General features: G+C 47.2%; 2 protein-coding genes and 1 long non-coding RNA gene across 4 annotated transcripts; all 3 read right to left on the minus strand.

Moving 5' to 3' along the window:
* Positions 1-6,060: 6,060 nt before the first annotated feature.
* On the minus strand, positions 6,061-16,819 carry LOC135561764 (uncharacterized). Of its 2 annotated transcripts, XR_010459640.1 has the most exons (4): positions 16,791-16,819; positions 12,357-12,481; positions 12,027-12,151; positions 6,061-6,954 (listed from the first exon to the last, which is right to left on the minus strand). It is a non-coding gene; the product is annotated as an uncharacterized LOC135561764 (long non-coding RNA). The 2 variants fall into 2 exon arrangements; XR_010459639.1 differs by lacking the exon at positions 16,791-16,819 and having other exon boundaries at positions 12,357-14,557.
* Positions 16,820-16,826: 7 nt separating this feature from the next.
* Positions 16,827-20,049, minus strand: LOC115127825 (centromere-associated protein E-like; the record flags this gene model as incomplete). Its single annotated transcript, XM_065003303.1, has 4 exons — positions 19,919-20,049; positions 19,545-19,745; positions 19,309-19,410; positions 16,827-17,707 (listed from the first exon to the last, which is right to left on the minus strand). Coding segments are annotated over exons 2-4 (1,062 nt in total), but the record flags the coding sequence as incomplete, so codon positions are not given.
* Positions 20,050-31,020: 10,971 nt separating this feature from the next.
* LOC115118905 (N-acetylaspartate synthetase-like) lies at positions 31,021-34,075 on the minus strand. The gene is made up of 3 exons (XM_065003572.1): positions 33,755-34,075; positions 33,098-33,262; positions 31,021-32,210 (listed from the first exon to the last, which is right to left on the minus strand). Exons 1-3 carry the CDS (start codon positions 33,969-33,971, stop codon positions 31,816-31,818), a joined length of 777 nt encoding a protein of 258 aa, XP_064859644.1. The 5' UTR covers positions 33,972-34,075; the 3' UTR covers positions 31,021-31,815.
* Between the last annotated feature and the right edge of the window lie 38,014 nt (positions 34,076-72,089).

A 72,089-nucleotide genomic window follows, 5' to 3' on the forward strand; every position in this document is an offset into this window, starting at 1 on the left:
GCTGATAGTCATAGGCCTAGCTCTGGTCCAGGGCGTTAGTGCGCGTTTCACTTCAAAGATAACGCTTTGAACACTCCGACTGTACTTGCGCAAAATAGTAGGCTGCGTCATCTAGATATGTGTGCAACAAAAGTTCAACATTCACCTTATGTTACCATTTCTGTCAACCCGTTTACGTATACAGTTTGACGTATACGTTCGATAAATCCAACGTATAAACCACACAAAACGTACTGAAACAGCCTCTGCAACGCAATTGTGAAAGGCAACGCAGCGTTCCATTGGAAATGAATGTACCTCTGGTGTTCCAAAACGCAAATCTCAGTCAGTGTGTTCAACGCTTAAGATATAAGAGATGCGCACTAACGCTCTGGACCAGAGCTATGGAAGGAGGAACTGAAGTGCAAGCTCCAATCTATTTCGCCAGGTGGCGACAATAGTCCAGACAAAGTATCAATGATTTTCTACACACCCGTACACCAAGGCTTTTGCACTATTATTACCAGTACAGCATATATCTATTATTACCAGTACAGCATATATGGTCTACTGAGCTAAAATATTACCAGTACAGCATACATGGTCTATACTGAGCCATTATATTACCAGTACAGCATACATGGTCTATACTGAGCCATTATATTACCAGTACAGCATACATGGTCTATACTGAGCCATTATATTACCAGTACAGCATACATGGTCTATACTGAGCCATTATATTACCAGTACAGCATACATGGTCTATACTGAGCCATTATATTACCAGTACAGCATACATGGTCTATACTGAGCCATTATATTACCAGTACAGCATACATGGTCTATACTGAGCCATTATATTACCAATACAGCATACATGGTCTATACTGAGCCATTATATTACCAGTACAGCATACATGGTCTATACTGAGCCATTATATTACCAGTACAGCATACATGGTCTATACTGAGCCATTATATTACCAGTACAGCATACATGGTCTATACTGAGCCATTATATTACCAGTACAGCATACATGGTCTATACTGAGCCATTATATTACCAGTACAGCATACATGGTCTATACTGAGCCATTATATTACCAGTACAGCATACATGGTCTATACTGAGCCATTATATTACCAGTACAGCATACATGGTCTATACTGAGCCATTATATTACCAGTACAGCATACATGGTCTATACTGAGCCATTATATTACCAGTACAGCATACATGGTCTATACTGAGCCATTATATTACCAGTACAGCATACATGGTCTATACTGAGCCATTATATTACCCAATACAGCATACATGGTCTATACTGAGCCAATACAGCTACATGGTCTATACTGAGCCATTATATTACCAGTACCAGTACATGGTCTATACTGAGCCATTATATTACCAGTACAAACATGGTCTGAGCCATTATATTACCAATACAGCATACATGGTCTATACTGGCCATTATATTACAGCATATGGTCTACTACCATACTACCAATACAGCATAATGGTCTAACAAGCCATTATATTACCAATACAGCATACATGGAGCCATTATATTACCATACAGTCAATACATGGTCCATACTGAGCTAAAATATTACCAGTACAGCATACATGGTCTCATACTGAGCCATTATATTACCAATACAGCATACATGGTCTATACTGAGCCATTATATTACCAGTACAGCATACATGGTCTATACTGAGTATTATATTACCAGTACAGCATACTGGATGTCTTACAATACATGGTGAGCCATTATATTACCAATACAGCATACATGGTCTATACTGAGCCATTATATTACCAGTACAGCATAAATGGTCTATAATGAGCCATTATATTACCAATACAGCATACATGGTCTATACTGAGCCATTATATTACCAGTACAGCATACATGGTCTATACTGAGCCATTATATTACCAATACAGCATACATGGTCTATACTGAGCCATTATATTACCAATACAGCATACATGGTCTATACTGAGCCATTATATTACCAATACAGCATACATGGTCTATACTGAGCCATTATATTACCAATACAGCATACATGGTCTATACTGAGCCATTATATTACCAGTACAGCATACATGGTCTATACTGAGCCATTATATTACCAGTACAGCATACATGGTCTATACTGAGCCATTATATTACCAGTACAGCATACATGGTCTATACTGAGCCATTATATTACCAGTACAGCATACATGGTCTATACTGAGCCATTATATTACCAGTACAGCATACATGGTCTATACTGAGCCATTATATTACCAATACAGCATACATGGTCTATACTGAGCCATTATATTACCAATACAGCATACATGGTCTATACTGAGCCATTATATTACCAATACAGCATACATGGTCTATACTGAGCCATTATATTACCAATACAGCATACATGGTCTATACTGAGCCATTATATTACCAGTACAGCATACATGGTCTATACTGAGCCATTATATTACCAGTACAGCATACATGGTCTATACTGAGCCATTATATTACCAGTACAGCATACATGGTCTATACTGAGCCATTATATTACCAGTACAGCATACATGGTCTATACTGAGCCATTATATTACCAGTACAGCATACATGGTCTATACTGAGCCATTATATTACCAGTACAGCATACATGGTCTATACTGAGCCATTATATTACCAGTACAGCATACATGGTCTATACTGAGCCATTATATTACCAATACAGCATACATGGTCTATACTGAGCCATTATATTACCAGTACAGCATACATGGTCTATACTGAGCCATTATATTACCAGTACAGCATACATGGTCTATACTGAGCCATTATATTACCAATACAGCATACATGGTCTATACTGAGCCATTATATTACCAGTACAGCATACATGGTCTATACTGAGCCATTATATTACCAGTACAGCATACATGGTCTATACTGAGCCATTATATTACCAGTACAGCATACATGGTCTATACTGAGCCATTATATTACCAGTACAGCATACATGGTCTATACTGAGCCATTATATTACCAATACAGCATACATGGTCTATACTGAGCCATTATATTACCAATACAGCATACATGGTCTATACTGAGCCATTATATTACCAGTACAGCATACATGGTCTATACTGAGCCATTATATTACCAGTACAGCATACATGGTCTATACTGAGCCATTATATTACCAGTACAGCATACATGGTCTATACTGAGCCATTATATTACCAGTACAGCATACATGGTCTATACTGAGCCATTATATTACCAGTACAGCATACATGGTCTATACTGAGCCATTATATTACCAGTACAGCATACATGGTCTATACTGAGCCATTATATTACCAATACAGCATACATGGTCTATACTGAGCCATTATATTACCAGTACAGCATACATGGTCTATACTGAGCCATTATATTACCAGTACAGCATACATGGTCTACTGAGCTAAAATATTACCAGTACAGCATACATGGTCTATACTGAGCCATTATATTACCAGTACAGCATACATGGTCTATACTGAGCCATTATATTACCAGTACAGCATACATGGTCTATACTGGCCATACTGAGCCATTATATTACCAGTACAGCATACATGGTCTATACTGAGCCATTATATTACCAATACAGCATACATGGTCTATACTGAGCCATTATATTACCAATACAGCATACATGGTCTATACTGAGCCATTATATTACCAGTACAGCATACATGGTCTATACTGAGCCATTATATTACCAGTACAGCATACATGGCCATTATATTCTACAGCATACATGGTCTATACTGAGCCATTATATTACCAGTACAGCATACATGGTCTATACTGAGCCATTATATTACCAGTACAGCATACATGGTCTATACTGAGCCATTATATTACCAGTACAGCATACATGGTCTATACTGAGCCATTATATTACCAGTACAGCATACATGGTCTATACTGAGCCATTATATTACCAATACAGCATACATGGTCTATACTGAGCCATTATATTACCAGTACAGCATACATGGTCTATACTGAGCCATTATATTACCAGTACAGCATACATGGTCTATACTGAGCCATTATATTACCAGTACAGCATACATGGTCTATACTGAGCCATTATATTACCAGTACAGCATACATGGTCTATACTGAGCCATTATATTACCAGTACAGCATACATGGTCTATACTGAGCCATTATATTACCAGTACAGCATACATGGTCTATACTGAGCCATTATATTACCAGTACAGCATACATGGTCTATACTGAGCCATTATATTACCAGTACAGCATACATGGTCTATACTGAGCCATTATATTACCAATACAGCATACATGGTCTATACTGAGCCATTATATTACCAGTCTACAGCATACATGGTCTATACTGAGCCATTATATTACCAGTACAGCATACATGGTCTATACTGAGCCATTATATTACCAATACAGCATACATGGTCTATACTGAGCCATTATATTACCAGTACAGCATACATGGTCTATACTGAGCCATTATATTACCAATACAGCATACATGGTCTATACTGAGCCATTATATTACCAGTACAGCATACATGGTCTATACTGAGCCATTATATTACCAGTACAGCATACATGGTCTATACTGAGCCATTATATTACCAATACAGCATACATGGTCTATACTGAGCCATTATATTACCAGTACAGCATACATGGTCTATACTGAGCCATTATATTACCAGTACAGCATACATGGTCTATACTGAGCCATTATATTACCAGTACAGCATACATGGTCTATACTGAGCCATTATATTACCAGTACAGCATACATGGTCTATACTGAGCCATTATATTACCAGTACAGCATACATGGTCTATACTGAGCCATTATATTACCAATACAGCATACATGGTCTATACTGAGCCATTATATTACCAGTACAGCATACATGGTCTATACTGAGCCATTATATTACCAATACAGCATACATGGTCTATACTGACCCCTCTACCTATTACCATGACCATCATGGTCATTTATGAGCCAGTGTTAATCTGCATACAAAATTGTAATTATATTACCTACAGTCCTCATGCCTTTTGCACACAATGTATATAGACTCTCCAGTTTTTTCTGAGCCTGTATTATTGACTTGTTAATTGTTTACTCCATTGTAACATGGTCTATACTGAGCCATTATATTACCAGTACAGCATACATTCTATCTGAGCCATTATATTACAAATGAGAACTTGTTCTACAACATTATATAGCCTACAGCATACATGGTCTTAAATATAGGTGACAATACATGGTCTATACTGAGCCATTATATTACCAATACAGCATACATGGTCTATACAAAATTGTATTGAGCCATTTTGCACACATTATATTACCAATACAGCATACATATTGACTTGTCTATAATTTACATGACCATATTATATTACCACACAGCATGCTTTATCTTGGTCAGGTCGCAGTTGCAAATGAGAACTTATATTACCATTATATTAATACAGCATACCTGGTTAAATCTATACTGAGCCATTATATTACCAATACAGCATACATGGTCTATACTGAGCCATTATATTACCAGTACAGCATACATGGTCTATACTGAGCCATTATATTACCATACAGCATACATGGTCTATACTGAGCCATTATATTACCAGTACAGCATACATGGTCTATACTGAGCCATTATATTACCAGTACAGCATACATGGTCTATACTGAGCCATTATATTACCAGTACAGCATACATGGTCTATACTGAGCCATTATATTACCAGTACAGCATACATGGTCTATACTGAGCCATTATATTACCAGTACAGCATACATGGTCTATACTGAGCCATTATATTACCAGTACAGCATACATGGTCTATAATAACATATTATATTACCAGGACAGCATACATGGTCTATAGTGCCCCATTATATTACCAGGACAGCATACATGGTTATATTACCAGGACAGCCATGGTCCTGAGCCATTATATTACCAATACAGCATACATGGTCTATAGTGCCCCATTATATTACCAATACAGCATACATGGTCTATACTGAGCCATTATATTACCAGTACAGCATACATGGTCTATAGTGCCCCATTATATTACCAGTTACAGCATACATGGTCTATACTGAGCCATTATATTACCAGTACAGCATACATGGTCTATAGTGCCCCATTATATTACCAATACAGCATACATGGTCTATACTGAGCCATTATATTACCAGGACAGCATACATGGTCTATACTGAGCCATTATATTACCAATACAGCATACATGGTTTATACTAACTTTGTACTGTTAAATAATAAGCTGTTACGTTTCTTTGCTAATACATCAGGATTTCTATTACTTAAGCTGCTTCGCCAGTCCACTTAAATCCATAACAGTTTCTGATAATATAATGTTGGGATTTCATTACAAAATAAAACATAATCTAGTCACATTGGATATCCAAATGAGAATTTTAGGCTGTTTATGTAGCCGGCTGGGTTTTGAACCAGGGTCATATGTGCAAGAACAGACTGTGTTAGCCCACCACAGAGTGTGTTAGCCCACCACAGAGTGTGTTAGCCCACCACAGAGTGTGTTAGCCCACCATGCTCAGATAAGGGTCAATTTACCTATGTTTTTTCCCCCAATCACTTTGCCAAATTTTCACAAGAATGAGTTTAACACAAACATCTAAAACAGATCATCAAAATGTCTCATGTTTCAAAACTCTAAACACATAATTACAATGTGGACGTTGTCTTCTCACACATCCAGTGCTTATTCATTGTGCATGGTACGTCGTTCCAACTCTTTAGTGGGTCTGATGCCATCTTTGAGAGATGAGCGCAGTCTTCACCCTGATTTGCATCGTTTGGTTCCCCATCCCTCCAATACCTATAGCAAAACAGATGGTGAAAAGTAGTCAAAAAAGCAATCAAACAGGCTACAGCACAGATAGTCAGACGGTAAAAAGTCACATGGAACACCACAGATAGTCAGACGGTAAAGTCACATGGAACACCACAGATAGTCAGACGGTACAAAGTCACCTGGAACACCACAGATAGTCAGACGGTAAAGTCACATGGAACACCACAGATAGTCAGACGGTACAAAGTCACATGGAACACCACAGATAGTCAGACGGTACAAAGTCACATGGAACACCACAGATAGTCAGACGGTAAAAAGTCACCTGGAACAACACAGGGAAACAGAAGGTAAAAAGACATCCAACACATATGACATTTACATTTGAGTCATTTAGCAGACGCTCTTACCCAGAGAGACTTACAGTTAGTGAATTCATCTTCAGATAGCTAGCTGGGACAACCACATCACAGTCATAGTAAGTACATTTGTCCTCGGTAAAGTAGCTATCAATCAGCAAAGTCAGAGCTAGTAAGGTAAGGTAAGAGCTAGTAAGGTAAGAGCTGGTAAGGTAAGGTAAGAGCTAGTAAGGTAAGAGCTAGTAAGGTTAGGTAAGAGCTAGTAAGGTTAGGTAAGAGCTAGTAAGGGTGGAAAAAGTCTAGTGTGAGTGTTAGTTCATGAAAGGCTTCTGGGTGGGTGTGGTGTGGTGGTGGGGGGTTATGTGGGATGATTTAAGCTACTTTCTGAAGATGTCGGCTTTCAGATGTTTTATGGAAGATTGTTGTCCTAGCGTCAGGGGGAAGAGATTGGACTGGGCTTCCGTAAAGGTGGGAGGGCCAAGAGACCAGAGGTGGGAGAACTGAGTGCCCGGGTTGGGAGAGAGTTGGTCAGAGACCGCACGCTCAAGTGTTTTGGACAGAAAATTTAAAAAAGGAAACCGGTCTGTAGTTTTTGATGTCAGAGGAGTCGAGTGTTGGTTTCTTGAGGAGAGGAGCGGATCGGGACATTTTGAAGTCAAGAGGGGACGCAGCCAGTGGTCAGGGATGAGTTGATGAGGAAAGAGAGAAGGTCTCCAGAGATGGTCTGGAGGAGGGGATGGGGTCAGGTTGTCGGGTGGAAAGTTACATTTTCCTCCCTTTTCACTCAGCTGCCCACAGCCCTGTTCTGTAAGCTCGAAATGAGTCACAGCCACGGGGCAGGAGGGGAGTGGAGGGCCGAGCCGGCCAGGGAGGAAAGGGGACAGTGTGAGTCATATGATGTGGAAAGGGAGGAGAGTAGGGTCAAAAAGGCAGAATCGGGAGACAGGAGGGAGAAGGATTTAGCAGAAGGGAGAGATGATAGGATAGAAGAGGAGAGAGTAGTGGGAGAGAGAGAGAGAGAGAAGATTGTGACGGCGCATGGCCATCTAGATAGGTGCTGAGTGGTTAGGGTTGGAGGAAAGGGAGACAGAAAAGGAAACAAAGTTGTGAACAGAGACCTGGAGGGGGTTGCAGTGAGATTAGGAGGCGAACAGAGACCTGGAGGGGGTTGCACTGAGATTAGTAGGAGAACAGAGACCTGGAGGGTTGCAGTGAGATTAGGAGGCGAACAGAGACCTGGAGGGGGTTGCACTGAGATTAGTAGGAGAACAGAGACCTGGAGGGGGTTGCACTGAGATTAGTAGGAGAACAGAGACCTGGAGGGATGCAGTGAGATTAGGAGGTGAACAGAGACCTGGAGGGTTGCAGTGAGATTAGGAGGAGAACAGAGACCTGGAGGGTTGCAGTGAGATTAGGAGGAGAACAGAGACCTGGAGGGTTGCAGTGAGATTAGGAGGCGAACAGAGACCTGCAGGGTTGCAGTGAGATTAGGAGAAGCGAACAGAGACCTGAGGGTTGCAGTGAGATTATGAGGAGAACAGAGACCTGGAGGGTTGCAGTGAGATTATGAGGAGAACAGAGACCTGGAGGGTTGCAGTGAGATTAGGAGGAGAACAGAGACCTGGAGGGTTGCAGTGAGATTAGGAGGAGAACAGAGACCTGGAGGTTGCAGTGAGATTTGAACAGAGACCTGGAGGTTATGAGATTAGTAGGAGAACAGAGACCTGGAGGGTTGCAGTGAGATTAGGAGGAGAACAGAGACCTGGAGGGTTGCAGTGAGATTAGGAGGAGAACAGAGACCTGGAGGGTTGCAGTGAGATTAGTAGGAGAACAGAGACCTGGAGGGTTGCAGTGAGATTAGGAGGAGAACAGAGACCTGGAGGGTTGCACTGAGATTAGTAGGAGAACAGAGACCTGGAGGGTTGCAGTGAGATTAGGAGGTGAACAGAGACCTGGAGGGTTGCAGTGAGATTATGAGGAGAACAGAGACCTGGAGGGTTGCAGTGAGATTAGGAGGTGAACAGAGACCTGGAGGGTTGCAGTGAGATTATGAGGAGAACAGAGACCTGGAGGGTTGCAGTGAGATTAGGAGGTGAACAGAGACCTGGAGGGTTGCAGTGAGATTAGGAGGTGAACAGAGACCTGGAGGGTTGCAGTGAGATTAGAGGTGAACAGAGACCTGGAGGGTTGCAGTGAGATTAGGAGGTGAACAGAGACCTGGAGGGTTGCAGTGAGATTAGGAAGCGAACAGAGACCTGGAGGGTTGCAGTGAGATTAGTAGGAGAACAGAGACCTGGAGGGTTGCAGTGAGATTAGGAGGCGAACAGAGACCTGGAGGGGGTTTCACTGAGATTAGTAGGAGAACAGAGACCTGGAGGGTTGCAGTGAGATTAGGAGGTGAACAGAGACCTGGAGGGTTACAGTGAGATTAGTAGGAGAACAGAGACCTGGAGGGTTGCAGTGAGATTAGGAGGTGAACAGAGACCTGGAGGGTTGCAGTGAGATTAGGAGGAGAACAGAGACCTGGAGGGTTGCAGTGAGATTAGGAAGCGAACAGAGACCTGGAGGGTTGCAGTGAGATTAGGAGGAGAACAGAGACCTGGAGGGTTGCAGTGAGATTAGGAGGTGAACAGAGACCTGGAGGGTTGCAGTGAGATTAGGAAGTGAACAGAGACCTGGAGGGTTGCAGTGAGATTAGGAGGCGAACAGAGACCTGGAGGGTTGCAGTGAGATTAGGAGGTGAACAGAGACCTGGAGGGTTGCAGTGAGATTAGTAGGAGAACAGAGACCTGGAGGGTTGCAGTGAGATTAGGAGGAGAACAGAGACCTGGAGGGTTGCAGTGAGATTAGGAGGTGAACAGAGACCTGGAGGGTTGCAGTGAGATTAGGAGGAGAACAGAGACCTGGAGGGTTGCAGTGAGATTAGGAGGTGAACAGAGACCTGGAGGGTTGCAGTGAGATTAGGAAGCGAACAGAGACCTGGAGGGTTGCAGTGAGATTAGGAGGAGAACAGAGACCTGGAGGGTTGCAGTGAGATTAGGAGGTGAACAGAGACCTGGAGGGTTGCAGTGAGAATTGGAAGCGAACAGAGACCTGGAGGGTTGCAGTGAGATTAGGAGGCGAACAGAGACCTGGAGGGTTGCAGTGAGATTAGGAGGTGAACAGAGACCTGGAGGGTTGCAGTGAGATTAGTAGGAGAACAGAGACCTGGAGGGTTGCAGTGAGATTAGGAGGATAACAGAGACCTGGAGGGTTGCAGTGAGATTAGGAGGTGAACAGAGACCTGGAGGGTTGCAGTGAGATTATGAGGAGAACAGAGACCTGGAGGGGGTTGCAGTGAGATTATTAGGAGAACAGAGACCTGGAGGGTTGCAGTGAGATTAGGAGGAGAACAGAGACCTGGAGGGTTGCAGTGAGATTAGGAGGCGAACAGAGACCTGGAGGGTTGCAGTGAGATTAGGAGGCGAACAGCCTCTAGTAAAGATGAGGTCAAGCGTATTGCCTGCCTTGTGAGTGGGAGGGGACTGGGGAAAGGTGAGGTCAAAAGAGGCAAGGAGGGAAAATTAATCGGAAATGAAGGAAAGAAATTAATCAAAGGCCAACATCAGGAGGTGTAAATCACCAAATACGAAGAGCGGTGACCCATTGTCAGTGAATTAGCTTTAAAGTGTCAAGCTCATTGAGTAACTCTCTAAGGGCACCTGGTGGGCGATAGATAACAACAATGTTAAACTCAAGTGGACAATTGACAGTGACAACATGAAATTGAAATGAGGAGATGGACAGGTGAGAGAGGGAGACAAGAGAACATCTCCACTTAGGAGAACTAAGTAGTCCTGTGCCATCACCACGATGACCAGATGCTCTCGAACTATGAGAGAAAACGTAGTCAGATGAAGAGAGAGCAGCTGGAGTATTAGTGTTCTCTGGGGTGATCCTTGTCTCTGTCAGGGCCAAAAGGTCAAGGGACTGAAAAGCAGCATAGGCTGAGATGAACTCTGCGTACTTGACCGCAGATCGGAAAACCAGGAATTCCACATGGGTTGTGCGTGTAGGGTACACTACATTAGAAGGGCTGTAGTGGAAGGGTGGGGAGTGTCTGTAAAGCCTACAGGGAGAGGAGCGAACAGGTATAGAACACACTAATCGTGGCCAAATCTACAAAAGAGCAAAATGAGATCATCAGAAAGGAGCTGGGTAAGACACTCAAGTGAGAGAGTGGTGTGGAACCTTCCTTGAACAACTCTGCAGAACAACTCGGCAGAACCGCCTTTGTTTCGACGACCATCTTAGTTTTGGCAACAAGACCACCACTGACATGACAGCTGCCGCTGAGGAAACAGGGGAGACTGAAGTACTAACACTAAATGTTAATTGCCTTTCAAAGGTGAAGAACACACCTCCCGGTGCTCATTTCTGATTGCCTAGGAGAGGAGAAACCACTTCCCCTCCAATACAGCCACTGATTACCAAAACAACAACAGTCCCAAATTGCCCTGCCCCTTAATCCTGGTTGATGTGTCAACAATCATCTGGAAGTTATGAGCAGTCAGCAGTTCACGCACCAAGTAGGCTACTGGGAAGACAGGCAGCACTTAAAGTAGATGGCCCTAACTATAGAAGCACATAGAAACAGACAGTAAAAAGTCATCCAATACCAACACAGATAATCAGACGGTAAAAAGGAATTTGTTAGGAATTAGACTGTAAAATATCATCCAGAACAGATCCACTCACGTAGTGACAGGAGCTGATGATTGGTCTAATGCGCCATCGTTAATCCACTCCCAAACCCCCTCTGTATTGGTGTCATGGAAACCAAGATAGATTTCCAGGCATCCACTCCATTCATGGATAAATTCCTATTGTTTTGTCACAAAGAAAAGGTCTTGAATCACATACAAACATGCTTTTCTGTCAGGATTATTCACGTTTTATTGTGGAGGGGGGGGGCTTGCAAACATTGGTTAAAGACAGCGACATGATAAAGTGGAAAACAAACAGGAGTTGAAATAGAAACAAAATGTTGAAACTATCAAAAAATATAATTGACTAACTCCCTCTCACCTGTTCCTCTTTGCTGTTAATGATCACCAGGTGTGCTCCTCGTCCCAGACAGTCCTGCCTGCTCTCTGTCCAGGATTTCTTCTCAGTAGAGAGGTAATACAAACTGGACTTAAACTTCTTCCATCCTTGGGGACAGGAGCGTAGAGGTTATTTCATGACAAACCCATGATAGCGATCACATTTGTCTACATCAGGGACAAAATAGCACCTTATTCCCTACGTAGTGCACTACTTTCCACCAGGACCCAAATGGCATGGTGGTTTAGAAACAACAGCGTCCTTGGTGACTTTCAGTGGGAATGGAAGATTGTCCTTTCAGTTCCCCAAAATGTTTTGACCTAGATTCAATCAGATCAAGTGTTAAGGCGACAGCAGACAGCTGCATAGCGGATGGTGGTGTTGGAACTGTGTTAGATCCGTGAGTGGCTGCTCTTGCCATCAATGTCACGAAGCCACACACTTGTGTTATAAGTTCAGAACGAGAAAGTCTAGACTATATAGAAATGACGCTCAAATGGAAAAATCATTCAAATAAATCATGTGGATCCTATCATCCTAATCATTCTTGGGTTCGAAAGTGTAAACAAGGCTGCATGGTATCTCTTAATGCAAATCTGTGTAGCCAATGGCAATGTCTGCATTAGGCACACTGAGTGTACAAAACATTAGGAGCACTTGCTCTTTCCATGACATAGACTGACCAAGTGAATCCAGGTGAAAGCTATGATCTCTTATTGATGTCACCTGTTAAATCTACATCAATCCGTGTGGATGAAGGGGAGGAGACAGGTTAAAGATGTTTAAGGCTTGAGACATGGATTGTGTATGTGTGCCATTCAGAGGGTGAATGGGCAAGACAAAAGATTTAAGTGCCTTTGCACAGGGTATGGTAGTAGGTGCCAGGCGCACCGTTTTGAGTGTGTCAAGAACCGCAAAGCTGCTGGGTTTTTCGCACTCAACAGTTTCCTGTGTGTATCAAGAATGGTCCACCACCCAAAGGACATCCAGCCAACTTGACACAACTGTGCATTGTAGTCAGCATGGGCCAGCATCCATGTGGAATGCTTTTGACACCTTGTAGAGTCCATGCCCCGAGGAATTGAGGCTGTTCTCTGGGTTAAAGGGGATGCAAGTCAATAAGGAGGTGTTCCTAATATTTAGTACACTCAGTGTACAATGCCAGGAGCTGCTTGTGGATTTGACAGCTCTAACGCAGTTCCACCTCTGACACCATCAAAACAACTGCTATGTGGATGTCGGCTAAACCGGATCTGATTAAATATACCCCTTACTGAACATGAACTGATCTGCTCTAGTCTATTTGAAATATCCCAAACTCCAAAAATATGCTTTCATTGGTTGCTTTCATTGGTTGCTTTCATTGGTTGCTTTCCTTGGTTGCTTTCCTTGGTTGCTTTCCTTGGTTGCTTTCCTTGGTTGCTTTCCTTGGTTGCTTTCCTTGGTTGCTTTCCACAAAACTTTTATTTTTAACAAAAAAAGTCTGACCCCTACTTACTGAGAAATGAACCATCACATCAAAAGGTCATTTTTAATTAATCAACACAGCTCCATCCTGTTTACTTTCCAAACACTGGGAAGACACACATGCCAAACCAAATGCCTACTCAGCTGCCTGGTATCAACTGATAAGCGTCCACAGACAGCTTCCTTCTCAGAAGCCTGGTATCAACTGATAAGTGACCAGAGCCTTGTAAGTACGCAAAAATCTGTCTTTGCTGACAGATCTACTTGTTTTTGCCAACTCTTTGAATAATCTACATCAAGGGTTCTTTAACTTTTTCAGCTCAAGATCCAAATTAGAAATTGGCCTTACTCCCGTGACCTAAATTGTACTCCAATGACCCAAATTATGAAGAAACAGTGTGTAGCTGTACTCATAACTTGCAACCCACCTCCCACATGCTCAGGGCCCACTTTCGGTCCCGACCCATAGTTTAAGAAACTCTTGTCAACAAGCAGAGTATCGCACAATTGATCATCTAATCATAACTAATGAGATGATCAGATTTATCTTGTATCCGTTACATGTCCGTTTAGGTTAAAAATCCATCGTGTTGGATGGGAACAGCATATGTTAAAAATAAAATAACACTTATTTCGAGGTAATCCAATGGATTACATTAAATTACTTGTATTGTAATCCGTCCAACCCCGATCTGTAAAAATACAGTAAATCAAGCGCACCTAAAATATATATATATTTTTAGAAAACAATTAGGCTACTATTTGGATCAAGCCAGGCCCGCAGTGTTCCGGTTTGGAGCATGAAGTCAAGTGCTCTGTTGGTCACCCACTGCATAGCAAACTAGCGGTGCCCAAAAAAGCCTAAATCCATTACGATCGCTAGAACGGACCCATTTTTAAAGATACTGTTTTGGGATCAACAATTTGTTTACTAAGATCAAGTTTGATAAAATTCTCTACAAATCGGGATATTTAATTAAATAGTGATAAATTCTGATCACTATATTGTCGTCACACAGGACCACGCCTGACACAGACCAATCACGGGCCGGCAGGCTTAGAGGAGGCTCACGCCCTCATGCACATGCTCTCAGGCAGGATGAAAAGGACTACATCGACCATGATGCTTTGCTAGTGACGGCTGCTTTCAACATGATCCTTAGCGATTTTCTGGGTAACATTCAGTCCCATTCAGCAATATGGCACGCTTCAAATTAAAATACTTCCGGATTCATTCGCCATCGGAACTTATCCATAAGAAATAAGTGGACGACGTCAGCGTTATCACTATGTACTGGTCTTAATGTCTATGGATCTAGCAGATCTGGCGTACAGTCAATTGATCTAGCACAGTGGTTCCCAAACCTTGTATAGTCCCCGTACCCCTTCAAACATTCAACCTCCAGCTGTACCCCCTCTAGCACCAAGGTCAGCACACTCTCAAATGTTGTATTTGACCATCATTGTAAGCCTGCCACACACACACTATACGATACATTTATTAAACATAAGAATGAGTGTGAGTTTTTATCACAACCCGGCTCGTGGGAAGTGACAAAGAGCTCTTACAGGACCAGGGCACAAATAATAATATAATAATAATAATCAATAGTTTTGCTCTTTATTTAACCATCTTACATATAAAACCTTATTTGTTCATCAAAAATGGTGAATAACTCACCACAGGTTAATGAGAAGGGTGTGCTTGAAAGGATGCACTTAACTCTGCAATGTTGGGTTGTATTAGAGAGAGTCTCAGTCTTAAATACTTTTCCACACACAGTCTGTATTTAGTTTTCATGCTAGTGAGGGCCAAGAATCCACACTCACATAGGTACATGGTTGCAAAGGGCATTCCTGTCTTAACAGCACTGTTTGCCAAGGCAGGATACTCTGAGCGCAGCCCTATCCAAAACATCTGGCAGTGGCTTTTAATTCAATTCTATTTTCACAGAACTGCTTGTTGCAATTTCAATGAGGCTCTCTTGTTCAGATATCGGTAAGTGGACTGGAAGCAGGGCATGAAAGGGATAACGAATTCAGTTGTTTGTGTCGTCCTTTTCGGGAAAGTACCTCCGTAATTGCACACCCAGCTCACTCAGGTGCGTCGCTATATCACATTTGACATTGTCCATAAGCTTTAGTTCATTTGCACACAAAAAAATCATACAATGATGGAAAGACCTGTGTGTTTTCCTTGTTAATGCAGACAGAAAATAGCCCCAGCTTTTTAATCATAGCCTCAATTTTGTCCCGCACATTAAATATAGTTGCGGAGAGTTCCTGTAATTCTAGATTTAGATCATTCAGGCGAGAAAAACATCACCCAGATAGGCCAGTCGTGTGAGAAACTCATCATCATGGCTTGCATGAACATGGTACCTTCAGTTGTTTGAAAATTACAATTTTTTTCTGAGGTCTTGGCTGATTTCTTTTGATTTTCCCATGATGTCAAGCAAAGAGGCACTGAGTTTGAAGGTAGGCCTTGAAATACATCCACAGGTACACCTCCAATTGACTCAAATGATGTCAATCATTTTCTGGAATTTTCCAAACTGTTTAAAGGCACAGTCAACTTAGTGTATGTAAACTTCTGGCCCACTGGAATTGTGACACGGTGAATTATAGGTGAACTAATCTGTCTGTAAACAATTGTTGGAAAAATTACTTGTGTCATGCACAAAGTAGATGTCCTAACCGACTTGCCAAAACTACAGTTTGTTAACAAGACATTTGTGGAGTTTTAATGACTCGAACATAAGTGCACGTAAACTTCTGACTTCAACTGTAAATGTACTGTTTGAAAATGTGAATCATAAAAAAAAAAATGTGAATCACATTTTTATTTGGCGTACCTCCGACGGCATTGCGCGTTCCCCAGTTTGGGAATACCTAATCTAGCAGATCTGGAGTACCACAAAACAGTCAAGTCATATTCCAATTTCTTACCACAGCTCTGTTTGTTTAGCTCTTCCTTCCTTCAGGGTGGTCTTTCTCTTTAGTCAGGGTGTTGTAACTGGTCTGTAACTGGTCTCTCTCTTTAGTCAGGGTGTTGTAACTGGTCTGTAACTGGTCTCTCTCTTTAGTCAGGGTGTTGTAACTTGTCTGTAGCTGGTCTTTCTCTTTAGTCAGGGTGTTACTACTGGTCTGTAACTGGTCTCTCTCTTTAGTCAGGGTGTTACTACTGGTCTGTAACTGGTCTCTCTCTTTAGTCAGGGTGTTGTATCTGGTCTGTAACTGGTCTCTCTCTTTAGTCAGGGTGTTGTATCTGGTCTGTAACTGGTCTCTCTCTTTAGTCAGGGTGTTATAACTGGTCTGTAGCAGGTCTTTCTCTTTAGTCAGGGTGTTAGAACTTGTCTGTAACTGGTTTTTCTCTTTAGTCAGGGTGTTGTATCTGGTCTGTAGCTGGTCTGTCTCTTTAGTCAGGTTGTTACTACTGGTCTGTAACTGGTCTCTCTCTTTAGTCAGGGTGTGGTAACTGGTCTGTAACTGGTCTCTCTCTTTAGTCAGGGTGTTGTATCTAGTCTGTAACTGGTCTCTCTCTTTAGTCAGGGTGTTGTAACTGTTCTGTAGCGGGTCTCTCTCTTTAGTCAGGTTGTTGTATCTGCTCTGTAGCTGGTCTCTCTCTTTAGTCAGGGTGTTGTAACTGATCTGTAGCTGGTCTCTCTGTTTAGTCAGTGTGTTGTAACTGGTCTGTAACTGGTTTCTCTCTTTAGTCAGGGTGTTGTAACTGGTCTTTAACTGGTTTCTCTCTTTAGTTGGGGTGGTGTAACTGGTCTTTAGCTGGTCTCTCTCTTTAGTCAGGTTGTTCAAACTGGACGTCTGGAATCTCTCTGCAGAGTAGTAATGACCAATGACTCGGGTATCTGTCGAAATAAAAACATATAGATTTTTTTTACAATATTATAAAACAAAATTCAGCCACACAAGTGGATATAGTATACACATGTGCTTACATCACTGAGGTTAACACAGTAATTTCCCCGTTGTGGTCCTTTGAACATCTAAGTATTAAACTACTGATGATGAAGAATGTATACTCAGCAAAAAAAGAAACGTCCTCTCACTGTCAACTGCGTTTATTTTCAGCAAACTTAAAATATCTGTAAATATTTGTATGAAAATAAAAATATTCAACAACTGAGACATAAACTGAACAAGTTCCACAGACATGTGATAAACAGAAATTTAATAATGTGTCCCTGAACAAAGGGGGGTCAAAATTAACAGTCTGTATCTGGTGTGGCCACCAGCTGCATTAAGTACTGCAGTGCATCTCCTCATGGACTGCACCAGATTTTCCAGATAGCCCTCACCCTCCGATCCAACAGGTCCCAGATTTGCTCAATGGGATTGCGATCCGGGCTCTTCACTGGCCATGGCAGAACACTGACATTCCTGTCTTGCAGGAAATCACGCACAGAACGAGCAGTATGGCTGGTGTCATTGTCATGCTGGAGGGTCATGTCAGGATGAGCCTGCAGGAAGGGTACCACATGAGGGAGGAGGATGTCTTCCCTGTAACGCACAGTGTTGAGATTGCCTGCAATGACAACAAGCTCAGTCCGATGATGCTGTGACACACCGCCCCAGATCATGACGAACTCTCCACCTCCAAATCTATCCTTCTCCAGAGTACAGGCCTCGGTGTAACGCTCATTCCTTCAACGATAAACGCCAATCCGACCATCACACCTGGTGAGACAAAACCGCAACTCGTCAGTGAAGAGGACTTTTTGCCAGTCCTGTCTGATCCAGCGACGGTGGGTTCGTGACCATAAGCAACGTTGTTGACGGTGATGTCTGGTGAGGACCTGCATTACAACAGGCCTACAAGCCCTCAGTCCAGCCTCTCTCAGCCTATTGCGGGGACAGTCTGAGCACTGATGGAGGGATTGTGCATTCCTGGTGCAACTCGGGCAGTTGTTGTTGCCATCCTGTACCTGTCCCGCATGTGTAATGTTCGGATGTACCGATCCTGTGCAGGTGTTGTTACACGTGATCGGCCACTGCGAGGACAATCAGCTGTCCATCCTGTCTCCCTGTAGCTCTGTCTTAGGTGTCTCACAGTATAGACATAGCAATTTATTGCCCTGGCCACATCTGCAGTCCTCATGCCTCCTTGCTGCATGCCTGAGGCACGTTCACGCAGATGAGCAGGGACCCTGGGCATCTTTCTGGTGTTTTTCAGAGTCAGTAGAAAGGCCTCTTTAGTGTCCTAAGTTTTCATAAATGTGACCTTAATTGCCTACCGTCTGTAAGCTGTTTGTGTCTTAACAACCGTTCCATTAATTGTTTATGGTTCATTGAACAAGCATGGGGAACAGTGTTTAAACACTTTACAATGAAGATTTGTGAAGTCATTTGGATTTTTACTAATTTTCTTTGAAAGACAGGGTCCTGAAAAAGGGACGTTTCTTTTTTTACTGAGTTTATTAGTGAAAACATAATAAACGTATAAACTTACAGTAGACAGACAGGCCTATGATCCCAGCCAATAGGAGAACACACAGCAGCCCCAGACACACTGCAGCAACTCCGGATGGTCTCTTCCACCACTGAAAGTTAGCTGAAGCTCAAGGTATTATAAACTCTCTCGGGTAATGTTACATTTTTTTTATATCATCCAGAATTGTGAGGGGACTAATAGGTACTCGTCTGAGAAAGTGGTGTGTGTGTTTGTGTGTGTACTTGCATTGGTACCTGAAAATGTAACACCGATGTAATCCTTTTTTCTGGGCTTGTTGGCATATGTGTCTTTGTCAATATCCATGGTCTGCATTGTTGGATTCTCCACCTGTGTTTGTATAGATTGTCTCTTACATTTTTACACTCAAAATGTGTATCTGTGCCTTATGTATCGTTACTTGAAGTACTGGAGGTGAGCTTGACGTAGTTGATTTACTACAGAGGAAACAATGGGATAGTCCCAAACGTACATACTCAATTAGTGATTACTCTGCTTAGGTCAAATATTAATATTTGAAACATAAAGTTGTATATATCTAACCCCCCCCCCCAGACAGTGCATAACAGTAGCATGTATTAATCAGGTGAAATGAGGAAGAAAATCTTACCACGGTCTTTGAGAGTTGAAAAGAAATGCGTCCAAATATATTACATTGGTGTGTAAATATGTCCAACGTAACCAGATGTACTCAGTGAGCACGAAATGTAAGATTGGAGTTGTGTGTTTTTTTTTGTCCAAACCACTGCACATTTTGTGTCAACGTCAGCACATCCTTTACCTTATTTGGCCAAACAATTATGAACTAATACACCACTGGACAATAGGTTCAGATACAAGGTATCATGTGGTTAACTTGGGCTTATCCAGAAAGTGTGTGAGTGGTTGGAAACAGGCAGTATGTGTAACTAAAGTTCACAGTCAACTGAAAGTTCAAGTTACAGAATGCTACACAGAAATGTGGGGTCATTTGGACTGTTAAAAAAACATAAGGACACTTAACAATGCTCAGTCACTACATTGTGTTATGCTTGTCTTAACAACGAACCAATATAGACCGTAATAAGATTTATTTTCATCATTTCATCTGTTATGATTATGTCATATTTTATGCATTGTCTGATTCGTATGTCATGTGTTAGAAGCTCTGGGGCGATCAAAATACATACAGGACAACTGGTTGAGAGATATGGAATTTAGGCTTTAAATATGAACGTTTTACCCAATAGGAGCATGTGTTGCTAGTTGGGCAGATTTAGCACCTTTGGGACCATCCCATTGGTTCCTTTGTACTGGTTAAGCTGAATCATGCTAACCTCAAGTTTTTGACGTCTGCAAACGCAGGTGCAGTTGAGAACAAATAATCAACCAGTCCTTCAATTCGCAACTGGCTGAAACTATCTTGAGTGGCTAGCGAATAAATTATATATATTTTTTAAATATGACTAATATTATTTGTTTTGAATTCTGCCCAGGTCATGAGGCCCCTTGATGAAATGAGGCCTGAGATAATTCCCTCTTCTACCTAAGGCTAAGTCCGCCAGTGGGGAGGAGGGAAGGAGAGGCGAGAGACAGCAACCGACAAAGCCGACTCGCGCTATAGCAGACTAATAGCTGCCATAGCTAGGTTATTTATCATCCAATATGATTAGGTAGTACCTGTCTTGACTGAATCAAACCCGGAGAAGCTAGCTAGCTAGGCTAATTAAAGCTGGATGTGTTTTCTCGTCCTACAGCTACAAATAACAGCAACTCCAATGAGAATATGAATTATTAGATGCTTCAGGATTATGGCAATGAAGCCCTTTATCTCCTTCTCCAGAGTCAGATGGACTGGACACCATGTTTATGTCTCTGCATGAAGTTTATAGGAAGTTGCTTAATAGCTTTATCGCAATTGCTAACTAGTGTTAGCGCAATGACTGCAAGTCTATGGTATCTACTAGCATGCTAGGTTGCATTGGCACGTGAAACTACAGTGCCTTCAGAAAGTTATCACACCCCTTGACTTGTTCCACTTTTTTGTTGTGTTTTAACCAGATTTGTCTATAAGTACCTCATCTCTGTACCCCACACATACAATTATATGTAAGGACCCTCAGCCGTGCAGTGAATTTCAAACACAGATTCAACCACAAAGACCATGGATGTTTTCCAATGCCTCCCAAAGAAGGGCACGTATTGGTAAATGGGTTAAAAAATATATAAGCAGACATTTAATATCCTTTTGAACATGGTTATTAATTGCACTTTGGATGGTGTATCAATAAACCCAGCCGGAGATGAAGGAAACCACTCAGGGATTTCACCATGAGGCCAATGGTGACTTTAAAACAGTTACAGAGTTTAATTCCTGTGATAGGAGAATACCGAGGATGGATCAACAACATTGTAGTTACTCCACAATACTAACCTAATTGACAGAGTGAAAAGAAGGAAGCCTGTACAGAATAAAAAATATTCCAAAACATGTGTTCTGTTTGCAAAAAGGCATTAAAGCAATACTGCAAAACATTTGGCACTTTTTTATTTTTCTTAAAAAATACAAAGTCGCAACACAAGCGATATTCGTTATTTTCCATTGGTCATTCAAATGTGTTAGCCAGATAGGGTTATCTAGACATGCTGCTAACCTGGTCTAGGGTTATGAAATTCTGCTAAATTTGCCAGAATTCACCAAATTTATAACAGATTTCCTCCATTACTCACTCGTACCAGCCAGGATTTCTTCAAAACCAAGGAATTTTTGTAAAGTTAGCGGACTTTGCAACCCTAAGCCTGGCTAAACCAAGATGAATGCTGGACTCAATGTTTCTAAGACTGTGTGTGTGTGTGTGTGTGTGTGCATTTTTAGCTGAGTCAGAAAGCCTTAAGGTGATGCACTCCTGCTCTCTTCCAACGTCCCCTAATGACCTCTTCACTCCCGAAATAGGCCTCCTACATGTGCCTCTCTCATTTCCTCCCTCCATCTGCCCTCCCTACCTCCCTTCCATACTAAGGGCCCCATCCCAATTTAAGACATCTATTCCTGTTTTACACACTTCTCAGTAGTTGGTATTCAGACTGATCTAGTTGGATAGTTTTTATTCAGACTGATCTAGTTAGATTGTATTCAGACTGATCTAGTTGGATAGTTTTTATTCAGACTGATCTAGTTAGATTGTATTCAGACTGATCTAGTTAGTTTGTATTCAGACTGATCTAGTTGGATAGTTTTTATTCAGACTGATCTAGTTAGATTGTATTCAGACTGATCTAGTTAGTTTGTATTCAGACTGATCTAGTTGGATAGTTTTTATTCAGACTGATCTAGTTAGATTGTATTCAGACTGATCTAGTTAGATTGTATTCAGACTGATCTAGTTAGATTGTATTCAGACTGATCTAGTTAGATTGTATTCAGACTGATCTAGTTAGTTTGTATTCAGACTGATCTAGTTAGCTAACTTTTCTTTCTTACCATTATCTGGGTATTTGAGTTTCAATATGAGTTCAACCAACACTCAGTTTAGTTTGCTCCGTTCATTAAAATCACAATTTAACCTGTGACCTGTGACCTAACATTTTGTTTTTGAAGTATTGAAACCAAACCATATGATTTAAATAGAAGTGAATGTAAGAAGCGCTCACCATTTCAAATAGGATACATGTAGTATAAAACAGCATATAAACACTCTAAATAGGATACATGTAGTATAAAACAGCTAAATAGGTCACTATATTATTTCAAGGCTATAATTCAAAGAAATACAAAATAGGATACTATGAACATTAAGAGCTAAGCATTTAAAAACAGCTCTCACCATGGTGTAAACTATTCTCTACAAGTCACTTGGCTCTGTCATAACCTCACATGGTCTCTCCTATCATTGCTATGCAGAGACACACAATTAATCTTCTCCTTTCCCCTTCTGATGACCAGGTGGCATCGCATCTCTGCATGTCTGGCAGAATATCCATGACGGATCACCACCTCAAGCTGAACCTCGGCAAGACGGAACTGCTCTTCCTCCCGGGAAGGACCATGATCTCGGGGAGCCTAGAGCGCTAAGAACCTTGGCGTGATTATTTCAAGGCTATAACCTTCAAAGAAATACAATGTGACGCATCTGCTAGTGTGACATACTAGGCTGCTAGGAACATTAAGCGCTAAGCATTTAAACAACATTTCGTTGTATCAAATCATTGTAGTCTATAAATTGCACATATAGGCTGTGAATTCAAATTAGAATTACGTAGAATTAAATACAAATGATTTATGCTCAGTATCTTTCAATTCATTTTCAGAAACACAGGTTTGGCAAGTCTGTGTCTTCAGTCTCATGCTGGAGAGCAGACCAGCAGTGGAGAACATCCTCTCCACACTTGCAGAGCCACTGGGGATGATAAACACCCTTTGGCCACTCTTGCCAGGCTGGGCAGAGATGCAGTTTTTTTTCTATATGTACGCTTAAACGTTTTCAGGCAAAATAAACCAATCAAAATGGGAAGATTAAAAGTTGTGAATGTGCCTAGAAGGCCAGCATCCCGGAGTCGCCTCTTCACTGTTGACGTTGAGACTGGTGGTTTGTAGGTACTATTTAATGTATCTGCCAGGTGAGGACTTGTGAGGAGTCTGTCTCTCAAACTAGACACTAATGTACATGTCCTTTTGCTCAGTTGTGCACCGGGGCCTCCCACTCCTCTTTCTATTCTGGTTAGAGCCAGTTTGCGCTGTTCTGTGAAGGGAGTAGTACACAGCGTTGTACAAGATATTTAGGTTCTTGGAAATTTCTCACATGGAATAGCCTTCATTTCTCAGAACAAGAATAGACTGACGAGTTTCAGAAGAAAGCCTTTGTTTCTGGCCATTTTGAGCTCTTAATCAAACCCACAAATGCTGATGCTCCAGAAACTCAACTATCCTAAAGAAGGACAGTTGTATTGCTTCTTTAATCAGAACAACTGTTTCCAGCTGTGCTAGCATAATTGCAAAAGGGTTTTCTAATGATCAATTAGCCTTTTAAAATGATAAATTCATTAGGCCCTAATATATGGATTCCACATGACTGGAATACAGATATGCATCTGTTGGTCACAGGTACCTTTAAAAAAAAGTAGGGGTGTGGATCAGTATCTGGTATGACCACCATTTGCTGTGAAGAGCACACTTTTCCAGTGGCCATCAAAGGTGAGCATTTGCCCACTGAAGTTGGTTACGACACCAAACTGCAGTCAGGTCAAGACCCTGGTGAGGACAACAAGGACGCAGATGAGCTTCCCTGAGATGGTTTCTGACAGGTTGTGCAAACCCACACTTTCATCAGCTGTCCGGGTGGCTGGTCTCAGACAATCCCGCAGGTGAAGAAGCCAGATGTGGAGATCCTGGGCTGGCATGGTTACACGTGGTCTGCGGTTGTGAGGCCAGTTGGATATACTGACAACTTCTCTAAAACAACTTTGGAGGCAGCTTATGGTAGAGAAATTAACATTAAAATCTCTGGCAACAGCTCTGGTGGACATTCTAGCAGTCAGCATGCGAATTAAGACATCTAAGGCATTGTGTTGTGTGTCAAAACTGCACATTGGAAACAGGCAGTATGTCTAACTAAAGTTCAGTCACTCTCAAGTCCAACTGAAAGTTTAAGTTGCAGACTGCTGCACAGAAGTGCTTCAAAACCCCCTCTCTCAAGCATAACCTGGGGTTATGAGTGATCTAGTATTCTGCTACTCCAAAACCCCCTCTCTCAAGCATAACCTGGGGTTATGAATGATCTAGTATTCTGCTACTCCAAAACCCCCTCTCTCAAGCATAACCTGGGGTTATGAATGATCTAGTATTCTGCTACTCCAAAACCCCCTCTCTCAAGCATAACCTGGGGTTATGAATGATCTAGTATTCTGCTACTCCAAAACCCCCTCTCTCAAGCATAACCTGGGGTTATGAGTGATCTAGTATTCTGCTACTCCAAAACCCCCTCTCTCAAGCATAACCTGGGGTTATGAATGATCTAGTATTCTGCTACTCCAAAACCCCTCTCTCAAGCATAACCTGGGGTTATGAATGATCTAGTATTCTGCTACTCCAAAACCCCCTCTCTCAAGCATAACCTGGGGTTATGAATGATCTAGTATTCTGCTACTCCAAAACCCCCTCTCTCAAGCATAACCTGGGGTTATGAATGATCTAGTATTCTGCTACTCCAAAACCCCCTCTCTCAAGCATAACCTGGGGTTATGAATGATCTAGTATTCTGCTACTCCAAAACCCCCTCTCTCAAGCATAACCTGGGGTTATGAATGATCTAGTATTCTGCTACTTCAAAACCCCCTCTCTCAAGCATAACCTGGGGTTATGAATGATCTAGTATTCTGCTACTCCAAAACCCCCTCTCTCAAGCATAACCTGGGGTTATGAATGATCTAGTATTCTGCTACTCCAAAACCCCCTCTCTCAAGCATAACCTGGGGTTATGAATGATCTACTATTCTGCTACTCCAAAATTCCCTAAAGTTAGAAAACATGTGTCTATAGCTTACTTTCAAATATAATTTTTTTGTGAAATGATGTGGTCTGCGTGAATGACAGTGCAGGGAATCTTCTTTAGTGAAATAAACCCAAACCTGGACTCGATGCAAAGCAAATGTAGATCTAGAGATCAACCATCTCAGGAATACTGACCTGGGATCAAGTCATTCCTGTCCACATGACCGTATTCATTGTGATCAAAAACAATAAACAGATCCTGGATCAGCACTCCTGCACTGACACGTTTGATAAATATGGGCCCTGACTTGAGTCTGCTAATGCAACAAAAATATGTATTTTACCTATGACTGCATTTTTTTTTTTTTTTAACTAGAGGAAGAGAGAGAGTAATGAGAAAGACGAAAACAGGAAAGTATGTTGTGGAGGAGCTGTGTCAGGGTGATAAGGCGGAATCCCCCTACCCTTCACTATGTTACTTATTTTAAGTCCTATACGGTTTCTTGTAAAACACATGATTCTGCTTCTCATACAGTAGGCCTTACAAGGCCTTAAAAAAGGTTACCTAGCCACTCTACAATAGGCTACCTAGCCACTCTACAATAGGCCACCTAGCCACTCTACAATAGGCCACCTAGCCACCTAGCCACCTAGCCTACAATAGGCCACCTAGCCACTCTACAATAGGCCACCTAGCCACTCTACAATAGGCCACCTAGCCACTCTACAATAGGCCACCTAGCCACTCTACAATAGGCCACCTAGCCACTCTACAATAGGCCACCTAGCCACTCTACAATAGGCCACCTAGCCACTCTACAATAGGCCACCTAGCCACTCTACAATAGGCCACCTAGCCACTCTACAATAGGCCACCTAGCCACTCTACAATAGGCCACCTAGCCACTCTACAATAGGCCACCTAGCCACTCTACAATAGGCCACCTAGCCACTCTACAATAGGCCACCTAGCCACTCTACAATAGGCCACCTAGCCACTCTACAATAGGCCACCTAGGCCACCTAGCCACTCTACAATAGGCCACCTAGCCACTCTACAATAGGCTACCTAGCCACTCTACATGAACCTAGTTACCCTAAAATAGGCTAGCTAGGGAAGCTACAATAGGCTAGCTAGGATACCTACAATAGGCTAGCTAGCCACTCTACATTAACCCATAATAGTCTAAGCCCTGTATTACAATTATTTGATGAACATTTTTATTTAGCTATTAGCCCATACAAATGCATTGAATAACAGATCCACTACATGGAACAGATAGTACCCCCCTAGTGTCTGTCCAATATCTGAGAGATATATTAGAATGATCAGTAAAAAAACATGTATTTAACCCCTTATTTTTGCCACTAAACAGTCTCCATATATATTTCCATTCATTTTTCAACTGGTACGAGGGGACCTTCAGACGAGTCTTGTGAGCATTCTAGAGCAAAACAACGGAAATGTCCGTGTGAGTCTCACCTTTCCACAGAGGTGTCATATCAGTGTGTAGCCCAAACTGCTCGGATGCTACAGACAGAAGTTGGCAGATGGGCTGTAGAGCAAAAGGAGGTCATAGAGCAAAACGAAGAAAGCATTCGTGTTTGTGAGTCTCATCGGTGTCAGCTTTCCATCAAGGGGTTATAATAGTTTGTAGGTCAAACCGTTTGGAGGTTACAGGTGATGTTGTGAGAAGACCCATTTTCAGGATGTCTAATGGTCTAACAAATACATCTCTAGCTCTGTCAACTTTCACCACGGATGTGAAAGTATGACATAGGTTGATGAGGTGGATTGAGACGCATCCAATGCAATAAAACATATCTCTAACTTAAACTGACAGATTTTGATGAGGATTTTTGTATTATTCTAATTATATTTTCCACTGGGGCGCGGACATCAACCTTAGCGGGTTTTAACCTAGCGACGCTACAATAGGATAGCTATTACACTTAGAATAGGCTAGCTAGCAAACATACAATATGCTAGCTAGGGACCCTACAATAGGCTATAGCCCCTCTAAATTAAGTGAGCAACCCTACAATAAGCTATGGCCACCCTAAATTTAGCTAGCTACAGTATTTATAGGTTAGCTAGCTACGTTTAAAGAGAGAGCTGAATTTTTGCAAGAAATAAAATCTTGTGAATGATGAATGAGTTACCTGATGCTGACACTCTGACCGCAGGAGGTCAAATGCATTAAAAGGGGAGATGTTTAATGTTGCAACTAGAATAGATTGTGATGTTACTAGCTATGCCTGTCATGGACTGTTCGCTAACACATTTTTGGGGGGCAAAAACTATTCTAGAACCCTCCTGCTGAACAGGGTTCAACAACAAGTTACTGCGTGACTTTCGGTCAAGACACTGACAGGGTTATAAAGTTCAGGACCATGTCTGAACACATAAAGGAACATTCTGAAGTTCAAACAAAAACAAACTGGGCAAACCACTTAAGGATGTGGGGCTGGGGAAATGTAACCAATCAAATTCAGAGACTGGGCTATAGGTGCAATGACTGACCATGGGGCTATAGGTGCAATGACTGACCATGGGGCTATAGGTGCAATGACTGACCATGGGGCTATAGGTGCAATGACTGACCATTGGGCTATAGGTGCAATGACTGACCATTGGGCTATAGGTGCAATGACTGACCATTGGGCTATAGGTGCAATGACTGAACATGGGGCTATAGGTGCAATGACTGACCATCGGGCTATGGGTGCAATGACTGACCATCGGGCTATAGGTGCAATGACTGACCATCGGGCTATAGGTGCAATGACTGACCATCGGGCTATAGGTGCAATGACTGACCATCGGGCTATAGGTGCAATGACTGACCATCGGGCTATAGATGCAATGACTGACCATCGGGCTATAGATGCAATGACTGACCATCGGGCTATAGATGCAATGACTGACCATCGGGCTATAGATGCAATGACTGACCATCGGGCTATAGATGCAATGACTGACCATCGGGCTATAGATGCAGGGACTGACCATCGGGCTATAGGTGCAATGATGACCATCGGGCTATAGGTGCAATGACTGACCATCGGGCTATAGACCATGCAATGACTGACCATCGGGCAATGACTATCGGGAGGTGCAATGACTGACCATCGGGCTGATGACCATGGGGAGGTGCAATGACTGACCATCGGGCTATAGGTGCAATGACTGACCATCGGGCTATAGGTGCAATGACTGACCATCGGGCTATAGGTGCAATGACTGACCATCGGGCTATAGGTGCAATGACTGACCATCGGGCTATAGGTGCAATGACTGACCATCGGGCTATAGGTGCAATGACTGACCATCGGGCTATAGGTGCAATGACTGACCATCGGGCTATAGGTGCAATGACTGACCATCGGGCTATAGGTGCAATGACTGACCATATAGGGCTATAGGTGCAATGACTGACCATCGGGCGGGCAATATAGGTGCAATGACTGACCATCGGGCTATAGGTGCAATGACTGACCATCGGGCTATAGGTGCAATGACTGACCATCGGGCTATAGGTGCAATGACTGACCATCGGGCTATAGGTGCAATGACTGACCATCGGGCTATAGGTGCAATGACTGACCATGGGGCTATAGGTGACTGACCATGGGGCTATAGGTGCAATGACTGAGGCTATAGGTGCAATGACTGACCATGGGGCTATAGGTGCAATGACTGACCATCGGGCTATAGGTGCAATGACTGACCATGGGGCTATAGGTGCAATGACTGACCATGGGCTATAGGTGCAATGACTGACCATGGGGCTATAGGTGCAATGACTGACCATGGGGCTATAGGTGCAATGACTGACCATCGGGCTATAGGTGCAATGACTGACCATCGGGCTATAGGTGCAATGACTGACCATGGGGCTATAGGTGCAATGACTGACCATGGGGCTATAGGTGCAATGACTGACCATGGGGCTATAGGTGCAATGACTGACCATCGGGCTATAGGTGCAATGACTGACCATCGGGCTATAGGTGCAATGACTGACCATCGGGCTATAGATGCAATGACTGACCATCGGGCTATAGGGCTATAGGTGCAATGACTGACCATCGGGCTATAGGTGCAATGACTGACCATCGGGCTATAGGTGCAATGACTGACCATCGGGCTATAGGTGCAATGACTGACCATCGGGCTATAGGTGCAATGATGACTGACCATCGGGCTATGACCATCGGGCTATAGGTGCAATGACTGACCATCGGGCTATAGGTGCAATGACTGACCATCGGGCTATAGGTGCAATGACTGACCATCGGGCTATAGGTGCAATGACTGACCATCGGGCTGATGACCAGGTGCAATGACTGACCATCGGGCTATAGATGCAATGACTGACCATCGGGCTATAGGTGCAATGACTGACCATCGGGCTATAGGTGCAATGACTGACCATCGGGCTATAGGTGCAATGACTGACCATCGGGCTATAGGTGCAATGACTGACCATCGGGCTATAGGTGCAATGACTGACCATCGGGCTATAGGTGCAATGACTGACCATCGGGCTATAGGTGCAATGACTGACCATCGAGCTATAGGTGCAATGACTGACCATCGGGCTATAGGTGCAATGACTGATCATCCATAACATAAGAATTGTAGTTTTAAAATGTCTTGAAGCTATACAGTGACTAAGTTTGCATGTTATGTTGTTATATTCTTCCAGAATCAACAGCTAGTATCGAGTATATCATTTAAAAGTGCAAAAATGGAGTTAGTAATCACAGATTACCCCTTTAACACTTAAAAGTAATGAATAAACACATTCAGCCTTCCAGTTTTCCGAATTTTGGAATTGTGGATTAGCTGAACATTCAACCATTACTTTTAACCGAAAGTTTACCTTTTACCCCTATAGCTTGTGTTTGCGAGAGAGAGAGGAAGTGAAACACTTCTGTGCAGCATTTTGTAATTTGAACTTTCAGTGACTTGATGTTGACTAGAACAATTCAACTTTTGGACAAATGATAATGGTTTCCTCCCAAAGGCCATTTATAAAGACTTATCACACTAGGTGTCTAGCTAACTCCTAAGGCTCATGCTAACACCTAGTTAAACTCATACAGAAACATTGGTTTTGTTTGAAACACTATTCAGTGGTATTGTTTTTTTTTTATTTGATTTTTGGAACAAAACAGAGTAAAAAATAAAACAATAGACCCATTAAGAAAGTTAATTGGGGAAAAAAAATACAAATGAGTAAATATATTTATTGGTTTATTTTGATTTTGAAAATGTAATGAATTGAAGGTTATTGGTTGATGTAAACATTGACATGTACAGATTTGAAGGTTGTATCATTAGATTTGGGGTGTGTTGTGGTCGCGAGAAATTATTGCGGAAAAAGTCCCCAGAAACTCTGGCGGGAAAATTCAAAACTGAAAAAGTTTGAATCCCACTTGAGGTGACCATAGGATTTTAACAGTGAGGAGACTGACGAAGCCGATGGATTTCTCTTGTCCAGTGTGAGTATTTTGATTTGCAAGTGAAGATAATAGCCGGCAAAATGTGCAAGGATTTACAAGAATGATCAAATAGAGCATTTCAAACAAACCCGAGCATCATGCCGAAATGAACAGAACCCTCTTCAAATCACAAGGGAAACAGGTACGTTTGCGAACAATTCTTTACCTTTAACCTAGCGATTACATACATTACGTTCTGGTGATTTTCTTCCATTCCCTAAATGGTGAAACAAGATGCTCTGAGTTCAGGGTCTCAGGGGGTTGGGTTAGAGTGTGTGCTTGCGTGTGTGGTGTGCATTCATGTTTGCCGGCATGTGCACTCGTGTGTTGTGCTCCATCCCTGTTCCGTGCCGTGCTCCATCCCTGTTCCGTGCCGTGCTCCATCCCTGTTCCGTGCCGTGCTCCATCCCTGTTCCATGCTCCATCCCTGTTCCGTGCCGTGCTCCATCCCTGTTCCGTGCCGTGCTCCATCCCTGTTCCGTGCCGTGCTCCATCCCTGTTCCGTGCCGTGCTCCATCCCTGTTCTGTGTTCACTGCTGGCTGTGAGTGTTAGTATTGTGAACGGTCATGTCCTTCCGGTAGTGGTGATGACTGACCCGGTAGAAGAGCTGCTCCAGTACCGACCGGCTCACACCAGGCGTGGCGTATCCCTTGGTGACGCCGACGCATCGGAACCCCAGAGTCTGGTATAGCCGGTGAGCAGCCGGCGAGTAGGACGTGGTTCCCAAGACGACAGAGAGGTAGCCACGGTCCGCTGCATATTGTAGAACCTTCCGCCCGAGGGCAACGCCAACCCCACGTTGCCGACAGCGCCGGTCCACCGACATGCGATGCAGCTCCACAGTGCCAGCTTCCCCCCGCAGGGCACAGGCCGCCACTACACCCACCACACTGCCCTCCAGCACTGCAACCCACAGACAGGAGTCTGAGAGAGAAATAAGAGGGGTGGAATTTAGAAATAGTGGGTTATATCAAATAATATCCTAATCCTCCCATTTAATAAAAGCTGATGTCATTGTCTATTGACTTTTATACTTTAAATGGATCCTTTTCTTGAAAGAGCCTAATGACTGACTGGTCATCCTTTTGGGGACAAAGATTTACTGTACTTTTTATTTTCTATTGATGGGGTAGACCGAAATGAGCCTGGAGTCAGAGGGATCAAGGTGACACATCCACAGGCACTAGCTGTCATTCTAGATGAGTAATTATATTCCAGAATGGAGACAGGAATGAAGCCCTGGTTTTATTTTACCTCCCTGCTCGTTTGTTTTTAACCAGGCACGGAATCTTGTGTGCAAATCTATTTGAATAAAATAACTATGTGCAATATAACTAACCTAAAGCCAACTACACTCAAATAAACAAATAAAACGAATGATACATGATTTTTTTTTTTTTTTAAGATTCCACCCCACCCCCACCTGAGAACCCAATTCAGATCCCTCCAACTTGAGGAGGGCATATGAGGTATGCGGTCAGCTGTAGGACTGGCTCAGGGAAGAGGACGCCCCTGCCTTGCATAGTCACGTGGGACATCTTAATTGGGCATGGGACACAAGCTAAGGCTTGATCACCCTTTAGCTGGCCACCTTTGATGAGGGTGTTTAGTGATTAAAGGCCGAAACACCCACTGATTCGAAGGCACACTACTGAGGATGTGTCCCAAAATTGACATCTTAACCCAGTCTAAGAAATAAACCTCCCATGCCACTCTGTCAACATCACGGCAAATCTCATGTGAGTGCATTCCATCTATTGGCACAATGGACAGTTTTTAACATCTCGTCCCGTGTTTTATGATTCTATTACCTGGAGTTTTCATGTAATGTCCATCGATGTCGCCCATATCCGTGAGTTTGGCGCGCTCCAGGTAACCAAGGACAACTCTCCTGCTGTAGTAGCAGCGCGCGCACAGGACAGCGAGAGGCACCAAACAAGTCAGCAAGAACGACTTGGTCACAATAAAACAAACAACTGCAAAAGCCGTGGCGAAAAATGGATGTTTGAGTCATCTAAATGTTGACATACAATAGTCACAGAGCGTTGGTCTAGTAACCGGAAGGTTGCAAGTTCAAACCCCCGAGCTGACAAGGTACAAATATGTCGTTCTGCTCCTGAACATGCAGTTAACCCACTGTTCCTAGGCCGTCATTAAAAATAAGAATTTGTTCTTAAGACTTGCCTGGTTAAATAGAGGTAAAAAAAGGAAGGAAATGAGTTGGTACTATCGCAATCGAGCACAAATGATGCATTCTACTGCATTTTCCCCAAAATTATACTAAATAATGCAATCAAATAACAGAAACGGTATTGATGAAATGTCCAAGATAGCCTAACTGTAAATTATTACATTTATAACACACATTTTCCCAGACTAATGCAATCAAATAAGTGAAAACTAACCTTTTGCTGGAATAACAGTCAATATATAACTAGAAATTGATATAAGACCTATTTCTCCCTTACTTGTCATAGCGGCGTACAGGAGCAGGCTCTCAGGGTGATGTTTTAACCCTCTAAACGCGGTATCCGGAACCATCTCCATCAGCCCGTCAATGAATATGCGCTCGACGTCCGGATAGTCAGCGCTTTCGAATTTACGCACAACCACACGGTCCGTTCTAAATCCATTATTCCCTTTCTGGTGGCACTTTGTTGTCACTTGGTTGTTGTTGTCTTCCATGTTATCTCACTCAGAAACTTTGTTGACGTCTCCCTGGGAAAAGAAAACTGAATCGTATAAGTCGTTAAATACTATCACACACACACACGCTTCTTTTTCTTCTTCTATGATGTTTAACGGTGGTTGGCATCCAATTTGTTGCATTACCGCCACCTACTAGACTGGAGTACAACGCCCTTACACTTTGTATGAAAAATAAATATGTAATAAATTAAATACCCTACCATCTAACACTACTCACTAATTTCAAAATGATAGAAAACAAAATGACCACCCTACTCCACTATTTACATCTATTTATTCCTACCTCATGCCATCACCCTGAAAGGATGGGACATCACCACTTAACACACCCTGTAACTCTTCTGATGTCGTCTCTCACACCCAACACCTCTCTACAGCTGCCACCACCACCACTTAACACACCCTGTATCTATTCTGATGTCGTCTCTCACACCCAACACCTCTCTACAGCTGCCACCACCACTTAACACACCCTGTAACTCTTCTGATGTCGTCTCACACCCAACACCTCTCTACAGCTGCCACCACCACCACTTAACACACCCTGTAACTCTTCTGATGTCGTCTCTCACACCCAACACCTCTCTACAGCTGCCACCACCACTTAACACACCCTGTAACTCTTCTGATGTCGTCTCTCACACCCAACACCTCTCTACAGCTGCCATCACCACCACTTAACACACCCTGTAACTCTTCTGATGTCGTCTCTCACACCCAACACCTCTCTACAGCTGCCACCACCACTTAACACACCCTGTAACTCTTCTGATGTCGTCTCTCACACCCAACACCTCTCTACAGCTGCCATCACCACTTAACACACCCTGTAACTCTTCTGATGTCGTCTCTCACACCCAACACCTCTCTACAGCTGCCACCACCACTTAACACACCCTGTAACTCTTCTGATGTCGTCTCTCACACCCAACACCTCTCTACAGCTGCCACCACCACCACTTAACACACCCTGTAACTCTTCTGATGTCGTCTCTCACACCCAACACCTCTCTACAGCTGCCACCACCACTTAACACACCCTGTAACTCTTCTGATGTCGTCTCTCACACCCAACACCTCTCTACAGCTGCCACCACCACTTAACACACCCTGTAACTCTTCTGATGTCGTCTCTCACACCCAACACCTCTCTACAGCTGCCACCACACCACTTAACACACCCTGTAACTCTTCTGATGTCGTCTCTCACACCCAACACCTCTCTACAGCTGCCATCACCACTTAACACACCCTGTAACTCTTCTGATGTCGTCTCTCACACCCAACACCTCTCTACAGCTGCCACCACCACTTAACACACCCTGTAACTCTTCTGATGTCGTCTCTCACACCCAACACCTCTCTACAGCTGCCATCACCACCACTTAACACACCCTGTAACTCTTCTGATGTCGTCTCTCACACCCAACACCTCTCTACAGCTGCCACCACCACTTAACACACCCTGTAACTCTTCTGATGTCGTCTCTCACACCCAACACCTCTCTACAGCTGCCACCACCACTTAACACACCCTGTAACTCTTCTGATGTCGTCTCTCACACCCAACACCTCTCTACAGCTGCCACCACCACCACTTAACACACCCTGTAACTCTTCTGATGTCGTCTCTCACACCCAACACCTCTCTACAGCTGCCACCACCACTTAACACACCCTGTAACTCTTCTGATGTCGTCTCTCACACCCAACACCTCTCTACAGCTGCCCACCACCACTTAACACACCCTGTAACTCTTCTGATGTCGTCTCTCTCACACCCAACACCTCTCTACAGCTGCCACCACCACTTAACACACCCTGTAACTCTTCTGATGTCGTCTCTCACACCCAACACCTCTCTACAGCTGCCACCACCACTTAACACACCCTGTAACTCTTCTGATGTCGTCTCTCACACCCAACACCTCTCTACAGCTGCCACCACCACTTAACACACCCTGTAACTCTTCTGATGTCGTCTCTCACACCCAACACCTCTCTACAGCTGCCACCACCACTTAACACACCCTGTAACTCTTCTGATGTCGTCTCTCACACCCAACACCTCTCTACAGCTGCCACCACCACCACCACCACTTAACACACCCTGTAACTCTTCTGATGTCGTCTCTCACACCCAACACCTCTCTACAGCTGCCACCACCACTTAACACACCCTGTAACTCTTCTGATGTCGTCTCTCACACCCAACACCTCTCTACAGCTGCCACCACCACTTAACACACCCTGTAACTCTTCTGATGTCGTCTCTCACACCCAACACCTCTCTACAGCTGCCACCACCACTTAACACACCCTGTAACTCTTCTGATGTCGTCTCTCACACCCAACACCTCTCTACAGCTGCCACCACCACTTAACACACCCTGTAACTCTTCTGATGTCGTCTCTCACACCCAACACCTCTCTACAGCTGCCACCACCACTTAACACACCCTGTAACTCTTCTGATGTCGTCTCTCACACCCAACACCTCTCTACAGCTGCCACCACCACCACTTAACACACCCTGTAACTCTTCTGATGTCGTCTCTCACACCCAACACCTCTCTACAGCTGCCACCACCACTTAACACACCCTGTAACTCTTCTGATGTCGTCTCTCACACCCAACACCTCTCTACAGCTGCACCACCACCACTTAACACACCCTGTAACTCTTCTGATGTCGTCTCTCACACCCAACACCTCTCTACAGCTGCCACCACCACTTAACACACCCTGTAACTCTTCTGATGTCGTCTCTCACACCCAACACCTCTCTACAGCTGCCATCACCACTTAACACACCCTGTAACTCTTCTGATGTCGTCTCTCACACCCAACACCTCTCTACAGCTGCCACCACCACCACTTAACACACCCTGTAACTCTTCTGATGTCGTCTCTCACACCCAACACCTCTCTACAGCTGCCACCACCACTTAACACACCCTGTAACTCTTCTGATGTCGTCTCTCACACCCAACACCTCTCTACAGCTGCCACCACCACTTAACACACCCTGTAACTCTTCTGATGTCGTCTCTCACACCCAACACCTCTCTACAGCTGCCACCACCACTTAACACACCCTGTAACTCTTCTGATGTCGTCTCTCACACCCAACACCTCTCTACAGCTGCCACCACCACTTAACACACCCTGTAACTCTTCTGATGTCGTCTCTCACACCCAACACCTCTCTACAGCTGCCACCACCACCACTTAACACACCCTGTAACTCTTCTGATGTCGTCTCTCACACCCAACACCTCTCTACAGCTGCCACCACCACTTAACACACCCTGTAACTCTTCTGATGTCGTCTCTCACACCCAACACCTCTCTACAGCTGCCACCACCACTTAACACACCCTGTAACTCTTCTGATGTCGTCTCTCACACCCAACACCTCTCTACAGCTGCCACCACCACTTAACACACCCTGTAACTCTTCTGATGTCGTCTCTCACACCCAACACCTCTCTACAGCTGCCACCACCACTTAACACACCCTGTAACTCTTCTGATGTCGTCTCTCACACCCAACACCTCTCTACAGCTGCCACCACCACTTAACACACCCTGTAACTCTTCTGATGTCGTCTCTCACACCCAACACCTCTCTACAGCTGCCACCACCACCACTTAACACACCCTGTAACTCTTCTGATGTCGTCTCTCACACCCAACACCTCTCTACAGCTGCCACCACCACTTAACACACCCTGTAACTCTTCTGATGTCGTCTCTCACACCCAACACCTCTCTACAGCTGCCACCACCACTTAACACACCCTGTAACTCTTCTGATGTCGTCTCTCACACCCAACACCTCTCTACAGCTGCCACCACCACTTAACACACCCTGTAACTCTTCTGATGTCGTCTCTCACACCCAACACCTCTCTACAGCTGCCACCACCACTTAACACACCCTGTAACTCTTCTGATGTCGTCTCTCACACCCAACACCTCTCTACAGCTGCCACCACCACTTAACACACCCTGTAACTCTTCTGATGTCGTCTCTCACACCCAACACCTCTCTACAGCTGCCACCACCACCACTCTTCTTAACACACCCTGTAACTCTTCTGATGTCGTCTCTCACACCCAACACCTCTCTACAGCTGCCACCACCACTTAACACACCCTGTAACTCTTCTGATGTCGTCTCTCACACCCAACACCTCTCTACAGCTGCCACCACCACTTAACACACCCTGTAACTCTTCTGATGTCGTCTCTCACACCCAACACCTCTCTACAGCTGCCACCACCACCACTTAACACACCCTGTAACTCTTCTGATGTCGTCTCTCACACCCAACACCTCTCTACAGCTGCCACCACCACTTAACACACCCTGTAACTCTTCTGATGTCGTCTCTCACACCCAACACCTCTCTACAGCTGCCACCACCACTTAACACACCCTGTAACTCTTCTGATGTCGTCTCTCACACCCAACACCTCTCTACAGCTGCCACCACCACTTAACACACCCTGTAACTCTTCTGATGTCGTCTCTCACACCCAACACCTCTCTACAGCTGCCACCACCACTTAACACACCCTGTAACTCTTCTGATGTCGTCTCTCACACCCAACACCTCTCTACAGCTGCCACCACCACTTAACACACCCTGTAACTCTTCTGATGTCGTCTCTCACACCCAACACCTCTCTACAGCTGCCACCACCACCACTTAACACACCCTGTAACTCTTCTGATGTCGTCTCTCACACCCAACACCTCTCTACAGCTGCCACCACCACTTAACACACCCTGTAACTCTTCTGATGTCGTCTCTCACACCCAACACCTCTCTACAGCTGCCACCACCACTTAACACACCCTGTAACTCTTCTGATGTCGTCTCTCACACCCAACACCTCTCTACAGCTGCCACCACCACTTAACACACCCTGTAACTCTTCTGATGTCGTCTCTCACACCCAACACCTCTCTACAGCTGCCACCACCACTTAACACACCCTGTAACTCTTCTGATGTCGTCTCTCACACCCAACACCTCTCTACAGCTGCCACCACCACTTAACACACCCTGTAACTCTTCTGATGTCGTCTCTCACACCCAACACCTCTCTACAGCTGCCATCACCACTTAACACACCCTGTAACTCTTCTGATGTCGTCTCTCACACCCAACACCTCTCTACAGCTGCCACCACCACCACTTAACACACCCTGTAACTCTTCTGATGTCGTCTCTCACACCCAACACCTCTCTACAGCTGCCACCACCACCACTTAACACACCCTGTAACTCTTCTGATGTCGTCTCTCACACCCAACACCTCTCTACAGCTGCCACCACCACTTAACACACCCTGTAACTCTTCTGATGTCGTCTCTCACACCCAACACCTCTCTACAGCTGCCACCACCACTTAACACACCCTGTAACTCTTCTGATGTCGTCTCTCACACCCAACACCTCTCTACAGCTGCCATCACCACTTAACACACCCTGTAACTCTTCTGATGTCGTCTCTCACACCCAACACCTCTCTACAGCTGTCATCACCACCACTTAACACACCCTGTAACTCTTCTGATGTCGTCTCTCACACCCAACACCTCTCTACAGCTGCCACCACCACTTAACACACCCTGTAACTCTTCTGATGTCGTCTCTCACACCCAACACCTCTCTACAGCTGCCACCACCACCACTTAACACACCCTGTAACTCTTCTGATGTCGTCTCTCACACCCAACACCTCTCTACAGCTGCCACCACCACTTAACACACCCTGTAACTCTTCTGATGTCGTCTCTCACACCCAACACCTCTCTACAGCTGCCACCACCACTTAACACACCCTGTAACTCTTCTGATGTCGTCTCTCACACCCAACACCTCTCTACAGCTGCCACCACCACCACTTAACACACCCTGTAACTCTTCTGATGTCGTCTCTCACACCCAACACCTCTCTACAGCTGCCACCACCACCACTTAACACACCCTGTAACTCTTCTGATGTCGTCTCTCACACCCAACACCTCTCTACAGCTGCCACCACCACTTAACACACCCTGTAACTCTTCTGATGTCGTCTCTCACACCCAACACCTCTCTACAGCTGCCACCACCACTTAACACACCCTGTAACTCTTCTGATGTCGTCTCTCACACCCAACACCTCTCTACAGCTGTCCACCACCACTTAACACACCCTGTAACTCTTCTGATGTCGTCTCTCACACCCAACACCTCTCTACAGCTGCCATCACCACACTTAACACACCCTGTAACTCTTCTGATGTCGTCTCTCACACCCAACACCTCTCTACAGCTGCCACCACCACTTAACACACCCTGTAACTCTTCTGATGTCGTCTCTCACACCCAACACCTCTCTACAGCTGCCATCACCACTTAACACACCCTGTAACTCTTCTGATGTCGTCTCTCACACCCAACACCTCTCTACAGCTGCCACCACCACTTAACACACCCTGTAACTCTTCTGATGTCGTCTCTCACACCCAACACCTCTCTACAGCTGCCACCACCACTTAACACACCCTGTAACTCTTCTGATGTCGTCTCTCACACCCAACACCTCTCTACAGCTGCCACCACCACTTAACACACCCTGTAACTCTTCTGATGTCGTCTCTCACACCCAACACCTCTCTACAGCTGCCATCACCACCACTTAACACACCCTGTAACTCTTCTGATGTCGTCTCTCACACCCAACACCTCTCTACAGCTGCCACCACCACCACTTAACACACCCTGTAACTCTTCTGATGTCGTCTCTCACACCCAACACCTCTCTACAGCTGCCACCACCACTTAACACACCCTGTAACTCTTCTGATGTCGTCTCTCACACCCAACACCTCTCTACAGCTGCCACCACCACTTAACACACCCTGTAACTCTTCTGATGTCGTCTCTCACACCCAACACCTCTCTACAGCTGCCACCACCACTTAACACACCCTGTAACTCTTCTGATGTCGTCTCTCACACCCAACACCTCTCTACAGCTGCCACCACCACTTAACACACCCTGTAACTCTTCTGATGTCGTCTCTCACACCCAACACCTCTCTACAGCTGCCACCACCACTTAACACACCCTGTAACTCTTCTGATGTCGTCTCTCACACCCAACACCTCTCTACAGCTGCCACCACCACTTAACACACCCTGTAACTCTTCTGATGTCGTCTCTCACACCCAACACCTCTCTACAGCTGCCACCACCACTTAACACACCCTGTAACTCTTCTGATGTCGTCTCTCACACCCAACACCTCTCTACAGCTGCCACCACCACTTAACACACCCTGTAACTCTTCTGATGTCGTCTCTCACACCCAACACCTCTCTACAGCTGCCATCACCACCACTTAACACACCCTGTAACTCTTCTGATGTCGTCTCTCACACCCAACACCTCTCTACAGCTGCCACCACCACTTAACACACCCTGTAACTCTTCTGATGTCGTCTCTCACACCCAACACCTCTCTACAGCTGCCATCACCACTTAACACACCCTGTAACTCTTCTGATGTCGTCTCTCACACCCAACACCTCTCTACAGCTGCCACCACCACTTAACACACCCTGTAACTCTTCTGATGTCGTCTCTCACACCCAACACCTCTCTACAGCACCCTGCCACCACCACTTAACACACCCTGTAACTCTTCTGATGTCGTCTCTCACACCCAACACCTCTCTACAGCTGCCACCACCACTTAACACACCCTGTAACTCTTCTGATGTCGTCTCTCACACCCAACACCTCTCTACAGCTGCCACCACCACTTAACACACCCTGTAACTCTTCTGATGTCGTCTCTCACACCCAACACCTCTCTACAGCTGCCACCACCACTTAACACACCCTGTAACTCTTCTGATGTCGTCTCTCACACCCAACACCTCTCTACAGCTGCCACCACCACCACTTAACACACCCTGTAACTCTTCTGATGTCGTCTCTCACACCCAACACCTCTACAGCTGCCACCACCACCACTTAACACACCCTGTAACTCTTCTGATGTCGTCTCTCACACCCAACACCTCTCTACAGCTGCCACCACCACCACTTAACACACCCTGTAACTCTTCTGATGTCGTCTCTCACACCCAACACCTCTCTACAGCTGCCACCACCACTTAACACACCCTGTAACTCTTCTGATGTCGTCTCTCACACCCAACACCTCTCTACAGCTGCCACCACCACTTAACACACCCTGTAACTCTTCTGATGTCGTCTCTCACACCCAACACCTCTCTACAGCTGCCATCACCACCACTTAACACACCCTGTAACTCTTCTGATGTCGTCTCTCACACCCAACACCTCTCTACAGCTGCCATCACCACCACTTAACACACCCTGTAACTCTTCTGATGTCGTCTCTCACACCCAACACCTCTCTACAGCTGCCACCACCACTTAACACACCCTGTAACTCTTCTGATGTCGTCTCTCACACCCAACACCTCTCTACAGCTGCCACCACCACTTAACACACCCTGTAACTCTTCTGATGTCGTCTCTCACACCCAACACCTCTCTACAGCTGCCCACCACCACTTAACACACCCTGTAACTCTTCTGATGTCGTCTCTCACACCCAACACCTCTCTACAGCTGCCACCACCACTTAACACACCCTGTAACTCTTCTGATGTCGTCTCTCACACCCAACACCTCTCTACAGCTGCCACCACCACTTAACACACCCTGTAACTCTTCTGATGTCGTCTCTCACACCCAACACCTCTCTACAGCTGCCATCACCACCACTTAACACACCCTGTAACTCTTCTGATGTCGTCTCTCACACCCAACACCTCTCTACAGCTGCCACCACCACCACTTAACACACCCTGTAACTCTTCTGATGTCGTCTCTCACACCCAACACCTCTCTACAGCTGCCACCACCACTTAACACACCCTGTAACTCTTCTGATGTCGTCTCTCACACCCAACACCTCTCTACAGCTGCCACCACCACTTAACACACCCTGTAACTCTTCTGATGTCGTCTCTCACACCCAACACCTCTCTACAGCTGCCACCACCACTTAACACACCCTGTAACTCTTCTGATGTCGTCTCTCACACCCAACACCTCTCTACAGCTGCCACCACCACTTAACACACCCTGTAACTCTTCTGATGTCGTCTCTCACACCCAACACCTCTCTACAGCTGCCACCACCACTTAACACACCCTGTAACTCTTCTGATGTCGTCTCTCACACCCAACACCTCTCTACAGCTGCCACCACCACTTAACACACCCTGTAACTCTTCTGATGTCGTCTCTCACACCCAACACCTCTCTACAGCTGCCACCACCACCACTTAACACACCCTGTAACTCTTCTGATGTCGTCTCTCACACCCAACACCTCTCTACAGCTGTCATCACCACCACTTAACACACCCTGTAACTCTTCTGATGTCGTCTCTCACACCCAACACCTCTCTACAGCTGCCACCACCACCACTTAACACACCCTGTAACTCTTCTGATGTCGTCTCTCACACCCAACACCTCTCTACAGCTGCCACCACCACTTAACACACCCTGTAACTCTTCTGATGTCGTCTCTCACACCCAACACCTCTCTACAGCTGCCACCACCACTTAACACACCCTGTAACTCTTCTGATGTCGTCTCTCACACCCAACACCTCTCTACAGCTGCCACCACCACTTAACACACCCTGTAACTCTTCTGATGTCGTCTCTCACACCCAACACCTCTCTACAGCTGCCATCACCACCACTTAACACACCCTGTAACTCTTCTGATGTCGTCTCTCACACCCAACACCTCTCTACAGCTGCCACCACCACTTAACACACCCTGTAACTCTTCTGATGTCGTCTCTCACACCCAACACCTCTCTACAGCTGCCACCACCACTTAACACACCCTGTAACTCTTCTGATGTCGTCTCTCACACCCAACACCTCTCTACAGCTGCCACCACCACTTAACACACCCTGTAACTCTTCTGATGTCGTCTCTCACACCCAACACCTCTCTACAGCTGCCCACCACCACTTAACACACCCTGTAACTCTTCTGATGTCGTCTCTCACACCCAACACCTCTCTACAGCTGCCACCACCACTTAACACACCCTGTAACTCTTCTGATGTCGTCTCTCACACCCAACACCTCTCTACAGCTGCCATCACCACTTAACACACCCTGTAACTCTTCTGATGTCGTCTCTCACACCCAACACCTCTCTACAGCTGCCACCACCACCACTTAACACACCCTGTAACTCTTCTGATGTCGTCTCTCACACCCAACACCTCTCTACAGCTGCCACCACCACTTAACACACCCTGTAACTCTTCTGATGTCGTCTCTCACACCCAACACCTCTCTACAGCTGCCACCACCACCTTAACACACCCTGTAACTCTTCTGATGTCGTCTCTCACACCCAACACCTCTCTACAGCTGCCACCACCACTTAACACACCCTGTAACTCTTCTGATGTCGTCTCTCACACCCAACACCTCTCTACAGCTGCCACCACCACTTAACACACCCTGTAACTCTTCTGATGTCGTCTCTCACACCCAACACCTCTCTACAGCTGCCACCACCACCACTTAACACACCCTGTAACTCTTCTGATGTCGTCTCTCACACCCAACACCTCTCTACAGCTGCCACCACCACCACTTAACACACCCTGTAACTCTTCTGATGTCGTCTCTCACACCCAACACCTCTACAGCTGCCACCACCACTTAACACACCCTGTAACTCTTCTGATGTCGTCTCTCACACCCAACACCTCTCTACAGCTGCCACCACCACTTAACACACCCTGTAACTCTTCTGATGTCGTCTCTCACACCCAACACCTCTCTACAGCTGCCATCACCACCACTTAACACACCCTGTAACTCTTCTGATGTCGTCTCTCACACCCAACACCTCTCTACAGCTGCCCACCACCACTTAACACACCCTGTAACTCTTCTGATGTCGTCTCTCACACCCAACACCTCTCTACAGCTGCCACCACCACTTAACACACCCTGTAACTCTTCTGATGTCGTCTCTCACACCCAACACCTCTCTACAGCTGCCACCACCACTTAACACACCCTGTAACTCTTCTGATGTCGTCTCTCACACCCAACACCTCTCTACAGCTGCCACCACCACCTTAACACACCCTGTAACTCTTCTGATGTCGTCTCTCACACCCAACACCTCTCTACAGCTGCCACCACCACCACTTAACACACCCTGTAACTCTTCTGATGTCGTCTCTCACACCCAACACCTCTCTACAGCTGCCACCACCACTTAACACACCCTGTAACTCTTCTGATGTCGTCTCTCACACCCAACACCTCTCTACAGCTGCCATCACCACCACTTAACACACCCTGTAACTCTTCTGATGTCGTCTCTCACACCCAACACCTCTCTACAGCTGCCACCACCACTTAACACACCCTGTAACTCTTCTGATGTCGTCTCTCACACCCAACACCTCTCTACAGCTGCCACCACCACTTAACACACCCTGTAACTCTTCTGATGTCGTCTCTCACACCCAACACCTCTCTACAGCTGCCATCACCACCACTTAACACACCCTGTAACTCTTCTGATGTCGTCTCTCACACCCAACACCTCTCTACAGCTGCCACCACCACTTAACACACCCTGTAACTCTTCTGATGTCGTCTCTCACACCCAACACCTCTCTACAGCTGCCATCACCACTTAACACACCCTGTAACTCTTCTGATGTCGTCTCTCACACCCAACACCTCTCTACAGCTGCCCACCACCACTTAACACACCCTGTAACTCTTCTGATGTCGTCTCTCACACCCAACACCTCTCTACAGCTGCCACCACCACCACTTAACACACCCTGTAACTCTTCTGATGTCGTCTCTCACACCCAACACCTCTCTACAGCTGCCACCACCACTTAACACACCCTGTAACTCTTCTGATGTCGTCTCTCACACCCAACACCTCTCTACAGCTGCCACCACCACTTAACACACCCTGTAACTCTTCTGATGTCGTCTCTCACACCCAACACCTCTCTACAGCTGCCACCACCACCACTTAACACACCCTGTAACTCTTCTGATGTCGTCTCTCACACCCAACACCTCTCTACAGCTGCCACCACCACTTAACACACCCTGTAACTCTTCTGATGTCGTCTCTCACACCCAACACCTCTCTACAGCTGCCACCACCACCACTTAACACACCCTGTAACTCTTCTGATGTCGTCTCTCACACCCAACACCTCTCTACAGCTGCCACCACCACTTAACACACCCTGTAACTCTTCTGATGTCGTCTCTCACACCCAACACCTCTCTGCCAGCCACCACCACCACTTAACACACCCTGTAACTCTTCTGATGTCGTCTCTCACACCCAACACCTCTCTACAGCTGCCACCACCACTTAACACACCCTGTAACTCTTCTGATGTCGTCTCTCACACCCAACACCTCTCTACAGCTGCCACCACCACCACTTAACACACCCTGTAACTCTTCTGATGTCGTCTCTCACACCCAACACCTCTCTACAGCTGCCACCACCACTTAACACACCCTGTAACTCTTCTGATGTCGTCTCTCACACCCAACACCTCTCTACAGCTGTCATCACCACCACTTAACACACCCTGTAACTCTTCTGATGTCGTCTCTCACACCCAACACCTCTCTACAGCTGCCATCACCACCACTTAACACACCCTGTAACTCTTCTGATGTCGTCTCTCACACCCAACACCTCTCTACAGCTGCCACCACCACTTAACACACCCTGTAACTCTTCTGATGTCGTCTCTCACACCCAACACCTCTCTACAGCTGCCACCACCACTTAACACACCCTGTAACTCTTCTGATGTCGTCTCTCACACCCAACACCTCTCTACAGCTGCCACCACCACTTAACACACCCTGTAACTCTTCTGATGTCGTCTCTCACACCCAACACCTCTCTACAGCTGCCACCACCACTTAACACACCCTGTAACTCTTCTGATGTCGTCTCTCACACCCAACACCTCTCTACAGCTGCCACCACCACTTAACACACCCTGTAACTCTTCTGATGTCGTCTCTCACACCCAACACCTCTCTACAGCTGCCATCACCACCACTTAACACACCCTGTAACTCTTCTGATGTCGTCTCTCACACCCAACACCATAACACACCTCTCTACAGCTGCCACCACCACCACTTAACACACCCTGTAACTCTTCTGATGTCGTCTCTCACACCCAACACCTCTCTACAGCTGCCACCACCACTTAACACACCCTGTAACTCTTCTGATGTCGTCTCTCACACCCAACACCTCTCTACAGCTGCCACCCACCACCACTTAACACACCCTGTAACTCTTCTGATGTCGTCTCTCACACCCAACACCTCTCTACAGCTGCCACCACCACCACTTAACACACCCTGTAACTCTTCTGATGTCGTCTCTCACACCCAACACCTCTCTACAGCTGCCACCACCACTTAACACACCCTGTAACTCTTCTGATGTCGTCTCTCACACCCAACACCTCTCTACAGCTGCCACCACCACTTAACACACCCTGTAACTCTTCTGATGTCGTCTCTCACACCCAACACCTCTCTACAGCTGCCACCACCACTTAACACACCCTGTAACTCTTCTGATGTCGTCTCTCACACCCAACACCTCTCTACAGCTGCCACCACCACTTAACACACCCTGTAACTCTTCTGATGTCGTCTCTCACACCCAACACCTCTCTACAGCTGCCACCACCACTTAACACACCCTGTAACTCTTCTGATGTCGTCTCTCACACCCAACACCTCTCTACAGCTGCCACCACCACCACTTAACACACCCTGTAACTCTTCTGATGTCGTCTCTCACACCCAACACCTCTCTACAGCTGCCACCACCACTTAACACACCCTGTAACTCTTCTGATGTCGTCTCTCACACCCAACACCTCTCTACAGCTGCCACCACCACTTAACACACCCTGTAACTCTTCTGATGTCGTCTCTCACACCCAACACCTCTCTACAGCTGCCACCACCACTTAACACACCCTGTAACTCTTCTGATGTCGTCTCTCACACCCAACACCTCTCTACAGCTGCCACCACCACTTAACACACCCTGTAACTCTTCTGATGTCGTCTCTCACACCCAACACCTCTCTACAGCTGCCATCACCACTTAACACACCCTGTAACTCTTCTGATGTCGTCTCTCACACCCAACACCTCTCTACAGCTGCCACCACCACTTAACACACCCTGTAACTCTTCTGATGTCGTCTCTCACACCCAACACCTCTCTACAGCTGCCACCACCACTTAACACACCCTGTAACTCTTCTGATGTCGTCTCTCACACCCAACACCTCTCTACAGCTGCCACCACCACTTAACACACCCTGTAACTCTTCTGATGTCGTCTCTCACACCCAACACCTCTCTACAGCTGCCATCACCACCACTTAACACACCCTGTAACTCTTCTGATGTCGTCTCTCACACCCAACACCTCTCTACAGCTGCCACCACCACCACTTAACACACCCTGTAACTCTTCTGATGTCGTCTCTCACACCCAACACCTCTCTACAGCTGCCACCACCACTTAACACACCCTGTAACTCTTCTGATGTCGTCTCTCACACCCAACACCTCTCTACAGCTGCCACCACCACCACTTAACACACCCTGTAACTCTTCTGATGTCGTCTCTCACACCCAACACCTCTCTACAGCTGCCACCACCACTTAACACACCCTGTAACTCTTCTGATGTCGTCTCTCACACCCAACACCTCTCTACAGCTGCCACCACCACTTAACACACCCTGTAACTCTTCTGATGTCGTCTCTCACACCCAACACCTCTCTACAGCTGCCACCACCACTTAACACACCCTGTAACTCTTCTGATGTCGTCTCTCACACCCAACACCTCTCTACAGCTGCCACCACCACTTAACACACCCTGTAACTCTTCTGATGTCGTCTCTCACACCCAACACCTCTCTACAGCTGCCACCACCACTTAACACACCCTGTAACTCTTCTGATGTCGTCTCTCACACCCAACACCTCTCTACAGCTGCCACCACCACCACTTAACACACCCTGTAACTCTTCTGATGTCGTCTCTCACACCCAACACCTCTCTACAGCTGCCCACCACCACTTAACACACCCTGTAACTCTTCTGATGTCGTCTCTCACACCCAACACCTCTCTACAGCTGCCACCACCACTTAACACACCCTGTAACTCTTCTGATGTCGTCTCTCACACCCAACACCTCTCTACAGCTGCCATCACCACTTAACACACCCTGTAACTCTTCTGATGTCGTCTCTCACACCCAACACCTCTCTACAGCTGCCACCACCACTTAACACACCCTGTAACTCTTCTGATGTCGTCTCTCACACCCAACACCTCTCTACAGCTGCCACCACCACCACTTAACACACCCTGTAACTCTTCTGATGTCGTCTCTCACACCCAACACCTCTCTACAGCTGCCACCACCACTTAACACACCCTGTAACTCTTCTGATGTCGTCTCTCACACCCAACACCTCTCTACAGCTGCCACCACCACTTAACACACCCTGTAACTCTTCTGATGTCGTCTCTCACACCCAACACCTCTCTACAGCACCCTTAACACACCCTGTAACTCTTCTGCCACCACCACCACCACCACTTAACACACCCTGTAACTCTTCTGATGTCGTCTCTCACACCCAACACCTCTCTACAGCTGCCACCACCACTTAACACACCCTGTAACTCTTCTGATGTCGTCTCTCACACCCAACACCTCTCTACAGCTGCCACCACCACCACTTAACACACCCTGTAACTCTTCTGATGTCGTCTCTCACACCCAACACCTCTCTACAGCTGCCACCACCACTTAACACACCCTGTAACTCTTCTGATGTCGTCTCTCACACCCAACACCTCTCTACAGCTGTCATCACCACCACTTAACACACCCTGTAACTCTTCTGATGTCGTCTCTCACACCCAACACCTCTCTACAGCTGCCATCACCACCACTTAACACACCCTGTAACTCTTCTGATGTCGTCTCTCACACCCAACACCTCTCTACAGCTGCCACCACCACTTAACACACCCTGTAACTCTTCTGATGTCGTCTCTCACACCCAACACCTCTCTACAGCTGCCATCACCACCACTTAACACACCCTGTAACTCTTCTGATGTCGTCTCTCACACCCAACACCTCTCTACAGCTGCCACCACCACTTAACACACCCTGCCACCACCACTTAACACACCCTGTAACTCTTCTGATGTCGTCTCTCACACCCAACACCTCTCTACAGCTGCCACCACCACTTAACACACCCTGTAACTCTTCTGATGTCGTCTCTCACACCCAACACCTCTCTACAGCTGCCACCACCACTTAACACACCCTGTAACTCTTCTGATGTCGTCTCTCACACCCAACACCTCTCTACAGCTGCCACCACCACTTAACACACCCTGTAACTCTTCTGATGTCGTCTCTCACACCCAACACCTCTCTACAGCTGCCACCACCACCACTTAACACACCCTGTAACTCTTCTGATGTCGTCTCTCACACCCAACACCTCTCTACAGCTGCCACCACCACTTAACACACCCTGTAACTCTTCTGATGTCGTCTCTCACACCCAACACCTCTCTACAGCTGCCACCACCACTTAACACACCCTGTAACTCTTCTGATGTCGTCTCTCACACCCAACACCTCTCTACAGCTGCCACCACCACTTAACACACCCTGTAACTCTTCTGATGTCGTCTCTCACACCCAACACCTCTCTACAGCTGCATCACCACCACTTAACACACCCTGTAACTCTTCTGATGTCGTCTCTCACACCCAACACCTCTCTACAGCTGCCACCACCACTTAACACACCCTGTAACTCTTCTGATGTCGTCTCTCACACCCAACACCTCTCTACAGCTGCCACCACCACCACTTAACACACCCTGTAACTCTTCTGATGTCGTCTCTCACACCCAACACCTCTCTACAGCTGCCACCACCACTTAACACACCCTGTAACTCTTCTGATGTCGTCTCTCACACCCAACACCTCTCTACAGCTGCCACCACCACTTAACACACCCTGTAACTCTTCTGATGTCGTCTCTCACACCCAACACCTCTCTACAGCTGCCACCACCACCACTTAACACACCCTGTAACTCTTCTGATGTCGTCTCTCACACCCAACACCTCTCTACAGCTGCCACCACCACCACTTAACACACCCTGTAACTCTTCTGATGTCGTCTCTCACACCCAACACCTCTCTACAGCTGCCACCACCACTTAACACACCCTGTAACTCTTCTGATGTCGTCTCTCACACCCAACACCTCTCTACAGCTGCCACCACCACTTAACACACCCTGTAACTCTTCTGATGTCGTCTCTCACACCCAACACCTCTCTACAGCTGCCACCACCACCACTTAACACACCCTGTAACTCTTCTGATGTCGTCTCTCACACCCAACACCTCTCTACAGCTGCCATCACCACCACTTAACACACCCTGTAACTCTTCTGATGTCGTCTCTCACACCCAACACCTCTCTACAGCTGCCACCACCACTTAACACACCCTGTAACTCTTCTGATGTCGTCTCTCACACCCAACACCTCTCTACAGCTGCCACCACCACCACTTAACACACCCTGTAACTCTTCTGATGTCGTCTCTCACACCCAACACCTCTCTACAGCTGCCACCACCACTTAACACACCCTGTAACTCTTCTGATGTCGTCTCTCACACCCAACACCTCTCTACAGCTGCCATCACCACCACCACTTAACACACCCTGTAACTCTTCTGATGTCGTCTCTCACACCCAACACCTCTCTACAGCTGCCACCACCACTTAACACACCCTGTAACTCTTCTGATGTCGTCTCTCACACCCAACACCTCTCTACAGCTGCCACCACCACTTAACACACCCTGTAACTCTTCTGATGTCGTCTCTCACACCCAACACCTCTCTACAGCTGCCACCACCACTTAACACACCCTGTAACTCTTCTGATGTCGTCTCTCACACCCAACACCTCTCTACAGCTGCCACCACCACCACTTAACACACCCTGTAACTCTTCTGATGTCGTCTCTCACACCCAACACCTCTCTACAGCTGCCACACCACTTAACACACCCTGTAACTCTTCTGATGTCGTCTCTCACACCCAACACCTCTCTACAGCTGCCACCACCACTTAACACACCCTGTAACTCTTCTGATGTCGTCTCTCACACCCAACACCTCTCTACAGCTGCCACCACCACTTAACACACCCTGTAACTCTTCTGATGTCGTCTCTCACACCCAACACCTCTCTACAGCTGCCACCACCACCACTTAACACACCCTGTAACTCTTCTGATGTCGTCTCTCACACCCAACACCTCTCTACAGCTGCCACCACCACTTAACACACCCTGTAACTCTTCTGATGTCGTCTCTCACACCCAACACCTCTCTACAGCTGCCACCACCACTTAACACACCCTGTAACTCTTCTGATGTCGTCTCTCACACCCAACACCTCTCTACAGCTGCCACCACCACTTAACACACCCTGTAACTCTTCTGATGTCGTCTCTCACACCCAACACCTCTCTACAGCTGCCACCACCACTTAACACACCCTGTAACTCTTCTGATGTCGTCTCTCACACCCAACACCTCTCTACAGCTGCCACCACCACTTAACACACCCTGTAACTCTTCTGATGTCGTCTCTCACACCCAACACCTCTCTACAGCTGCCACCACCACTTAACACACCCTGTAACTCTTCTGATGTCGTCTCTCACACCCAACACCTCTCTACAGCTGCCACCACCACTTAACACACCCTGTAACTCTTCTGATGTCGTCTCTCACACCCAACACCTCTCTACAGCTGCCACCACCACCACTTAACACACCCTGTAACTCTTCTGATGTCGTCTCTCACACCCAACACCTCTCTACAGCTGCCACCACCACCACTTAACACACCCTGTAACTCTTCTGATGTCGTCTCTCACACCCAACACCTCTCTACAGCTGCCACCACCACTTAACACACCCTGTAACTCTTCTGATGTCGTCTCTCACACCCAACACCTCTCTACAGCTGCCATCACCACCACTTAACACACCCTGTAACTCTTCTGATGTCGTCTCTCACACCCAACACCTCTCTACAGCTGCCACCACCACTTAACACACCCTGTAACTCTTCTGATGTCGTCTCTCACACCCAACACCTCTCTACAGCTGCCACCACCACTTAACACACCCTGTAACTCTTCTGATGTCGTCTCTCACACCCAACACCTCTCTACAGCTGCCACCACCACTTAACACACCCTGTAACTCTTCTGATGTCGTCTCTCACACCCAACACCTCTCTACAGCTGCCACCACCACTTAACACACCCTGTAACTCTTCTGATGTCGTCTCTCACACCCAACACCTCTCTACAGCTGCCACCACCACTTAACACACCCTGTAACTCTTCTGATGTCGTCTCTCACACCCAACACCTCTCTACAGCTGCCACCACCACCACTTAACACACCCTGTAACTCTTCTGATGTCGTCTCTCACACCCAACACCTCTCTACAGCTGCCCACCACCACTTAACACACCCTGTAACTCTTCTGATGTCGTCTCTCACACCCAACACCTCTCTACAGCTGCCACCACCACTTAACACACCCTGTAACTCTTCTGATGTCGTCTCTCACACCCAACACCTCTCTACAGCTGCCACCACCACCACTTAACACACCCTGTAACTCTTCTGATGTCGTCTCTCACACCCAACACCTCTCTACAGCTGCCACCACCACTTAACACACCCTGTAACTCTTCTGATGTCGTCTCTCACACCCAACACCTCTCTACAGCTGCCACCACCACTTAACACACCCTGTAACTCTTCTGATGTCGTCTCTCACACCCAACACCTCTCTACAGCTGCCACCACCACTTAACACACCCTGTAACTCTTCTGATGTCGTCTCTCACACCCAACACCTCTCTACAGCTGCCACCACCACCACTTAACACACCCTGTAACTCTTCTGATGTCGTCTCTCACACCCAACACCTCTCTACAGCTGCCACCACCACTTAACACACCCTGTAACTCTTCTGATGTCGTCTCTCACACCCAACACCTCTCTACAGCTGCCATCACCACCACTTAACACACCCTGTAACTCTTCTGATGTCGTCTCTCACACCCAACACCTCTCTACAGCTGCCACCACCACTTAACACACCTTGTAACTCTTCTGATGTCGTCTCTCACACCCAACACCTCTCTACAGCTGCCATCACCACTTAACACACCCTGTAACTCTTCTGATGTCGTCTCTCACACCCAACACCTCTCTACAGCTGCCACCACCACTTAACACACCCTGTAACTCTTCTGATGTCGTCTCTCACACCCAACACCTCTCTACAGCACCCACCACCACCACTTAACACACCCTGTAACTCTTCTGATGTCGTCTCTCACACCCAACACCTCTCTACAGCTGCCACCACCACTTAACACACCCTGTAACTCTTCTGATGTCGTCTCTCACACCCAACACCTCTCTACAGCTGCCATCACCACTTAACACACCCTGTAACTCTTCTGATGTCGTCTCTCACACCCAACACCTCTCTACAGCTGCCACCACCACCACTTAACACACCCTGTAACTCTTCTGATGTCGTCTCTCACACCCAACACCTCTCTACAGCTGCCACCACCACCACTTAACACACCCTGTAACTCTTCTGATGTCGTCTCTCACACCCAACACCTCTCTACAGCTGCCACCACCACTTAACACACCCTGTAACTCTTCTGATGTCGTCTCTCACACCCAACACCTCTCTACAGCTGCCACCACCACTTAACACACCCTGTAACTCTTCTGATGTCGTCTCTCACACCCAACACCTCTCTACAGCTGCCCACCACCACTTAACACACCCTGTAACTCTTCTGATGTCGTCTCTCACACCCAACACCTCTCTACAGCTGCACCACCACCACTTAACACACCCTGTAACTCTTCTGATGTCGTCTCTCACACCCAACACCTCTCTACAGCTGCCACCACCACTTAACACACCCTGTAACTCTTCTGATGTCGTCTCTCACACCCAACACCTCTCTACAGCTGCCACCACCACTTAACACACCCTGTAACTCTTCTGATGTCGTCTCTCACACCCAACACCTCTCTACAGCTGCCACCACCACTTAACACACCCTGTAACTCTTCTGATGTCGTCTCTCACACCCAACACCTCTCTACAGCTGCCACCACCACCACTTAACACACCCTGTAACTCTTCTGATGTCGTCTCTCACACCCAACACCTCTCTACAGCTGCCACCACCACTTAACACACCCTGTAACTCTTCTGATGTCGTCTCTCACACCCAACACCTCTCTACAGCTGCCACCACCACTTAACACACCCTGTAACTCTTCTGATGTCGTCTCTCACACCCAACACCTCTCTACAGCTGCCACCACCACTTAACACACCCTGTAACTCTTCTGATGTCGTCTCTCACACCCAACACCTCTCTACAGCTGCCACCACCACCACTTAACACACCTGTAACTCTTCAACACCTCTCTACAGCTGCCACCACCATAACACACCCTGTAACTCTTCTGATGTCGTCTCTCACACCCAACACCTCTCTACAGCTGCCACCACCACTTAACACACCCTGTAACTCTTCTGATGTCGTCTCTCACACCCAACACCTCTCTACAGCTGCCACCACCACTTAACACACCCTGTAACTCTTCTGATGTCGTCTCTCACACCCAACACCTCTCTACAGCTGCCACCACCACTTAACACACCCTGTAACTCTTCTGATGTCGTCTCTCACACCCAACACCTCTCTACAGCTGCCACCACCACTTAACACACCCTGTAACTCTTCTGATGTCGTCTCTCACACCCAACACCTCTCTACAGCTGCCACCACCACTTAACACACCCTGTAACTCTTCTGATGTCGTCTCTCACACCCAACACCTCTCTACAGCTGCCACCACCACTTAACACACCCTGTAACTCTTCTGATGTCGTCTCTCACACCCAACACCTCTCTACAGCTGCCACCACCACTTAACACACCCTGTAACTCTTCTGATGTCGTCTCTCACACCCAACACCTCTCTACAGCTGCCACCACCACTTAACACACCCTGTAACTCTTCTGATGTCGTCTCTCACACCCAACACCTCTCTACAGCTGCCACCACCACTTAACACACCCTGTAACTCTTCTGATGTCGTCTCTCACACCCAACACCTCTCTACAGCTGCCACCACCACTTAACACACCCTGTAACTCTTCTGATGTCGTCTCTCACACCCAACACCTCTCTACAGCTGCCATCACCACCACTTAACACACCCTGTAACTCTTCTGATGTCGTCTCTCACACCCAACACCTCTCTACAGCTGCCACCACCACTTAACACACCCTGTAACTCTTCTGATGTCGTCTCTCACACCCAACACCTCTCTACAGCTGCCACCACCACTTAACACACCCTGTAACTCTTCTGATGTCGTCTCTCACACCCAACACCTCTCTACAGCTGCCACCACCACTTAACACACCCTGTAACTCTTCTGATGTCGTCTCTCACACCCAACACCTCTCTACAGCTGCCACCACCACTTAACACACCCTGTAACTCTTCTGATGTCGTCTCTCACACCCAACACCTCTCTACAGCTGCCACCACCACTTAACACACCCTGTAACTCTTCTGATGTCGTCTCTCACACCCAACACCTCTCTACAGCTGCCATCACCACCACTTAACACACCCTGTAACTCTTCTGATGTCGTCTCTCACACCCAACACCTCTCTACAGCTGCCACCACCACCACTTAACACACCCTGTATCTCTTCTGATGTCGTCTCTCACACCCAACACCTCTCTACAGCTGCCACCACCACTTAACACACCCTGTAACTCTTCTGATGTCGTCTCTCACACCCAACACCTCTCTACAGCTGCCACCACCACTTAACACACCCTGTAACTCTTCTGATGTCGTCTCTCACACCCAACACCTCTCTACAGCTGCCACCACCACTTAACACACCCTGTAACTCTTCTGATGTCGTCTCTCACACCCAACACCTCTCTACAGCTGCCACCACCACTTAACACACCCTGTAACTCTTCTGATGTCGTCTCTCACACCCAACACCTCTCTACAGCTGCCACCACCACCTTAACACACCCTGTAACTCTTCTGATGTCGTCTCTCACACCCAACACCTCTCTACAGCTGCCATCACCACCACTTAACACACCCTGTAACTCTTCTGATGTCGTCTCTCACACCCAACACCTCTCTACAGCTGCCACCACCACTTAACACACCCTGTAACTCTTCTGATGTCGTCTCTCACACCCAACACCTCTCTACAGCTGCCACCACCACCTTAACACACCCTGTAACTCTTCTGATGTCGTCTCTCACACCCAACACCTCTCTACAGCTGCCACCACCACTTAACACACCCTGTAACTCTTCTGATGTCGTCTCTCACACCCAACACCTCTCTACAGCTGCCACCACCACTTAACACACCCTGTAACTCTTCTGATGTCGTCTCTCACACCCAACACCTCTCTACAGCTGCCACCACCACTTAACACACCCTGTAACTCTTCTGATGTCGTCTCTCACACCCAACACTCTCTCTACAGCTGCCACCACCACTTAACACACCCTGTAACTCTTCTGATGTCGTCTCTCACACCCAACACCTCTCTACAGCTGCCACCACCACTTAACACACCCTGTAACTCTTCTGATGTCGTCTCTCACACCCAACACCTCTCTACAGCTGCCACCACCACTTAACACACCCTGTAACTCTTCTGATGTCGTCTCTCACACCCAACACCTCTCTACAGCTGCCACCACCACTTAACACACCCTGTAACTCTTCTGATGTCGTCTCTCACACCCAACACCTCTCTACAGCTGCCACCACCACCACTTAACACACCCTGTAACTCTTCTGATGTCGTCTCTCACACCCAACACCTCTCTACAGCTGCCACCACCACTTAACACACCCTGTAACTCTTCTGATGTCGTCTCTCACACCCAACACCTCTCTACAGCTGCCACCACCACTTAACACACCCTGTAACTCTTCTGATGTCGTCTCTCACACCCAACACCTCTCTACAGCTGCCACCACCACTTAACACACCCTGTAACTCTTCTGATGTCGTCTCTCACACCCAACACCTCTCTACAGCTGCCACCACCACTTAACACACCCTGTAACTCTTCTGATGTCGTCTCTCACACCCAACACCTCTCTACAGCTGCCACCACCACCACTTAACACACCCTGTAACTCTTCTGATGTCGTCTCTCACACCCAACACCTCTCTACAGCTGCCACCACCACTTAACACACCCTGTAACTCTTCTGATGTCGTCTCTCACACCCAACACCTCTCTACAGCTGCCACCACCACTTAACACACCCTGTAACTCTTCTGATGTCGTCTCTCACACCCAACACCTCTCTACAGCTGCCACCACCACCTTAACACACCCTGTAACTCTTCTGATGTCGTCTCTCACACCCAACACCTCTCTACAGCTGCCACCACCACTTAACACACCCTGTAACTCTTCTGATGTCGTCTCTCACACCCAACACCTCTCTACAGCTGCCACCACCACTTAACACACCCTGTAACTCTTCTGATGTCGTCTCTCACACCCAACACCTCTCTACAGCTGTCATCACCACCACTTAACACACCCTGTAACTCTTCTGATGTCGTCTCTCACACCCAACACCTCTCTACAGCTGCCACCACCACCACTTAACACACCCTGTAACTCTTCTGATGTCGTCTCTCACACCCAACACCTCTCTACAGCTGCCACCACCACTTAACACACCCTGTAACTCTTCTGATGTCGTCTCTCACACCCAACACCTCTCTACAGCTGCCACCACCACCACTTAACACACCCTGTAACTCTTCTGATGTCGTCTCTCACACCCAACACCTCTCTACAGCTGCCACCACCACCACTTAACACACCCTGTAACTCTTCTGATGTCGTCTCTCCACCCAACACCTCTCTACAGCTGCCACCACCACTTAACACACCCTGTAACTCTTCTGATGTCGTCTCTCACACCCAACACCTCTCTACAGCTGCCACCACCACCTTAACACACCCTGTAACTCTTCTGATGTCGTCTCTCACACCCAACACCTCTCTACAGCTGCCACCACCACTTAACACACCCTGTAACTCTTCTGATGTCGTCTCTCACACCCAACACCTCTCTACAGCTGCCACCACCACTTAACACACCCTGTAACTCTTCTGATGTCGTCTCTCACACCCAACACCTCTCTACAGCTGCCACCACCACTTAACACACCCTGTAACTCTTCTGATGTCGTCTCTCACACCCAACACCTCTCTACAGCTGCCACCACCACTTAACACACCCTGTAACTCTTCTGATGTCGTCTCTCACACCCAACACCTCTCTACAGCTGCCACCACCACTTAACACACCCTGTAACTCTTCTGATGTCGTCTCTCACACCCAACACCTCTCTAGCAGCTGCCACCACCACTTAACACACCCTGTAACTCTTCTGATGTCGTCTCTCACACCCAACACCTCTCTACAGCTGCCCACCACCACTTAACACACCCTGTAACTCTTCTGATGTCGTCTCTCACACCCAACACCTCTCTACAGCTGCCACCACCACTTAACACACCCTGTAACTCTTCTGATGTCGTCTCTCACACCCAACACCTCTCTACAGCTGCCACCACCACTTAACACACCCTGTAACTCTTCTGATGTCGTCTCTCACACCCAACACCTCTCTACAGCTGCCACCACCACTTAACACACCCTGTAACTCTTCTGATGTCGTCTCTCACACCCAACACCTCTCTACAGCTGCCACCACCACTTAACACACCCTGTAACTCTTCTGATGTCGTCTCTCACACCCAACACCTCTCTACAGCTGCCATCACCACTTAACACACCCTGTAACTCTTCTGATGTCGTCTCTCACACCCAACACCTCTCTACAGCTGCCACCACCACTTAACACACCCTGTAACTCTTCTGATGTCGTCTCTCACACCCAACACCTCTCTACAGCTGCCACCACCACCACTTAACACACCCTGTAACTCTTCTGATGTCGTCTCTCACACCCAACACCTCTCTACAGCTGCCACCACCACTTAACACACCCTGTAACTCTTCTGATGTCGTCTCTCACACCCAACACCTCTCTACAGCTGCCATCACCACTTAACACACCCTGTAACTCTTCTGATGTCGTCTCTCACACCCAACACCTCTCTACAGCTGCCACCACCACTTAACACACCCTGTAACTCTTCTGATGTCGTCTCTCACACCCAACACCTCTCTACAGCTGCCACCACCACCACTTAACACACCCTGTAACTCTTCTGATGTCGTCTCTCACACCCAACACCTCTCTACAGCTGCCACCACCACTTAACACACCCTGTAACTCTTCTGATGTCGTCTCTCACACCCAACACCTCTCTACAGCTGCCACCACCACCTTAACACACCCTGTAACTCTTCTGATGTCGTCTCTCACACCCAACACCTCTCTACAGCTGCATCACCACCACTTAACACACCCTGTAACTCTTCTGATGTCGTCTCTCACACCCAACACCTCTCTACAGCTGCCACCACCACTTAACACACCCTGTAACTCTTCTGATGTCGTCTCTCACACCCAACACCTCTCTACAGCTGCCACCACCACTTAACACACCCTGTAACTCTTCTGATGTCGTCTCTCACACCCAACACCTCTCTACAGCTGCCACCACCACTTAACACACCCTGTAACTCTTCTGATGTCGTCTCTCACACCCAACACCTCTCTACAGCTGCCACCACCACTTAACACACCCTGTAACTCTTCTGATGTCGTCTCTCACACCCAACACCTCTCTACAGCTGCCACCACCACTTAACACACCCTGTAACTCTTCTGATGTCGTCTCTCACACCCAACACCTCTCTACAGCTGCCACCACCACCACTTAACACACCCTGTAACTCTTCTGATGTCGTCTCTCACACCCAACACCTCTCTACAGCTGCCACCACCACTTAACACACCCTGTAACTCTTCTGATGTCGTCTCTCACACCCAACACCTCTCTACAGCTGCCACCACCACTTAACACACCCTGTAACTCTTCTGATGTCGTCTCTCACACCCAACACCTCTCTACAGCTGCCACCACCACCACTTAACACACCCTGTAACTCTTCTGATGTCGTCTCTCACACCCAACACCTCTCTACAGCTGCCACCACCACCACTTAACACACCCTGTAACTCTTCTGATGTCGTCTCTCACACCCAACACCTCTCTACAGCTGCCACCACCACTTAACACACCCTGTAACTCTTCTGATGTCGTCTCTCACACCCAACACCTCTCTACAGCTGCCACCACCACTTAACACACCCTGTAACTCTTCTGATGTCGTCTCTCACACCCAACACCTCTCTACAGCTGCCACCACCACTTAACACACCCTGTAACTCTTCTGATGTCGTCTCTCACACCCAACACCTCTCTACAGCTGCCACCACCACTTAACACACCCTGTAACTCTTCTGATGTCGTCTCTCACACCCAACACCTCTCTACAGCTGCCACCACCACCACTTAACACACCCTGTAACTCTTCTGATGTCGTCTCTCACACCCAACACCTCTCTACAGCTGCCACCACCACTTAACACACCCTGTAACTCTTCTGATGTCGTCTCTCACACCCAACACCTCTCTACAGCTGCCACCACCACTTAACACACCCTGTAACTCTTCTGATGTCGTCTCTCACACCCAACACCTCTCTACAGCTGCCACCACCACTTAACACACCCTGTAACTCTTCTGATGTCGTCTCTCACACCCAACACCTCTCTACAGCTGCCACCACCACTTAACACACCCTGTAACTCTTCTGATGTCGTCTCTCACACCCAACACCTCTCTACAGCTGCCACCACCACTTAACACACCCTGTAACTCTTCTGATGTCGTCTCTCACACCCAACACCTCTCTACAGCTGCCATCACCACCACTTAACACACCCTGTAACTCTTCTGATGTCGTCTCTCACACCCAACACCTCTCTACAGCTGCCATCACCACCCCTTAACACACCCTGTAACTCTTCTGATGTCGTCTCTCACACCCAACACCTCTCTACAGCTGCCACCACCACTTAACACACCCTGTAACTCTTCTGATGTCGTCTCTCACCCAACACCTCTCTACAGCTGCCACCACCACTTAACACACCCTGTAACTCTTCTGATGTCGTCTCTCACACCCAACACCTCTCTACAGCTGCCACCACCACTTAACACACCCTGTAACTCTTCTGATGTCGTCTCTCACCCAACACCTCTCTACAGCTGCCACCACCACTTAACACACCCTGTAACTCTTCTGATGTCGTCTCTCACACCCAACACCTCTCTACAGCTGCCACCACCACTTAACACACCCTGTAACTCTTCTGATGTCGTCTCTCACACCCAACACCTCTCTACAGCTGCCACCACCACTTAACACACCCTGTAACTCTTCTGATGTCGTCTCTCACACCCAACACCTCTCTACAGCTGCCACCACCACCACTTAACACACCCTGTAACTCTTCTGATGTCGTCTCTCACACCCAACACCTCTCTACAGCTGCCACCACCACTTAACACACCCTGTAACTCTTCTGATGTCGTCTCTCACACCCAACACCTCTCTACAGCTCACACCCCACCACCACCATAACACACCCTGTAACTCTTCTGATGTCGTCTCTCACACCCACACCTCTCTACAGCTGCCACCACCACTTAACACACCCTGTAACTCTTCTGATGTCGTCTCTCACACCCAACACCTCTCTACAGCTGCCACCACCACCACTTAACACACCCTGTAACTCTTCTGATGTCGTCTCTCACACCCAACACCTCTCTACAGCTGCCACCACCACTTAACACACCCTGTAACTCTTCTGATGTCGTCTCTCACACCCAACACCTCAGCTACAGCTGCCATCACCACCACTTAACACACCCTGTAACTCTTCTGATGTCGTCTCTCACACCCAACACCTCTCTACAGCTGCCACCACCACTTAACACACCCTGTAACTCTTCTGATGTCGTCTCTCACACCCAACACCTCTCTACAGCTGCCACCACCACCACTTAACACACCCTGTAACTCTTCTGATGTCGTCTCTCACACCCAACACCTCTCTACAGCTGCCACCACCCTTAACACACCCTGTAACTCTTCTGATGTCGTCTCTCACACCCAACACCTCTCTACAGCTGCCATCACCACCACTTAACACACCCTGTAACTCTTCTGATGTCGTCTCTCACCCAACACCTCTCTACAGCTGCCACCACCACTTAACACACCCTGTAACTCTTCTGATGTCGTCTCTCACACCCAACACCTCTCTACAGCTGCCACCACCACTTAACACACCCTGTAACTCTTCTGATGTCGTCTCTCACACCCAACACCTCTCTACAGCTGCCACCACCACCACTTAACACACCCTGTAACTCTTCTGATGTCGTCTCTCACACCCAACACCTCTCTACAGCTGCCACCACCACTTAACACACCCTGTAACTCTTCTGATGTCGTCTCTCACACCCAACACCTCTCACACCCAACACTCTTCTGATGTCGTCTCTCACCCAACAGCTGCTGCCACCACCACCACTTAACACACCCTGTAACTCTTCTGATGTCGTCTCTCACACCCAACACCTCTCTACAGCTGCCACCACCACCACTTAACACACCCTGTAACTCTTCTGATGTCGTCTCTCACACCCAACACCTCTCTACAGCTGCCACCACCACTTAACACACCCTGTAACTCTTCTGATGTCGTCTCTCACACCCAACACCTCTCTACAGCTGCCACCACCACCACTTAACACACCCTGTAACTCTTCTGATGTCGTCTCTCACACCCAACACCTCTCTACAGCTGCCACCACCACTTAACACCCTGTAACTCTTCTGATGTCGTCTCTCACACCCAACACCTCTCTACAGCTGCCACCACCACTTAACACACCCTGTAACTCTTCTGATGTCGTCTCTCACACCCAACACCTCTCTACAGCTGCCACCACCACTTAACACACCCTGTAACTCTTCTGATGTCGTCTCTCACACCCAACACCTCTCTACAGCTGCCACCACCACTTAACACACCCTGTAACTCTTCTGATGTCGTCTCTCACACCCAACACCTCTCTACAGCTGCCACCACCACCACTTAACACACCCTGTAACACTTCTGATGTCGTCTCTCACACCCAACACCTCTCTACAGCTGCCACCACCACTTAACACACCCTGTAACTCTTCTGATGTCGTCTCTCACACCCAACACCTCTCTACAGCTGCCATCACCACCACTTAACACACCCTGTAACTCTTCTGATGTCGTCTCTCACACCCAACACCTCTCTACAGCTGCCACCACCACCAAACACACCCTGTAACTCTTCTGATGTCGTCTCTCACACCCAACACCTCTCTACAGCTGCCACCACCACTTAACACACCCTGTAACTCTTCTGATGTCGTCTCTCACACCCAACACCTCTCTACAGCTGCCACCACCACTTAACACACCCTGTAACTCTTCTGATGTCGTCTCTCACACCCAACACCTCTCTACAGCTGCCACCACCACTTAACACACCCTGTAACTCTTCTGATGTCGTCTCTCACACCCAACACCTCTCTACAGCTGCCACCACCACTTAACACACCCTGTAACTCTTCTGATGTCGTCTCTCACACCCAACACCTCTCTACAGCTGCCACCACCACTTAACACACCCTGTAACTCTTCTGATGTCGTCTCTCACACCCAACACCTCTCTACAGCTGCCACCACCACTTAACACACCCTGTAACTCTTCTGATGTCGTCTCTCACACCCAACACCTCTCTACAGCTGCCACCACCACTTAACACACCCTGTAACTCTTCTGATGTCGTCTCTCACACCCAACACCTCTCTACAGCTGCACCACCACCACTTAACACACCCTGTAACTCTTCTGATGTCGTCTCTCACACCCAACACCTCTCTACAGCTGCCATCACCACCACTTAACACACCCTGTAACTCTTCTGATGTCGTCTCTCACACCCAACACCCCTCTACAGCTGCCACCACCACCACTTAACACACCCTGTAACTCTTCTGATGTCGTCTCTCACACCCAACACCTCTCTACAGCTGCCACCACCACTTAACACACCCTGTAACTCTTCTGATGTCGTCTCTCACACCCAACACCTCTCTACAGCTGCCACCACCACTTAACACACCCTGTAACTCTTCTGATGTCGTCTCTCACACCCAACACCTCTCTACAGCTGTAACTCCACCACCACCACTTAACACACCCTGTAACTCTTCTGATGTCGTCTCTCACACCCAACACCTCTCTACAGCTGCCATCACCACCACTTAACACACCAACTCTTCATAGCACACCCTGTTCTTCTGATGTCGTCTCTCACACCCAACACCTCTCTACAGCTGCCACCACCACTTAACACACCCTGTAACTCTTCTGATGTCGTCTCTCACACCCAACACCTCTCTACAGCTGCCACCACCACCACTTAACACACCCTGTAACTCTTCTGATGTCGTCTCTCACACCCAACACCTCTCTACAGCTGCCACCACCACTTAACACACCCTGTAACTCTTCTGATGTCGTCTCTCACACCCAACACCTCTCTACAGCTGCCACCACCACCACTTAACACACCCTGTAACTCTTCTGATGTCGTCTCTCACACCCAACACCTCTCTACAGCTGCCACCACCACTTAACACACCCTGTAACTCTTCTGATGTCGTCTCTCACACCCAACACCTCTCTACAGCTGCCACCACCACTTAACACACCCTGTAACTCTTCTGATGTCGTCTCTCACACCCAACACCTCTCTACAGCTGCCACCACCACCACTTAACACACCCTGTCTGTAACTCTTCTGATGTCGTCTCTCACACCCAACACCTCTCTACAGCTGCCACCACCACTTAACACACCCTGTAACTCTTCTGATGTCGTCTCTCACACCCAACACCTCTCTACAGCTGCCACCACCACTTAACACACCCTGTAACTCTTCTGATGTCGTCTCTCACACCCAACACCTCTCTACAGCTGCCACCACCACTTAACACACCCTGTAACTCTTCTGATGTCGTCTCTCACACCCAACACCTCTCTACAGCTGCCACCACCACTTAACACACCCTGTAACTCTTCTGATGTCGTCTCTCACACCCAACACCTCTCTACAGCTGCCATCACCACCACTTAACACACCCTGTAACTCTTCTGATGTCGTCTCTCACACCCAACACCTCTCTACAGCTGCCATCACCACCACTTAACACACCCTGTAACTCTTCTGATGTCGTCTCTCACACCCAACACCTCTCTACAGCTGCCCACCACCACTTAACACACCCTGTAACTCTTCTGATGTCGTCTCTCACACCCAACACCTCTCTACAGCTGCCACCACCACCACTTAACACACCCTGTAACTCTTCTGATGTCGTCTCTCACACCCAACACCTCTCTACAGCTGCCACCACCACTTAACACACCCTGTAACTCTTCTGATGTCGTCTCTCACACCCAACACCTCTCTACAGCTGCCACCACCACTTAACACACCCTGTAACTCTTCTGATGTCGTCTCTCACACCCAACACCTCTCTACAGCTGCCACCACCACTTAACACACCCTGTAACTCTTCTGATGTCGTCTCTCACACCCAACACCTCTCTACAGCTGCACCACCACCACTTAACACACCCTGTAACTCTTCTGATGTCGTCTCTCACACCCAACACCTCTACAGCTGCCACCACCACTTAACACACCCTGTAACTCTTCTGATGTCGTCTCTCACACCCAACACCTCTCTACAGCTGCCACCACCACCACTTAACACACCCTGTAACTCTTCTGATGTCGTCTCTCACACCCAACACCTCTCTACAGCTGCCACCACCACTTAACACACCCTGTAACTCTTCTGATGTCGTCTCTCACACCCAACACCTCTCTACAGCTGCCATCACCACCACTTAACACACCCTGTAACTCTTCTGATGTCGTCTCTCACACCCAACACCTCTCTACAGCTGCCACCACCACTTAACACACCTGTAACTCTTCTGATGTCGTCTCTCACACCCAACACCTCTCTACAGCTGCCACCACCACTTAACACACCCTGTAACTCTTCTGATGTCATAACACACCCTGTAACTCTTCTCGTCTCTCACACCCAACACCTCTCTACAGCTGCCACCACCACTTAACACACCCTGTAACTCTTCTGATGTCGTCTCTCACACCCAACACCTCTCTACAGCTGCCACCACCACCACTTAACACACCCTGTAACTCTTCTGATGTCGTCTCTCACACCCAACACCTCTCTACAGCTGCCACCACCACTTAACACACCCTGTAACTCTTCTGATGTCGTCTCTCACACCCAACACCTCTCTACAGCTGCCATCACCACCACTTAACACACCCTGTAACTCTTCTGATGTCGTCTCTCACACCCAACACCTCTCTACAGCTGCCACCACCACCACTTAACACACCCTGTAACTCTTCTGATGTCGTCTCTCACACCCAACACCTCTCTACAGCTGCCACCACCACCACTTAACACACCCTGTAACTCTTCTGATGTCGTCTACAGCTCACACCCAACACCTCTCTACAGCTGCCACCACCACCACTTAACACACCCTGTAACTCTTCTGATGTCGTCTCTCACACCCAACACCTCTCTACAGCTGCCACCACCACTTAACACACCCTGTAACTCTTCTGATGTCGTCTCTCACACCCAACACCTCTCTACAGCTGCCACCACCACCACTTAACACACCCTGTAACTCTTCTGATGTCGTCTCTCACACCCAACACCTCTCTACAGCTGCCACCACCACTTAACACACCCTGTAACTCTTCTGATGTCGTCTCTCACACCCAACACCTCTCTACAGCTGCCACCACCACTTAACACACCCTGTAACTCTTCTGATGTCGTCTCTCACACCCAACACCTCTCTACAGCTGCCACCACCACTTAACACACCCTGTAACTCTTCTGATGTCGTCTCTCACACCCAACACCTCTCTACAGCTGCCATCACCACCACTTAACACACCCTGTAACTCTTCTGATGTCGTCTCTCACACCCAACACCTCTCTACAGCTGCCACCACCACCACTTAACACACCCTGTAACTCTTCTGATGTCGTCTCTCACACCCAACACCTCTCTACAGCTGCCACCACCACTTAACACACCCTGTAACTCTTCTGATGTCGTCTCTCACACCCAACACCTCTCTACAGCTGCCACCACCACCACTTAACACACCCTGTAACTCTTCTGATGTCGTCTCTCACACCCAACACCTCTCTACAGCTGCCACCACCACTTAACACACCCTGTAACTCTTCTGATGTCGTCTCTCACACCCAACACCTCTCTACAGCTGCCACCACCACTTAACACACCCTGTAACTCTTCTGATGTCGTCTCTCACACCCAACACCTCTCTACAGCTGCCACCACCACTTAACACACCCTGTAACTCTTCTGATGTCGTCTCTCACACCCAACACCTCTCTACAGCTGCCACCACCACCACTTAACACACCCTGTAACTCTTCTGATGTCGTCTCTCACACCCAACACCTCTCTACAGCTGCCACCACCACTTAACACACCCTGTAACTCTTCTGATGTCAACACCTCTCAGCTCACCACCCAACACCTCTCTGTCGTCTCTCACACCCAACACCTCTCTACAGCTGCCACCACCACTTAACACACCCTGTAACTCTTCTGATGTCGTCTCTCACACCCAACACCTCTCTACAGCTGCCCACCACCACTTAACACACCCTGTAACTCTTCTGATGTCGTCTCTCACACCCAACACCTCTCTACAGCTGCCACCACCACCACTTAACACACCCTGTAACTCTTCTGATGTCGTCTCTCACACCCAACACCTCTCTACAGCTGCCACCACCACTTAACACACCCTGTAACTCTTCTGATGTCGTCTCTCACACCCAACACCTCTCTACAGCTGCCACCACCACTTAACACACCCTGTAACTCTTCTGATGTCGTCTCTCACACCCAACACCTCTCTACAGCTGTCTCTCACACCCACCACCACTTAACACACCCTGTAACTCTTCTGATGTCGTCTCTCACACCCAACACTCTCTACAGCTGCCACCACCACTTAACACACCCTGTAACTCTTCTGATGTCGTCTCTCACACCCAACACCTCTCTACAGCTGCCACCACCACCACTTAACACACCCTGTAACTCTTCTGATGTCGTCTCTCACACCCAACACCTCTCTACAGCTGCCACCACCACTTAACACACCCTGTAACTCTTCTGATGTCGTCTCTCACACCCAACACCTCTCTACAGCTGCCACCACCACTTAACACACCCTGTAACTCTTCTGATGTCGTCTCTCACACCCAACACTCTCTACAGCTGCCACCACCACTTAACACACCCTGTAACTCTTCTGATGTCGTCTCTCACACCCAACACTCTCTACAGCTGCCACCACCACCACTTAACACACCCTGTAACTCTTCTGATGTGTCTCTCACACCCAACACCTCTCTACAGCTGCCACCACCACTTAACACACCCTGTAACTCTTCTGATGTCGTCTCTCACACCCAACACCTCTCTACAGCTGCCACCACCACCACTTAACACACCCTGTAACTCTTCTGATGTCGTCTCTCACACCCAACACCTCTCTACAGCTGCCACCACCACTTAACACACCCTGTAACTCTTCTGATGTCGTCTCTCACACCCAACACCTCTCTACAGCTGCCACCACCACTTAACACACCCTGTAACTCTTCTGATGTCGTCTCTCACACCCAACACCTCTCTACAGCTGCCATCACCACCACTTAACACACCCTGTAACTCTTCTGATGTCGTCTCTCACACCCAACACCTCTCTACAGCTGCCACCACCACTTAACACACCCTGTAACTCTTCTGATGTCGTCTCTCACACCCAACACCTCTCTACAGCTGTCATCACCACCACTTAACACACCCTGTAACTCTTCTGATGTCGTCTCTCACACCCAACACCTCTCTACAGCTGCCATCACCACTTAACACACCCTGTAACTCTTCTGATGTCGTCTCTCACACCCAACACCTCTCTACAGCTGCCACCACCACTTAACACACCCTGTAACTCTTCTGATGTCGTCTCTCACACCCAACACCTCTCTACAGCTGCCACCACCACTTAACACACCCTGTAACTCTTCTGATGTCGTCTACAGCTCACACCCAACACTCTCTACAGCTGCCACCACCACTTAACACACCCTGTAACCCTTCTGATGTCGTCTCACACCCAACACCTCTCTACAGCTGCCACCACCACCACTTAACACACCCTGTAACTCTTCTGATGTCGTCTCTCACACCCAACACCTCTCTACAGCTGCCACCACCACTTAACACACCCTGTAACTCTTCTGATGTCGTCTCTCACACCCAACACCTCTCTACAGCTGCCACCACCACTTAACACACCCTGTAACTCTTCTGATGTCGTCTCTCACACCCAACACCTCTCTGTAACTCTTCAGCTGCCACCACCACCACTTAACACACCCTGTAACTCTTCTGATGTCGATGTCTCTCACACCCAACACCTCTCTACAGCTGCCACCACCACCACTTAACACACCCTGTAACTCTTCTGATGTCAGTCATCTCACACCCAACACCTCTCTACAGCTGCCACCACCACTTAACACACCCTGTAACTCTTCTGATGTCGTCTCTCACACCCAACACCTCTCTACAGCTCTCACACCCAACACCTCTCTACAGCTGCCACCACCACTTAACACACCCTGTAACTCTTCTGATGTCGTCTCTCACACCCAACACCTCTCTACAGCTGCCACCACCACTTAACACACCCTGTAACTCTTCTGATGTCGTCTCTCACACCCAACACCTCTCTACAGCTGCCACCACCACCACCACTTAACACACCCCCTGTAACTCTTCTGATGTCGTCTCTCACACCCAACACCTCTCTACAGCTGCCACCACCACTTAACACACCCTGTAACTCTTCTGATGTCGTCTCTCACACCCAACACCTCTCTACAGCTGCCACCACCACTTAACACACCCTGTAACTCTTCTGATGTCGTCTCTCACACCCAACACCTCTCTACAGCTGCCACCACCACCACTTAACACACCCTGTAACTCTTCTGATGTCGTCTCTCACACCCAACACCTCTCTACAGCTGCCACCACCACTTAACACACCCTGTAACTCTTCTGATGTCGTCTCTCACACCCAACACTCTCTACAGCTGCCACCACCACTTAACACACCCTGTAACTCTTCTGATGTCGTCTCTCACACCCAACACCTCTCTACAGCTGCCATCACCACTTAACACACCCTGTAACTCTTCTGATGTCGTCTCTCACACCCAACACCTCTCTACAGCTGCCACCACCACTTAACACACCCTGTAACTCTTTCTGATGTCGTCTCTCACACCCA

The sequence above is a fragment of the Oncorhynchus nerka genome, linkage group LG18 (assembly GCF_034236695.1).
Source record: "Oncorhynchus nerka isolate Pitt River linkage group LG18, Oner_Uvic_2.0, whole genome shotgun sequence".
Classification (NCBI taxonomy): Eukaryota; Metazoa; Chordata; class Actinopteri; order Salmoniformes; family Salmonidae; genus Oncorhynchus; species Oncorhynchus nerka.

Excerpts from the sequence above, each read along its gene's own strand:
- LOC115118905 (XM_065003572.1), bottom strand. The coding sequence starts at position 33,971 with ATGGAAGACAACAACAACCAAGTGACAACAAAGTGCCACCAGAAAGGG. Across the intron at positions 33,263-33,754 it reads CCTGTACGCCGCTATGACAA|TTGTTTGTTTTATTGTGACC; the intron begins GTAAGGGAGAAA and ends CGGCTTTTGCAG. Across the intron at positions 32,211-33,097 it reads ACATTACATGAAAACTCCAG|ACTCCTGTCTGTGGGTTGCA; the intron begins GTAATAGAATCA and ends TTTCTCTCTCAG.